Source organism: Melanerpes formicivorus, unplaced genomic scaffold (assembly GCF_026170545.1).
Source record: "Melanerpes formicivorus ecotype bairdi unplaced genomic scaffold, bMelFor1.0.p_v2 SCAF_18, whole genome shotgun sequence".
Lineage (NCBI taxonomy): Eukaryota > Metazoa > Chordata > Aves > Piciformes > Picidae > Melanerpes > Melanerpes formicivorus.
This window is the reverse complement of record NW_027142370.1, coordinates 3,857,943-3,928,606: the sequence shown is the minus strand read 5'-3', so window position 1 is coordinate 3,928,606 and position 70,664 is coordinate 3,857,943. Positions and strand designations below refer to the sequence as shown.

Sequence of the window (70,664 nt, the reverse complement as noted above, 5' to 3'; positions counted from 1 at the left end):
ACCCAGCAAAGCATGTGATGGAAAAACTACCTTAAAAAAACCCACAGTAAACCAAGCAACTCAAAGCAGGGAGGAATGGAAATGGGTTGCAAACTGGAGTCTTGCTTGTGTCTGGAAGTGTCTCTGTGTTAGTACCTCCTCTGTTTCTTCGCACACCCCATGTGCTGTCTTATGGTTGGGTTCTCCTTAATAGGACAGACATCAGCTTGCAGCCAAGGTGTTATTCTGGGACTCTGGGGTAATTAGGCTCACTTCTTTGTCCTACCATAGCCATTCATATCCTAGGTTGCATCAAGAGGATTGTAGCCAGCAGGTCAGGAGAGTTGGTTCTGCCTTTTTACTCTGGTGTCCTTAACTTCCAGGCAGTAGTTGTTTTGAGCACAAATTTACTCAGGCCACTCCAGCACCCAGTGTGAAGAGTGTCTAAGGTCACTTAGAGACCACAGAATCAACCAGGTTGGAAGAGACCCCCAAGATCAAGTCCAACTGATCACCCAACCCTAACTAATCAACCAGACCATGGCACTAAGTGCCTCATCCAGTCTTTTCTTAAACACCTCCAGGAATGTCAACCCCACCACCTCCCTGGGCAGCCCATTCCAATGGCAAATCTCTCTTTCTGTGAAGAACTTCTTTCTAGGATCAAGCCTAAACCTCCCCCTGCACAGCTTGAGACTGTGTCTGCTTGTTCTGTTGCTGGTAGCCTGGGAGAAGAGACCAACCCCTACCTGGCTACAACCTCCCTTCTCCCCTGAGCCTCTTCCTCTCCAGGCTAAACACCCCCAGCTCTCTCAGCTGCTCCTCACAGGGCTTGTGTTCCAGACCCCTCCCCAGCTTTGTTGCCCTTCTCTGGACGTATTTGAGCAACTCAACATCTTTCTCGAATTGAGGGGCCCAGAACTGGACACAGATGAGACGAGAAGAGACAGGGAATATATCTCTCTAGGTTTATTATAGCTGCTGTCATCTCATGTGGATCAAGGCTAGCAGTTATCACAGATGTGGTTTGGCCTTTGCCTTTCATTCGTTCTCTGCCACTGCAGACAGGAACCCCTCTGCCCCACGCTGCTTGGCTCTGTGGCGGGAAGAGGACAAACCCTTGCAGGAGGTGACAAAGAGCAGAGACACGTGCAGTGTGGGCTGGAGGGCTCTGCGAGATGCCTCTTGCCTCATTCCTGATGACACCAGCCCTGTGCAATTTGTAAACTGCAGGAGGGTCAAAAGTTGAAGGGCTTTTCTCTTTTGTTTGCCACCTACATCGCCCTGCTCAGAGGACGGACGGCTTGCGGGAATCCTCCCTGGAGGTGCACACCAGGACAGACAGGCTGCATTGTTCTGGCTCCCGACTCAAAACCAACACAGCTGACATGCATCTCTGCATGCTTCACCAGCTCTGAAAGGAAGGGGAGAAGCTGCTGACTTAATCCTTTCATCCCTTCCCAGAGCCGGATATTTTTGCCTCTTGTCATGGTTGTAGGCAAGCTGAGTGCATAGGATGCTTTAGAAGGTGCAGCCCCACACCTACAAAACTGATAGCCAAGGGGCATGTCTATCCTGCTGGTGCAGGCAGACCTGAACTGCCTCTTCTCTTGTGTGAGCTCTGAGTTAGGAGCATGGGGGTGTGCTGTGCCAGGCCGGGACGTGGCCTCTGTAATTTTCCTGCTGCTGTGCTTAGCAGTTCTTGATGAATCCCTGTGGCAAGCAAAACCTGGTGCAGATTTTAACCTATCCTGGGCAAGCCCACCCGGCACCAGTTGGACTTAGAGGTGTGGAGCCTAACAAGGCTGCTATTTCTGTAGTAGGAAGGAGTCCCAGGAGCTCAGATGGAATGCAGGAAGTTCCACCTGAACGTTAGGAAAACCTCTGCTGTGAGGGTGCTGAAACACTAGACAAGGCTCCCCAGGGAAGTTGGGAAGTGTCCTGCTCTGGAGATATTCCAAACCTGCCTGGACATGTTCCTGGGCAACCTGCTGTGGGTGACCCTGCTTAAGCAGTGGGGTTGGACTAGGTGATCTCCAGAGGTCCCTTCCAACCCCTATCATGCTGGGATTCTGTGAGTGAAAAGCTTGGTGCTCTGGTGTAGAAGGCAAATAGCTTAGCAGAAGGCAATCAGGTTCAAAAACTTCAGCTGCTAAGCACTGAGCTGCTCCTCATTTTTTTTTTCCCCCTGCACCTTGGAATTGTGTCCTCAGGTGGCATCTGTGGCAGGGTTTGCTGGTGTCCTGCCTTGTCCTTTCACTAGTGGAGGAGAAATGTCAGCTGCAACCTTTTGTGGAAGGGGAAACCCACAGGCACAGGCTCGTCTTAACCTGTGCTCCTGTAAACACACGCTCAGAGCTGGAGCCTCCACCTTCCTGTCCAGCTGCTGTCACCCAGGCAGACACACACAGGGCTGTGGACTCTGCCTCGAGGCAGTGATCACCCAGACTAACAAATGTTTCTTCTCCTTTTGAATCTGTTTCATCCTGTCCCAGTCCTGTCTGTAATTTCAAGCAGCTCAGCCTTTCTCTGCTAGAATGAGATGTGATTTGTAGTGGCCAGTGTTGCAGGTCTTAATGAAGATGCTGTGAATCCCCTGGAAAGACATTTTGCATCCTGTCCAAACCCCTTCCTTACCTTTTCCAGACATTCCAAATGACTCCAAAGATGTGGAGAGTTGGCACCACCAATGCATTCAGCATGTCCTGACACTGTAAATGCAGCACACATTTCTGGGACACAGAGCCAGGTGAAGGCTCTATGTTTCTTCTGTAATAATCACAGAATGGTTTTGGTTGGAAGGAACCTCTAAGACCATCAAGCCCAACCATTAACCCAGCACTGCCAGGTCACCACTAAACCGTGTCTTTCAGCACCACATCTACATGGCTTTTCAATCCCTGCAGGGATGGAGGCTCTAGTATTGCTCTGGGCAGCCTGTTCCAGGGCTTGACAACCCTTCTAGGGATCACCACCCCCAGCACCCAGAAGTGGGAGGCAGGTGTCTTAAAGGGTCTTTTTTTTTTTTTTGGCACACAACCATTTTAACTGATTCAAGAAAAGCTACACTCTGAGGGGAAGACATTTCAATAAGCACCTTCAAACCTACGTGTGGACAACCCCACATCAGGCATGGATGGCTTCCTACAGCAGAAGCTACCTCAAGCTGCACCAGGGTAGGTTGGATGTTAGGGAGAAATTCATCAGAGAAAGAGAGATTGGCCATTGGAATGGGCTGCCCAGGAAGTGGTGGAGTCACCATCACTGGAAGTGATGATGGAAGTGCCCTGGAATGGGTTGTCCAGGGAGGTGGTTGGGGCGCTGTCCCTGGAGGTGTTTAAGAGCAGGCTGGATGAGGCTCTGGCCAGCCTGAGCTAGTGTGGGGTGTCCCTGCCCATGACAGGGGGGTTGGAACTAGATGATCCTTGTGATCCCTTCCAACCCTGACTGATACTATGATACTACTATGATGCTGTTTAAAAAGAGCCTGGCTGAGGCACTTGGTGCCATGGATTAGTTGATCAGATGGTGCTGGCTGATAGGTTGGCCTCGATGACCTCAAAGGTCTTTTCCAACCTGGTTAATTCTGCATTCTGTATACCAGCTCGGTGCCTTTTGTGCTGCTTCTTACCTTCCTGTGCCTGGATTTCAGGGAAAATGTGGCCTTCTCCTCCCCACTTTGCCTTTTTCCCTTTCATCTTCTTGCTGCTCCACGGCGTCTCCCCAAGCGCTCAGCGGTTTGGTAATTGTGCTAACGGCCTTGGTGGCTTCATAACATTTACCGAGCAGCTCTGTGTTTTGCAAGCAGCTTCTTGGCTGTTTTATCTCTAGCCAGCTTCCTAATTTCACTTCTAAATGAGACACTCTGGCTTGGTAGAAGGGGATACCTTTTTTTTTCCTTTGAGAAGAAGCTTTATGTAAACTCTTCAGAGGCTGCTTTTTAATTGTATTTACTTCTGTAATTAATGGGCTCGCTCCCTCTCTGAATGATTCCTGCCCTGCTAGTGAATGTTTCACATTCCTCTCACCTGCTTCTCTGCTGATGAACAAGAAAGTGAAATGAGTTCAGGTTGGTAGAAACTTTTTCCTTGTTAAAAGAAACCCCCCCCCCAAAACTTAAGAAAAGGGGGAAAAAACCAACCCCCAAAGGTGGATATCTCTGAGCAGGTTTCTGTGAAACCACAGCCATCACTTCACATTCCTAGCATTTTTACCCCTTCCAGAGTAGGGTATTATGTCTACACAACGTCACCTACTTCATAGGTGGGTGTTAAGTGTTGTATAAAGGGCTGATTTGTTCAGCCTGTGAATACTTTTGTCATAACCTCACTTGTTTTCCTCTGTCACTCTGGCCTTGGCTGTGGGAACTGCACAGTGCTCCTGGGATGCTTCAGAGCTCCACTTCTTAATCCCAGTCTGCTGCTGGCCTTCATTCCATCCAGGGGCAAAGCATTTTGTCCACTTGCCTCTTTTGTTCTTTGTTTCCTGACTGTTGAGATGCAAAGTCCATTGGTGCTGCTGGAACAGTCTTTTCCTGAGCAATGAATGGCATCAGTCCAGTTCTGGAGCCCCTATTAGAAGAAGGATATGGATGTGCTGGAGCTCCTCTCCTGTGAGGACAGACTGAGAGAGTTAGGGCTATTCAGTCTGGAGAACAGAAGGCTCCAAGGAGACCTTCTTGTGGCCTTCCAATATCTGAAGGGGGCTACAAGAAAGCTGTTGAGGGACTTTTTTAGGGTGTTAGGAAGTGATAGGACTGGAGGGAATGGAACAAAACTAGGAATGGGGAGATTCAGATTGGATGTCAGGAAGTTCTTCCCCATGAGGGTGGTGAGAGCCTGGCACAGGTTGCCCAGGGAGGTGGTGGAGGCCTCATCCCTGGAGGTTTTTAAGGCCAGGCTGGATGTGGCTGTGAGCAACCTGCTGTAGTGTGAGGTGTCCCTGCCCATGGCAGTGGGGGGTGGAACTGGATGATCCTTGAGGTCCTTTCCAACCCTAACAATTCTATGATTCTACAATTGCCATCTCTCCAGGGCCCAGCTGCACCATCAGCTCCCAAAGTATGTTTTGTATGTTGCTGTGAAGCTTTATTTTGAGTGGAATTTCTAGATAAGGGACTGCTTGTGGAAAAAGTCACCACACTGGAAGGCAGGTCCCACTAGCCCAGTAGCAGCAGGAGGATTTGGTATCCTAGTGGTTAGAGCACATAGATTCCTTTACCCATTTCTAGGGATATGGGAAACTAGACAAGGAAATACAGAGTGCAGACTCTGACCAGTTGATCTTTCAGCAACTACTGCTTGGACCTCCTTGGTCACCCAGCAGTGAGTCTAGTAGGAGGAAGGCCATTGAGCACAACAAGTCTTTTGAGCGAGCTGAGGTTGTTTAGTCTGGAGAAAAGGAGGCTGAAAGGAGACTTTCTTGCTCTCTACAACTCTCTGGAAGGAGATTGGAGCCAGGTGGGAATTGGTCTCTTCTCCCAAGGAACAAGCAATACAGGAAGAGGAAATGGCCTCAAATTGTGCCAAGGTTTTGGGGGGGAAAGGGGTGTATGTTGGACATGAGGAACAATTTCTTCCCCCAAAAGGTTGTCAAGCCCCTGGGGGGATTTAAAAGCCATGTAGATGCAGTGGCTGTGGGACATGGTTTAGTGGTGGACCTGGCAGTATTGGGTTAATGCATGGACTTGACTTGGAGGTCTTTTCCAAGCCTAATGATCCTATGAGCTGAATTTGTACTTACCTACTCATTACCAAGTGTGTCTCAATGGTTCAGATGGGGAAATTCATCTGCTGAGATCTCCTGGGAGGAATGTGGCGTAGGCAGAGGTGAGAATGTCCCCCACACACACGTGCTGCTGGAGCCATGTCAGAGCCTGAATTTGGCATGGCAAAGTTGGCATGGTGCACATTTTTGTCCAGACTTGTTGAGAGGCAGTTTGAGCTGAACTGGAATCCCATCCCAGGCTCCTTGTGCTGGCTGCCAAAGTTTGCCATCGTAAACAACTTGCACAACCCTAAGCCACTTTCAGGAGGTGAAGCAGGACTCCTGTCCTCCTGTATGTCCCCACTGCCTTCAGCTGCTGAGACCAAGAGCAGAACTGAGCTGTGCACTAGGGATATACTTGGGATGTTTCCTGGGTTAATAATTATTCCAGCAGAAAAGCTCTGTCAAGGTGTGAAAAGGTCAAAGTTCAAGCATTGCCTCACCTGAGCAACTTCCTTCCAAATTAAGGGATGTGCAAGAGTAACCAGATTTAGGTATTTAGATATGGTTACTCATAAAAAGGTGGGGAAGGAAGGAAGGGAAGGATCACAGAATGGAACCTGCTTTTGTAAAGGTCACTGGAGCAAGCTGCCAGGCACCTGACTCATTCTCCTCATTGGGTTTAGGCTAAGGTGACGGAGGTTCCTGCAGATGCACCAGGGGCTGTGTGGGTATTGAGTGCCCTCAGGAGGGCTGCAAGGCAGCAAGGTCCCTTTGTCATCAACTTTAACCCTGCCTCTTGCTCCAGTATTTCCCATTCCATGATAGATGAGCTCCTCAGGACTGGGTCAGGCAGCAGTGGGTACCATGGCAGCTGAGCTGACCCAGGGGATGGCTCAGGTGAGGCAGGCACATGCTACAGCCTTCTGCCAGCCACTGCTTTCCACAGCCATCTGTGTTAAGGGTAAACAGCAAACTAGAGATGAATTAAATTCATATGCCAGACAGCTGGTAAGGGTTAGAAGGGACCTCTGGAGATCATCCAGTTTAAACCCCATGCTAAAGCAGGGCACCCACAGCAGCTTGCCCAGGATCACAATGGCCAGGTGGGTTTGGAATCTCTCCACAGAAAGACTCCACCACCTCTCTGGGCAGCCTGCTCCAGGGCTCCAGCAGCCTCACAGCAAAAAAGTAATCTTTTTTCTTGTGTTCAGATGGAACCTCCTGGGTTGTGGAACCAAGGGGTCTGTTCCCCCTTGTCCTGTCACTGAGCACCACTGGAAAGAATCTGGCCCCATCCTCTTGCCTCTTGCCCTTTAGCTCTTGCTGAGCATTGATCAGATCCCCTCTGGGGCTGTTCTTCTCCAGGCTCAACAGCCCCAGGGCTCTCAGCCTTTCCTCCTCAGAGTTGTTTCTTTTCCCTCATCTTTGTATCCTCCACTGGACTCTCTCCAATAGTTTTCTGTCTCTCTTGAAACAGGTCTCGTTCTGGGTTCCCCTGGTACTCCAAATGTGGCCTCAGTAGGGCAGAGCAGAGGAGGACCTCAGAGCTCCTGGCTGAGAGGGCTGCAAAATCCATATAGCAGACACTAGTTTGTGGTCAGCTTTGCTGTGTTTGCTGTGGGAAGGGTAACACCTGGCACATGGGGTAGCAGAATTGGTGGTGGTGAGCTCTGGTGTTGCCCCACTAGAAGCCAGGCCAGGTGGTGAATTGGCAACACTTGTCATTCAAACTTGCTTGGTCTGCATGTCACTTGCATATACAGACAGGTCTCATCTCTGACCTGGTGAGATGTGAGCAGAGATCCTACTGAATCCCTGTCAGCAGGAACCCCCAGGCCTGGCAGAGGGCTGTGCTAGTGTGTCCAGGTGTCTTCAGTGTGCCCAGACCTGCCTGCATGCACAGGAACAACCCCAAGTGTGTGTTTTACCCAAAGTCTTCAAAACTGATTCCTCTAACCCATGGCACAGCAACGTGCTGCTGTGGCATCTCAGCAACCTCCACCTTAAGTGCCTGTAGTGCACACAGAAGGTCTGTGGTTACTCAACTGGCTGACAGCAGAGTTCTCAGAGGTTTTGAAGGTGAGAAGCCTTGCAGAATCCCCTCAGAGTGGAGCTCTGGTGACTATGTAAACATGCTGAGCCAAATTTTCACCTTATTGTGGTCCTTTCCTCTCCCACTGCAGGAGAGACCTCAGGAAGAGGTGTATTTAGGTCACTAATGAGCAGCTTTTGATAGCAGCAAAGACAAGTAATTGACACTGTAGCTGTAGAAGAATTAGTAGAGAGAAGGGGTTGGATTCTGGGAGGCTGCTGGAGGCTTGGAGGGAGTTGCAGAGCCACCTTCTGCCTTCCCAAAAGGCTCTGTGAACCACAGCTCGCTGCTTCATGCTACCTCCAGAGCTAGAAGAGGGAGCCCTGCATATATAAACTGCCTTGTGCAAAGTGATCTTTCCCCCTTTCCCACCTCTTGCTGACAGTGAAATATTTGTGATGAATTCCAGCAGCATAAATCTCAGCTCAGGAACTCCAAAATTTCTCGCTGCAGTTGCTTGCCAGTTGCCCAGGCTCCAGCCCTGGAACAGGTCTCAGCTGTGAATTTCCTGCCTTCAGCTGCAGGATTCTCAGAGAATTCTTCATGGCACAGGGACAAACACACCATGACCTGATTTATGGGTTGAGGGGCTGTTCCTCCCCTCCGTGATTGGGCAGCAAATGAATAGGAGTTGGTTTTCACGTGTCCAGAATGTCTCTGTGGTGATGGCCAAAATTCCTGAGCATCCAAAGTGAGATCAAATTACCCTTCAATAAGCCCCCACTGGTGCAAAAAATAAGCTGTGTACAGGAACACCATCATCTGAGGACACAATTCTTGGCTGGGGTCCAGCTGGATTTTCTCTTCCCCCTTCCCTCCAGCGTGAAGCCATACAGGCAAAAGCAATAAAACTTTAGCAAGTGCTGCTAAACTGAAGGACAACATCTCTGGTTTAGGAAGTTCCTGAGCAGCAGATAACAAGTCTGAAGAAATGTGGTTTAGGATGGGATCTTAGAATGTCTGTGGTTATCTTACTCTTTTATGCTTTTCTTGTTGCTGGAAACTAAGAGAGAAGTGAATGTGAGGTTATCCCACGGCCTCCCCTGAAGTCTTTCATTTAGAAGTCAGGAGACTAGACTCCCTGTGCCTGATCAAGAAGGGAAGCTCAAAGGACAAATTTACTGTAAAGTAAGTCCAGGCAGACCTGGCACCTCCTTGGGAGCTTAGAGTTGTGTGGGAATATCTGTTCAGCTGCCCTTTTGCCTGCATATATGGAAGGAAAGGTCTCTCTTCATCATCCTCTTGCTAGATGTTGACACCAAACATAAGCCAATGGTCTTTAAGGAGCCTACAGGAATGTCATGAGCTGATTTAGAGCCTCAAAAATCATCTCAGCTGGCCTCTTTGCTGCCAGTGGATTCTTATTTCTTGGGCTGCCTACCTCCCTGGGCTCTCTAGGGTTGCCAGGCTGGGCTCCTTCCTCCCCATTTGTATGCACTAGGTTTTTCTTCTTGGTCCCAAGATTTCCAGCATGGGTCTTGAGCAACCCAGGTCAAACACTTCTTTACTCCAATTTTTTTCCCCTCTTACTTTCTCCAGGTCACACAGTGTTTGATTGGGGTTTTTTGGGTGGTTTTTTTTTTACCTTCATGAACTGGGTCTATGGACATTGGATCCAGTCTTCCCCTGTGAGCATCGAGCCAGTAGCCTCATTCCAGATGGTCCTACTAGAGCTGTGCAAATCACTGATTTCTTTGGGTTGGCCCACGAAGCAGAGTGCTGACAATGTTCAGTGTGAAATGGAAGCATCTCTGTTTGAGCTTAGTCTGCCTGCAGTCAAGCAATCTGGCCTCAAAGTGCAGTTTCAAGCAGAGGCATTTCTGGAGGGGAAAGAGAGAGAGAGAGGGGGGAAAAAAAAAGAAGAAGTAAAAAAAGGAAAACCTAAACAAAACACTGATTCCTTGAAATCTTTTCAAGCTTTTGGTGGAAACTATTCACTGAGTTTGCAAATAGTTTTGGTAGACCCAAACCCCCTTCCCCCCTCCCCCCTTATTTTTCTTTTTTCACTTTGGGTTTGTTTTTTCTCAGTGAAGAAATTCTTCATCCAAACCCAATCTTCTGTGCTGCGTCAGTCCTCGCAGACCCCACTGCCTGCTGTTGCCCTGTGGGTCAAACCCAGCTGAGGGCTGCCTGCCTGCCTCCCTCCTCCACTGGGGCAGGCAGAGCCTGTCCCAGGAAAGCTGTGCAAAAAGGCTTGGTTTAACCATTCACCTTGGGCACATCTGACACCTGTTCCTTGCCAGCCTGAATAGCTCAGCCGCTAATATTTGCTCAATGAATAGTTGAAACGTCCAGAGCGGACAACCTTCAAATGCAGAGCCCTCTTTTGTGGTTTTCTCCTGTGGCAGCATGAATTTCCTTTACTTCTGCTTGAGTTGTCTCTAGAAACCCCATAATAATCATGTTATTATCTTTTACTAACTGCTAAGGAATGTTGATGTAGGAAAGACCTGTGCTTTCGAGGCAGGTTAGACAGATTATAAACCTTTTATTTCCTTTTTCTGATCATTTGGCCTGGTCTTAATTCATCTGCTCCTTGTTTGGCCTCCAGATGACTTCTGGGGCTGTTGCACATGTCTGGGCCATGCTTTTAAATGTTTCTTTTCTTCTCTTTCTTCTTTTTTTTCCTCCCTTTTCTGGATGAAGTCACACCTCTATTGCCATGCTAAGCTTTTCTAGTTAGGAAGCGTTCTTAGAGCTCAGGGCATGATGTGTGTGTGGGCTCTGATCTTGAAATCTCATTTTTTTTCCCCCTGGGTTGTGTATTTTTCATCACTTGGGTGTCTTCAGGTCTTAACCAACATCACCTTCCATGTAGCAGCATTTATCTGTTTACCTTGGGAAAGTGCTCGGTGGTGGCTTTGTGGTGGTGGCTTTGTTGTGGTGGTTTAGACTGGAGCAGGAAGCCCTCTAGGTGGTTCACAGCCCCTCTGTGCTTGGTGCTGGACCCTCCTTTGTCAAAGTGCCTTCTCCAAACAAGCCAAGCCATGTTTCTTTCAAGGACTTACCCACCCCCATCCCAGAGTAAACTCCCTGCACCCTGTGATCAACCCATGCCTTCGAGCAGTGCCTCCCTTGGGTCACTTCTACAATGCAGTGCAGTTGGGGTCTGTGACCCTGAGCGAGGTTGTGGGTTTGGGTGACAGAAATGCATTTGCTTCTGCTGGATTTGGTGTTGCAGAACTCAACTCTACTGAGCTGCAGCTGAAAGTGGTGTGGGAGGGGTAGCTGGTCCTTAGATGACACCCCCTGGCTGCCCATCTCCTTCCTGTGCCCAGCTTGCACTTGATTGTTAAAACCTTGTGAGTACATGGTGGCATTTTGGTGTCAAATCCAACCTCAAGCATGTTTGGGAGTGGACTCACCGTGCATCTTCTCTTGTCCAGAGGATCTGGAGTTATCCTGGCAGGGCTTCAGGGCTGAAAGGAAGGAAATATTTCAATATTTGGCTGCCCAGGGAGGTGGTGGAGTCACCGTCCCTGGAGGTGTTCAAAAAGGGATTGGACGTGGCACTTGGAGCCTTGGTTTAGTTGTCAGGAGGTGTTGGGTGAGAGGTTGGGCTTGATGATCCTTGAGGTCTTTGCCAACCTTATTGATTCTATGATTCTAAGTGGGGCAGTGGAGGGAGGCAGGAACTGGAGCTGTCTTCCCTCTTCCTCTGCATTGAAGTGTCTCCTGATTTGAGGCCAGGCAAGCATGGAGCTGCTTTTCTTTGCATGTGGGGTCCACTAGAAAGGGAACTCCAAGGTAGAGGAGAAGAAATTCAGTTTGTTTGTTTTGAGGTCAAACAAGCAGTCTGAATCCTGTTAGGGATGTATTTACCCCACCTTCACCTGTTGCTGTGAGCACCTTTGGCGAAGAAGGATTGAGGAGACTTTGTCAGCCCGGCCAGCACACGCTGAACCCAGCCAGAGTCACGCTCTGCTGCGAGTGTAGATACAGGAGGTATGTGACTTCAAGAGCGGAGCTGCCTTGTGTCTGGCCAGCTTGGAAGGGGGCCAGTGCATCTCCATTTACATCCATTCATTCAAACTTGGCCATGGCTCATCACTCCCGAGCTTGCTTGAGGTGAAACTCATTTGGTGAAGCATCAGAGTAATTTTTCTGCAGGCTTCAGGAGGAATTGGCCCTTTGTTAAAAGGAGATTTGTGGAGAGCTTTGACAAATCATCTTTTCAGTTTGGAAGATTGCCTTTTTCACCTTTTGGGGGTGGGTTAATTCTTGTCTTTTCCTCTCTCTGGATTGTTTTTTTCTACTTTCTTTTTTTTTTCCTATTCTTTCTAAAGGCAAAATGGGCTGAGGAAGGGGTGACCAAACTGTCCTGGTTTCCAGTTTTGATCTCACAGAAAGAAAATTAAAAGCAGGAAATAAAAATACATTTTTGTAGGGGTGTAGAGCATCTTTCTGAGACACCTGGAGCTGTTTAGCCTGGAGAAGAGCATCCTGAGAGGTGATCATCTGAGTGCTGATCAATAGCTAAAGGGCAAGGGTCAAGAGGATAGGAGCAGGCACTTTGCAGTGATGCCCAGTGACAGGACAAGGTGCAGCAGGCACACAGAAAGTTCCATCTGACCGTGAAGAAAATGGTTTTTTGCTGTGAGGGTGCTGGATACTTGGTGCAGGCTGCCCAGAGAGGTGATGGAGCCTCCTCTGGAGAGATTCCAAACCCACCCAGATGCTGTGATCCCAGTCAGTTCTGCTGATGGTGACCCTGCTTTAGCCAGAGGTTGGACTTAGATGATCCCTAGGGGTCCCTTCCAAACCCCCACCATGCTGGAGTGATGGTTGCCTGAGGACTCACTGCTCTCACTAGAGAACAGATCTGCTTTATTTTCAGCAGCAGCCCTGCCTGATGCAGGGACACTCTTGGGTTTGAAATCCTCTTTCTTGATTTGTCTTTTTCTTATTGTTAATTTGGGCACTTGCTTCCCTTTATCAGCTCCCTGCCTCTCACTGTCAAAGTATCTTTGCTGATGTTGTCTGTACCTTCTCCAGACCCTAGGGGGTTTGACTTACAAATTAGTCTGAAATGTGGCAGTGATCCCCTAATGAACATAAGCAGGTCCAAATTCTTTATATAGATATATCTTAAGCACTAAACATTCCTAAAAACTCCCCAAATGGTATAAAATTTGTGACCTTCCCTCTGAAACTTGCATTTGGGGGGGCATGGGGGGGTTCTCCTGCCTCCAATATTACCATCAACAACACCAAAAAGAAATCCCAACCATCCTCCCTATCCATAAATCAGAGAGGATTGAGTTGGAGAGTAAACCTCTGCTTTGGGTGGGAATTTAATTTTCTGTGGAAAACTCTCCTGGTAGCCAAAGAAAATCCTTCTATAAAATATGGCACTGGTTTTCTTCAGGCTCCTATTTTCTCCTTGGGGTTGAGGCTCTCAGCCAGGTCATCTTCCATAATGCTTCGCTTAGCGAGGGGTAGAGGCAGCGCATGAATTCCTGGTTGTTGAGCACTGACAGATGTAACCTGGTATGAACTTCCCCTTTGCTATGTGAGGTAGACAGGAGTCTAGTTTCTGAGGGTTTGGGGTGGGGGGGTGAAATTGCAAGAGTACTTTCTTTTTTTTGGACTGCTGTATGGTTTTACATGTAGAAAGGAGGACAATGACCTGCCAGAGGGAGTCTAAGTGAGGCTACAATGCTACTGAGGGGCCTGGAGCATCTCTGTAAGGAGAGAAGGCTGAGAGCCTTGGGGCTGTTGAGCCTGGAGAAGAGCAGCCCCAGAGGCAGTCTCAGCAAGAGGACGGGGCCAGACTCTTTTTAGTGGCACACAGCAACAGGACAAAAGGCAATGAGCACAATATGGAACGCAGGAGGTTCAGTCCCCATCCCTGGAGGTACTCTAAAAGGGATTGGATGTGACACTTGGAGCCATGGTTTAGTTAGCCATGAGGTGTTGGGTGACAGGTTGGATTTGATGATCTCTGAGGTCTTTTTCAACCTTATTGATTCTATGATTCAATGATTCTATGATCTGAATGTGACAAAAAGCTCTTTGAGGGTGTTGGAGCAATGGAGCAGGCTCCCAAGAGAGATTTTGGAGTTCCACCTGGACACTGTGATCCTGGGCAACCTGCTCTGAGTGACCCTGCTTTAGCAGGGGAGTCGGACTCGATGATCTCCAGAGATCCCTTCCAACCCCCCACCATTCTGGGATCCTATTAAAGGGAAGGGAATCTGATCATTCCTAGCCAGGTGAATGATGTTCTCCTCACAAGGTAGAACAGAGGAGAATCTTTCTCTTCCCTTGAAACCCAAGCTGCTTCTTTGGGTGCTTACGTAGCAACTCAAACATCTCTTCTTTGTGTGACTGGATCTGGAAATGGTGGGTGAGCTTGCTAGATGGAAGTGAAATGAAAGAAAGTAGGTTGTGTCCCTGCTCTCAACCCCTCCTGGCAACCTCCATGCATTTGAAACCCACAGGCTGCAAACCACGTTTGTAACTTATCCTTTTCTGAGCTATTTTAGTAGCTAACGTTATTAGTGTTAGTATAATTAGAGGCATTCCAGCTCAGTAATGGATTCCATTCTGGGAGACATGAGTTTGCTTAGCCCTGGGCTTCAGTCAGCTAGAGTTTCCCCAATTGAAGGCAAGCTGAAGATCCAAACTTCCTTGGGGTGAAGAATTCTATTTGTGTTCCAAAGCCTTGTCTTTCCCAATTTCCCTTCAGGACTTCCACTGCTCCTGACAATGGTATGGCCTCTGAGTTTGTATCCCCACCACCTATGGAATCACAGAACTGCTCCCTTGGAAGAGACTTTTTAGGATCACCAAGTCCAACTGTTAGCACAGTACTGCCAGGTCACCCCAAAACCATGTCCCTCAGCACCACATCTACACAGCTCCTCAGCCCCTCCAAGGATGGATTTTCCACCACTTCCCTGTGCAGCCTGTTTCTAGGGCATGACAACCCTCCCTGAGAAGGGATTTATCCAACCTAAACCTGCCCTGCAGCCCTACTTGGTAAGAGAGTGAGCCTTGGAGGTGACAGATCCCCTGATGGTGGTCAATAGGGTGATCTCCATTAGATAGCCTGTAGTTCCTTGCTGCAGGAATGGGAGCAGCAGTGAGGTCCTGGGACAAAAACAAGCCTGATGTGCACAAAGCAGAGCTGTGGTCTGCTCCCTTCTGCCTTGGTGGTGGGAATGACTCAGTCTGATCCTAGCGAGGCTTCGTCTTCATGGTGGGTTATAAACAGAGAGGCTCTGATGGTTTTATTTAGCATTGTTTTGCCCAGGCAAAGCTTCCCTCCAGCTCATGCTGACAGGGGCTCTGGGGGTGCTGACTTAGCCCTCTACTTGTGAGGCCAGCGCTGAAGGAGTTGAATTGGGATCAGTCTCCTGGTGCTGGGGGCTTTGTGTGCAGCCCCCGGGAAGGGAGCAGGGCTGCTAGCAGCGCAGGCTCCCAGCTGGAGACAGCTTCACCAGCTTGGAGGGAGAGCTTGCTTGCTTTTTTTTCCCCTTCCCAGCTCGTAGCTTTGCCAAGCAGAAGGTAAAGTCATGAGAAGGATTGGAGGGGGTAAGCAGGGTGGGAGGGAGCTGTGTCTCTAACCAATTCCACCTGTTCCTGTGCACACAGACTTGCTCTAATTTCGGGCCATCTGTATTTTTACTTTACGCTCTGCCTCAGAGTCTCCTCCAAAAGGTTTTTTAAATTACTTTCCCAGCCTCCTCCTTGCAGGGAGAGCAGCTGATTAGTGGCTCCCCCCCCCCCCCCCTTTAATTTTCCTATCTAGACTAATTATTTCTCTTGATGGTCTATTTATCAGGCTGGTTTCCCTTCTGGGCTGTTTTGCTCTGTGATGCTTTTCCAAAGAGGGGAGGAAGGGCAAATAAAAAACAGACAAGCAAAGTAGATGCAACTCCATCTGCATTCTTTCTTATTAGAAGGGATGCTAAATTCTTGGGCCACCCTTCTCCAGGAAGGAGCCCATCTTCCCTTGAATTCCAGTGGTTTCTTATCCCTTCATTGGCTATTCACTGTGTTTCTACATAGCCTGGCACTCAGTGCAGCATTATCTACCATCCCAGAGGACTGCAAGGTCTTGGCTCTGCTGAAATGTCTGCTCTCACTGATTTATGTCTTGGTTCTGTGGTGTTCACCAAGCCTCAAGTCCACCAGACATCTGAGCTCTTGTAATGAAGCAAGGTCCCTACTATGGATTTCCTATCCAGAGAGCAGGTTGTTGTATCAAGATTGACAGGGTGCTTTGGACTCTCCCTTCTCAAGTTGTATCCAGGGTCTGAACTACCCAAACAACCTCTTCTTTCATCAAAATTGCACAGCTTTACCAATGCACATCCCAAAGTGGAAGGCTTTGCACCCAGTAGTGGATTTTACCCTCATGCCTTGTGACATGGCAGTTGAGTTCAACACACTGATCTTGCCTGGGAAGAATGGGGCCTAAAAGTGGGTCTCTTTCTTCCTAGGTGAGTCTGATGCCTCAACAGAGCCAATAGAGGGGATTTTTTTGTGTGGTGAAGAGTTACACTTATGGAGATGGGTATTAGAGTCCTTTAGGTGGCAGGTTCCTCTGGCTTGTAACATGGATCCCAAAGCCTCTCTTAGCAAAGCAAAGGCCTTTTCCCCCTGCTCATAACATCTTCCAACCTCACAGCTTCTTGGAGTCAGTTAGCAAGTGCCAGCAATTTTCCATGCATCACCTGTACCGTCAAGGTGAGGACTCTAAAGCTGACAACAGTCCTGGCTGCTGGGGAGCCACTGAACCATCCCTGGTGTGGTCAGGCAGGAAGCTGCCCAGCAGTTGTACCTGGGGAGAAGAGGAGGATGTTCAGACTGGGGAGATCTATAGAGCAGAAGAAGCTGCCTGTGCTGTCCTTGAGTGAGAATATCACAAGCAGCACAAGCAGGGTGGACAGGAATTTCCAGGACCAGTGTGTGATACTTCCAGAAACTGTTTTTCCTCTAGGTGTTCTTCTGAGCCCTCCATAGGCAGCTTAGAGCAAGGGTTGGGACAGGAAGACTCTGATTCCTCAGAAAACTTCCAGCTATATGAACAAGGACTTGTAAGGGGACCAAGGGCAGCTTTGGGCATTGGACTAAATGGCCTTTAAAGGTCCTTTCCAACCCATAGAATTTTATGATTCCTTAGCCAAAGTGCTTGGTCACACATTAGATGTACTCCACTTGCTCAGGATCCCACCAGTGGGCAAATGTCTTCCAGTCCCTTCTGCAGGGGATGAGGCTGGGCTAGTGATGAAGCTTTGCTTTCCCCTAGATCAGTTCATGCTGGGTACTGGATAAAGCTGAAGGTTTCTAGGGGTGAAGTCAGAATGCACAATTTTGTGAAGTATCACTTCCTGACCTCCTCTGAACTTCAGGAGGTGCCCCTGTGGGACAAGTTGTTTTAGTTCTGATGGCCTCAAAATGTGGCCTCCCCAATCCTAGCAGTTATCACTGACCTCATTTTCCAAGGAGGAGTGGAACTGGCATCTCCCAAAGGAGCAGCCTTGGACTTGATCTTCAAAGTCTCTTCCAACCAAGCCAGTTCTATGATTCTGTGCGCCAGTTGGCTTGGATTTTGGTTTTCATTTACTGCAGGAAACAGTAACAAGCAAAAGGAGGTAGGTCCTTGTGCCACCAGTAGTTAGCCTGGGGAATGCCTTCTGATGGGACAGTGTAGAGGCTTAAAGTTCATCTGGGCTCCTAAAGCAACTGGACAAACTCATGACAGACATTCATAGGGGATGCCTCCATCCTTGAAGGTGTTCAAGACTCAAATGCACAAGCCCTGAACAACCTCATTTAACCAAACCTGCTCTGAGCAGCGGATGGACCAGGGGACCTAAAGGCAACCTCTTGTAGGATGCTGGGAAAGCATTCTGGAGAGGATTGCTCCAAGACTGACCTTGTTTTTAAAGCTTCTCATCCCTAACTCCTTGGGTTTTGACTAGTGTCAGGGGCAGGGTACAGGATGAAAAAGTCACTTGGTGGTACTCAGTTTGGTCTTTGTGTTGTTCTGGAGTTGTACTTGGCAGACACTGCTGGTTGTCAAGAAGGTTGTTCCATTGAATTGATGAGCAGGATAATTCATTTAAAGCAGACCTCTTTGGTGTGATTAAGGATGTATAAAGATACGCACTGCAGGGTGGTTCTTTGGAGAGTTCTTGTATCATCTTTTTATTCCTGTTCTGAGGGCAATATGTGGAAATCCTTGTGCTTTTCCAGAGCTGTTTAAACCAGCCAAACCCAGTTCTCCAGTGAACTAAAGAAATAGGTAATTATGATGTCTAATGTTCGCCTTTGCTTTCCCAACTGTACCTCACTTTCCAGTTCCTCCCTTTGGAAAGGTGCTGAATGGCTTTGTTGTTTTACCTGGAGTGAGAAGAATCACCCTCAGATAATTAAGTGCAGCTCTAAATGTACTAAATGAGTAGCCATGGCAGTGCCTTCCTGAGTTCCATCTTCCAAGGTTGTCCGTGATGAACATCTACAACCCTTGTTCCAGGGGCAGATATTTAGACTGAAAGATTGGGCTGTGTTACAGATGAGTCAAGTGACATTATATGAGGAAACTCAGCATGACATCTCTTTCCTTTCTCTGTTTCCTAGGCAGACTGGAATATGGTCCTCCTTGAAAGGAGGTTGCTCAATGTGCACAGGCCACAAGTTAACTTCTCTTTTCAGCCTGGAAAGGAATGCCAAACTGGCACTTGGCCTGGTCATTAAAGACATTAGAAATTAAGATTCATAGACTCATAGAACAATTCAGGTTGGAAAGCACATCTGGAGGTCATCTAGCCCAAACACTGCCCAAACCAGGCCTTAATAGATCAGGTTGCTCAGGCTCTTTTCCAGTTGAGTCTGGAATGTCTTCAAAGATGAAGCTGGTTCCACTTCCATGCAAATATTCCAGCAGTTGACCACTGTCATGGTAAAAATGAAGTCCTTAAATCTAATCAGAGATTCTCATGTTTTAACATGCATCTATTTCCCCTTGTCCTATCACTGTGAACTTCTGAGAAGAGCCTGACCCCACATTTTGTGTGCCTTCAGATAAGGTAACTGTTGGCAGCAGGAAGGTCTTGCCTGCCCCTTCCCTCCCTAAAGCTGTCAATGGAATGGGGTGGGAAGGGGCAGTTAAAGATCATCTAGTTTCTCTCCTGTGGGCAGAGACATTCCACTAGATCAGGCTGCTTGGTCTATGAAGATTTTGATTCTGTAGAGCAGGAGCCCTGCTTTAACATGGGGAATCCAAAAGTGAACATAACCAAAGGCATGAGCAGAGTGGTTTCCACTGGGATGTGTTTGAGGCTTTACCTCAAATATTGCTTTCAGTTTAGGGCCTTTCATAGAATCAAGGTTGGAACAACCTTCCAACAAGGCTGGAAAAGACCTCAGAGAACATCAAGTAAAATCTATTACCTAATACCTCCTGACAACTAAACCATGGCTCCAAGTGCCACATCCAGTCCTTTTTTCAACACCTCCAGGGACGGTGACTCCACCACCTCCCTGGGCAGCACATTCCAATGGCCAATTACTCTTTCTGGGAATAACTTTCTCCTCACCTCCAGCCTAAACTTCCCCTTGAGACAGCTTGAGACTGTCTCCTCTTGTTCTCTTGCTGGTTGCCTTTCACTACAAGAAAGACATTGAGGTGCTGGAGTATGTCCAGAGGAGAGCAACAAAGCTGATGCAGGGTGTGGACCAGGCTTCCCAGGGCAGTGAGGGAGTTCCCACTCCTGGGGGGGTGGAATTAAAAGCTGTGTAGAAGTGGTGCTGAGGGCCATGGTGTTGACCTGGCAGTGCTGGGTTAAGGGTTGGACCTGGTGAACTTAAAGGTCTCCTCCAATCAAACCGATCCTATAATTCCAGGGCCGCTGCAGGCAGTAGACACAGCCGGAGCTGGTCAGTTGTGGGGCAGATGAAGATGTGGCTGCTTACCAGGCTGCATGAGTCTGAAAGCATGGATTCACAGGCACAAAATGTGAATCAGCCTGAACCTTCCTGGAAAAAATAGTCGACGTTTTTTTTGTTTAGCCATTAAAAGAAACAACCATCCCAACAACCTCTTTTGTTCCGGAAACCTCTGGGCATATTAAGCGAAACCAGATCCTTGAGGGTGGGGGTGTTGGGGGAACGAGGCATACAGGAAAGCAATCAAAATCTACTGGAGGAATTTCTCCTTTCTGGAAGAACATAAACCAGTAACAGAATGTAAACAACCCGCCATATGTAACTTGTAAATCAGGAGTAAAAAAGAACGAGCTCCCAGCAGGCCATTGTGAACGGTTGGCTGTTGAGGCTCTTTATTTTTGTTCTTCTTGTTTGATTTAATTTTGAATTTGTCATTCTTTTCCCTCCTCTTCCTGCTCCCCCAAGATGAACCACAAGCTGAACTCTCAGAGCTTGGCCTCCTAAGTGGTGTCTGAAATAGTCGCAGCGTGTTAAATCCGGAGCGGCTGAAGTGCAGGGCTTAACGAGCCCTGAGGATGGCTCCTCCTCGAGTCCTGCCAACAGCATCAGTTGCTTGGGACGAGGCTGAATTCTGTTCCTGAAATCATCAGTCACCTGTGCTTGCTGGTGTATGAGCTGGACAACTTATTTCACAGGATGCTAGGGGTTGGACAACCTCTGGAGATCATCCAGTCCAACTCTCCTGCCAAAGCAGAGTCAGCCAGACCAGGTTGCCCAGGATCACAATGTCCAGGTGGATTTGGAATCTTTCCAGATTCCACAACCTCTCTGGGCAGCCTGCTCCAGGCCTCCAGCACCCTCACAGCAAAGTTTCTCCTCATGTTCAGATGGAACCTCCTGGGTTTAATTTTATGCCATTATTCCTTGTCTTTGTCACTGGGCACCACCGAGAAGAGTCTGGCCCCATCCTCCTGACACTCACCCTCTAGCTCTTGCTGAGGTCATTGATCAGATCCCCTCTGGGGATGCTCTTCTTCAGGCTTAACAGCCCCAGGGCTCTCAGCCTTTCCTTCTCAAATAGATTCTCCAGGCCCCTCAGCATCTTGCTAGCCTCTGCTGGACTCTCCCCAGTAGCTGCCTATCTCTTTGTAACTAGAAGCCTAGAACTGTACCCAGTACTCTAGATGTGGCCTACCTAGGGCAGAGCAGAATAGGAGAACATTCCTAAACCTGCTGGTCACACCCTTCTTAATGCACTCCACTCTTGACCTTCTTGGCCACTAGAGCATGTAGTCAGTTCACAGTGAACTTGTTGTCCATCAGCACTCCTCAGAGCTGCTTTCCAGCAGCTTAACCTGTACTGGTGGCTGTTCCTTTCCAGGTGCAGGATTCTGTGCTTGCCCTTGCTGAACTTCATTTGCTGCTTCTCAGCCCAACTCTCCAGCCTGTCCAGGGCATTTCTTGTTTATTTATACTGCAAGGAGTGGCAAAGCTGGAAAGGAAAGAGATCTCTCCTTTTAAAGACTCTTGGGAACAGATGTTTTGAAGCTCAAACCCATCTCTAGTCTGTAACAAAGTCACTCCACTTAGAGTTCTGCAAACCTGCTTTCCCCTCAAATCCCTTTTCTCTCTGAGGAGAAAAAAAGAAATAAGCACAGGATTTTTAAAAGCAAGCAGAAGCCTGATAGAAGAATCCATGGAGCTATTGCTCTGGTAGGTGCAAAGTGTACTCCAGAGGACTGAAGAGGCCAAGTCTGATGCCCTTTACCAAACTATCCACCTGCTCCTTCTTGAGTTATGGTCACATCACCTGCATAGGATCACAGAATTGTTTAGCTTGGCAAACACTTTTGGGGAACCAATTTTTTTCTCATGTCCAACCTAAACCTCCTCTTGAGCAACTTGAGGCTATTTGCTCTCAGCCTATTGCTTCTTCCTGGGGAGAATGGAGCCTGGATCTGAGCTTTGGAGCTGAGCCCTGGCCAGGAGGATGGCTTTGGCTGTGAAAGGTGTTTTGTTTTGCTCACCAGTGCAAAGAGCCTGGATGAGGCACTTGGTGCCATGGTTTAGTTGGTTAGATGGTGTTGGGTGATAGGTTGGACTTGATGATCTCTGAGGTCTTTTCCAACCTGGTTAATTCTGTTCTGTTCTATGTCTAAGGTTGGAGAGCAGGAAATTTCCAGAAAAGCTTGAAAAAGCCAGTAACAACCAACAACAATAACAGCAAAACCCTCAACAACAAACAGCCAAAAAAGAAAGAAAGAAAGAAAAATAAGAGCTATTGTGGAGCTGATGAGATCAGAGGTACCTGTTTTATCTAGCAGCCATACCTTCATATGGGAGTGGAGCTGCCTGGTCTGGTCTTTGAGCATAACACAGATTAATAGGAGTGAAACAAGAGCAATGTTCTGACTTTTGAATGCCTACAAAGAGCAAACTGAATTTGTAAACACAGACAAAAGCTGAAAGAGATAATTCCTTTTTTGTTCCTCTTCTGCCTTCAAAAGAACAAAGTGCTCCTGTTGTTTGTGAAACTGGGGGAACCAAGAGGCAAACTCAGCTTCTGGGACATTTAGGGACTTCACCTCATATCCATTTCAAAGGCACCTCCCTGTAGCTGAGTTTTTAAGTAGGGTTTAGCCGGGGACCGTGGCTTGTTTGCATGGCTTCGCCTCTTCCCCCTAAGATAGGGGCATTGGGCATAATTTCTTCAAGTAGGATTAGCAGTGATCCCTTCCACTGTCAGCTGCTGCACTTTTGGGGAGATGGTCACAGCCCCCCCCCTTCCCACATCCACCACCTCCTCGTGTTGAGGATCACAACCAGCTCAAGGCAATTCTTAAACCTCAAGCAGATTCAGGAAGACTTCCTCAGAGCTTTCTCTGCCTTTACGATGACACCTCCAATATGTCACGTTCCTGACAAGTCTGTGCATGAGATTAAAGGTGGGGTGGGAAGCAGGGTGCTGAGGAGCTCATAGACTCATGTCATTTAAAGTTAGAAAGTCCATTTACCTTTCGGTCTCCTGGAGACTGTTGTCACAGCAACCTGTGACAGGCTGCAGGTGAAATCCAAGAATGATACCTCTTAAGCCAGCACTGCTGGGTCTCCACTAAACCATGTCCCTCAGCACCACATCTACATGGCTGTTAAATTCCTCCAGGGATGAGGACTCCACCACTTCCCTAGGCAGCCTGGTCCAGGCCTTGACAACCCTTTCCATGAAGAAATTGTTCCTACCATTGACCTTAAACCTCCCCTGGTGCAACTTGAGGCTGTTTCCTCTTGTCCTGTAATTGTTCCTTGGGAGAAGAGGTTGACTCCCACCTTGCTCTGACCTCTTTTCAGGGAACTAGAATGAGAAGGTCTCCCTTGAGTCTCCTTTTCTCCAGGCTAAATACTTCTCATTCACCTAGGTGTTCCTCATAAGACCTGTGCCCTAGAGCCTTCAGCAGCTTCCTTGCTCTTCTCTGGATGTGACTTGGATGATTGCCAGAGGTTACTTCCAACTTCCACCATTCTGTCACTCTGTGAAACTGAATGGAGGACGAACATAACCATGGCAACTTTCCAAAACTATTGAACTTGAGCTAGTTCAGCAAAGTTATATCAGCTCTGTTTGGCTTTTTCCCAGCCAAAAAGTTGAGCTGAAATGGCCTGACCCTACCAAGAAGCATTATGAAAGTTCAGATCTAATTCAAAATACTTAACCAATGTTGTAATAGAGGAGGCTGCAGAAGAGGCTCTGAGGAACTGTAAGTGTCCTCCTTGGGTGGTGCTCATGTGGCTGCTGCATAAGGACAGAGGAAGTCATTCTGCCCCTGTACTCAGCACTGGTCAGGCCACACCTTGAGTCCTGTGTCCAGTTCTGGGCCCCACAGTTTAGGAAAGATGTCGAGATGCTGGAAGGTATCCAGAGAAGGGCAACAAAGCTGGGGAGGGGTCTGGAGCACAGCCCTGTGAGGAGAGGCTGAGGGAGCTGGGGTTGATTAGCCTGGAGAAGAGGAGGCTCAGGGGAGACCTTCTTGCTCTCTGCAACTCCCTGAAGGGAGGTTGGAGCCAGGTGGGGTTTGGTCTCTTCTCCCTGGCAAGCAGCACCAGAACAAGAGGACACAGTCTCAAGCTGCACTGGCGTGAGGTTCAGGCTGGATATGAGGACAAAGTTCTTCCCAGCAAGAGAGATTGGCCATTGGAATGTGCTGCCCAGGAAGGTGATAGAGTCACCATCACTGGAAGTGTTTAGGAAGAGAGTGGATGAGGCACTTGGTGCCATGGTTTAGTTGATCAGATGGTGTTGGGTGACAGGTTGGACTTGATGATCTCAAAGGTCTTTTCCAACCTGGTTAATTCTCTGTTCTGTATAACCCATTACTCGGACAAGCACTTTTCAGGCCACTGGGGTCTCTCTGTGATCCAGCACAGACCTCTAACAACTATCTGGAGGGAAATATAAAGTTCCTGGTAAAGCTGTTCAGATGGTGCAATGCTGGCAGAGAGGTCAAGTATGGACAGGACAGTTATATGAGGCGACTGTGATGGCTTGGTAGAAAACCTTCTCTTGGTTGTCTTGATGCAGCCAAGGGCAAGTTTAAACTTCTAAAGAGGTTACAGTATCACAGTATAACTTAGGTTGGAAAGGACCTCGAGGATCATTGAGTCCAACCTATCAACACAGACCCCATGACTAGACCATGGCACCAAGTGCCACGTCCAATCTCCTCTTGAAAGGTTACTAAAGGAGACAGTGCCTTGGAAAGCCACAGCTCTGGGAGGGCTTGGGATTAACAGCAGATAACAAACTGCTTGTAGGCAAATGAAATGACTGTAAACAACAGGAAATCCACCAGCTGTCCTCTCTATGCCTGTGGTGGCCAGACAACTGGTGAGGCCACAGCTGAGGACACCCATGTCTGGCTTTGGAACTGGAAAGACAGTTAAGTCCCGGGATAGATTGTGGGTGGATTGGGTAGGGCGAGGAATCTCCATCCTAAAGCCACTGTAATATCTTGCAGGATCAATTCATCCTGCAAGCAGTCAGCTGAGCGTTCCTGGATCCTCTGGGCTCGGAGCTGGCTGGCTTTGCTTTCTGAGAAGGATGAACTTCTGGGGTTTGGAAGCCTCTTCTCGTCTCTGTAGTGATGAGAGGTGTATGTGGGTGTCCTTGTCTGAAAACCAGTGTAGGCAGCTGCCATGCTCTGGTAGCATTTTTTCATGGCTGTTGGGAATACCACAGGATTAATGTTTTCAGTGGAAATGGAGAGATTTATACAAGTTTATGATTTTAATGGAGGTTTTTTTTTTCCTTGGGATGTTCAAAATATCTGAGCTTAGGGGGTTTGGGTTTGGTTTTTCTTTTCTTGGTGGTTTTGGTTTTATTTCTCCCCCCCACCCCCCACTGCATTCTTTAAAATGCTCAAAAACATATCTTGTTTTCTAACACTTCCCTTGCTGAAGGGAAGAAACTTTTTTAACTACATCTATACCAGTAAATATAAAGATCTAGAGGAAATGAAGAAACTTTGTTTATGATGAGAGTGGTGAAACACAAGCACAGAATGCCCAGAGCTGTGGTAGGTGCCCCCATGGCTGGAAACATTCCAGCTGAAGCTGGACAAGACTCTGAGCAACCTGATCTAGTTGCAGATGTCCCTGCCTACTGTTGGGGGATTTGTTTGCAGGTCCTTTCCAAAGCATTTTGTGATTAGGAGTGCCTGGGACCTGAAGCCAGCAGGCACAGGGCAGCCTGTGTCCACGCTGTTGGATGCTCTTGTCCTCCAAAACAAAGTGGCTGCATTCTAAATGGCTGTTGGGGACAGTCCCCGGGCTCAGGCTAGCTCCTGTTCAGCCATACACAGAAACACAGAAAAATATCTCTCCTATGAGGGTGCTGGAGCCCTGGAGCAGGCTGCCCAGAGAAGCTGGGGAGTCTCCTTCTCTGGAGAGATTCCAAACCTGCTTGGACATTGTGATCCTGGGCAAGCTGCTGTGGGTGACCCTGCTTTAGCAGGGGGCTTGGACTAGATCTCCAGAGGTCCCTTCCAACCCCATTACCCTGTGAAGCTCAGCCAAATGATGCAGCACGAGTGCCTTGTTCTGCCATGGTGAGTGTTGGGACTTGGCTTTTGTTTCCTGACAGCTTCATTCAGGCACTGGAGTTCCGAGAGGGGGCAAAAAGCCACCACTGTCTATTCTCAGTATTGACACAGATGTATTTCTTAGTCATGAACTGGCAGAGGCAATCCTAGCATGCACCTCTTCTTGAGGCAAAATTACCATTTTTGTGGGATTTTTTGTTTGTTGGGTCAGGCCCTTGGCTGGTCTGAATCAGGAAAGCGTTTCCCATGCCAGGAAATTATGCTAGCTTCTACCACTTGGGATTCTGGCCAAGGATGTGCAGTAGCTCCTTGTTGGCTTGTGTTTTGGAGTGGTGGTAAAGAGCAGCTTTGAGGGTGTATTTCAACTGCTATAGGTGTTAGAAAACAAAAGGCAAAATATTGGCTTACAGCATCTTCTCCCTGGAGCCTCCAGATTCTGAGCTCATATAGAGACAGCAGAAAAAGAATGGTCCTGCAGCTTAGGCAAGACATACAGGGAGTGGTCATGTTCAAAGGAGTCCCAGAACTCACCTGGGACTTCCAGCTTCTTCCCACCATCTCTAGTGGCCCTCAGGCCTGGCAGCCCTTACCTAGGCACAACCTGACCTCTGACCACAGCCTTGCCCCATTTCCTAGCAAGGACATGTCCAGTGCTGTGCCATGGGCTGCTACCAGCTGTGACATCTGCTTGTCCTCTCTGTCTCAACAGAGCAGCCAAGGATGTGGGGTACTGTGTCTCCTCTAAGGCAGTCACAGACATCTGCTGTGGGAGTCTCTGAAGGGAAACAGGGGTTTTGTGGCTCCATATTTGCAGCTTATGAGGGGTTTTGTTATTCTGCAAAGAAGGATCCTGGGGCCCTCACTGTTAGTGGGGAAGCACCTGGATCTCCAGGGTGTTTAGGAACTCAGCTTGTGTTGAAAGCCATGTGACCTACAGACATCTCTTTAGGGTGCTGGTATCTGATTCTGTACAACCAAAACCAGTGAGAAATGCAGGCAGAGGCTCAGACCCTGGAAGCAGAGGAATGCTACAGAAATGAGTCAGAGAGAAAGCCCTGAAATAGATGAGCAGGTGATTTCTGATGAAGATCTGAGACCCTAAAGACTCTTCATCTAAGAACTCATTACATGCCAGACCTGTTTGCTATCACTACTGCTCTTACTATTTGTAGATATGGTTGGACTTGGTGATCCTGAGGGTCTTATCCAACCTGAATGTTTCTGTGATTCTATGTAGAAGTGCTCAGAGAAACAAAGATCTTTCTTTGGTGGTGTTGAAGCTAGAGGTAGAGGTGCATGTTGCTGTCAAGGCGCTTAGGGTGATCAAAGTCTCACTTGTATCAGGACCCAATGAGTTTGTCCTGAGAGGCTTTGGGGGGATCCCTTCTAACCAGATGCTGGTCAGAGATGAACATTTGATCCCAGTGCACAAATAGGAGCACAGCAGGACTTTTGTTTTCAGCATTCCTCCAGTTCAGCCCTGTCATTCTGAGGTGCAGTTGTAGGCCATGAAACCTCTGATCTATTTTCAATGAGATTTCACATATTTTCATGAAAAGAAAAAGGTACACAGCTCCTAATTGCTTTTGCAGAGGAGACCTGAGGATCAAATACATTTGTCAGATATTTTCCTTTGTCTCAGATAGTTAAGAGGAAGGAGAGAGAGCAGTGGTGTTTGGAATTGTAACAATTAAGCTCTGACTTTCCTATTCTGTGTGCAATTTTCATCCCATTACGAAGACTCAGATTTCAGATGTGCAGAACCATGGCAGGAACAACACTCACAATTATGATTTCCTGAAGCAGGGCAGAGATATTAAGTTGCTCTGGTGTCTGTAGGGTCTTGCTTGCCTTGACACAGTGGTTTCAAAAAACCCCAAACCCAACAAAAACAGCAAAAAAAGACTTTCCTCTGAAGGTCTTTTGCCATCACTGTCACGTTGGTGTAACTGGGCTTGACTTAAAGGCGCTACCCTAGTTGAATCCAAACTGACCTAGGAGTTAGATGGAGTTGCTTTGGTTTCATGCCAAGGCAGGAGAACACAAGGCCCTTGGCAGGGTTTCATGGTCTAGGCAAATTTACTGCTTGTTAAATGGCTAATGGGGGTGAAAGTTGGGACCCTGTTCCAATTACATCCAGGATGGAGGTAAAGTGCTGCTCGCCAGTGGCAGGAGATCCTTTCCAGACCTACAATCCAAAACCAGGAGAATTTCCCTCGTCTCTGTGGAGCTATGCCAGGGTGGAAAGAGTGAGTTCATTTGCTTTGGAGGTTGGACTAGATGACCTTTAAAGGTTCCTTCCAACCCAAACCATTCTGTGATTCTATGGATTCATGCTCTAGGGCCTGTACTTTGGGACCATGACACTCTTTCCTCAAGAGCTTGCTTATCTAGGGTGTACAGCGAGCTTGGGAGAAAGAACATCCAGTGATGGAGAAAAGCTATATCCATAGTTTTTTGTACCACTCCCCTCCACTGATCATCTGCTCTGCTCAGAGATGGGTTGATGGTGAATGTGTGCTTTGATGGATCTCTGAATGTCCAAGGAAGGAACTGAACGTTACTGGTGATATTTTGCCTTGGAGCTCAGCATGGCCATGTTTGGCCTCTATGTAAATCCAGGCCCTTTCATTTGGGGAAATGAAAGGACTTGCTCAAGGTGATAAAGCAGAGCTTGAGAACAGACCTCAGCCTCTGGGCTGCCACCTCAAGGTGTTGGCTATCAGACCTAGCCTCAGACGGTGGCTTATGAGATGACTCCCCATTTCTCCTTCATGAAGCTGGGCTGACTCATCTGCACTGAGCAGACACAACTTCCTTGGTCCTGTTCCCACAGCAACAACTCTTGCCTTTGGCTTTGCTTCAAAAAGGCTTCTAGGTGCTAAGAAGTCCCACAGCAATCAGCAGGAATTTAAGGCCAAAAATGTGTTTTTTTGGAGCTGGGTCTCTGCCTCTGAGAAGCTGTCTCGTTTCTGCTGAAGCCAGCGTGGTTGGTAGGAGGCTCTGAATGTTCAGAGATGCTGGGGTGGGTTGTTTTATGGGGTTTTGTTTTTTTTTGGTTAAAAGATAAGAGTATCTATCTGTTGTGTCTACCAACTGGTTCACCAGGCAGCCAAACAGACTCAATCAAATAGCTGTGGCTTTTCCTGCTCAGTGCAACTCTGGGTCATCGAAGCCAGCTTCATTTGCTTTTTCTTTCCCATGTAATTTCCCTGCTGCAGAGCTCATTTTACTAGTCATAGGGAGGGAGCTGGCTGTGAAAACTGTCTGTGCTTAATCAACAGATCTTCCCTTCTTTGTTTGGGGTCACTGTCTTCATAAGAGTGAGCACTTAGTCTGGCAGAGTGATGGATGAACCAAGTGAGGTTCCTGAGGCTTCACACGTTGGCCCTGACCCAGAGATACCTGATACCAAGATGCAGCCATGTCACAGAGGATGTGAGGTCTTTGTGACCCATGTGGCCTTTCCCAAGACTCCATTTCATGCTAGCAGGAACAAGCAGTGGGTTTTGGCAGGTGGCTTATCAACAGGTACATCCTCACCCACTGATGACATCCTGACACCAAGACAGGGTTGTGATGTGCCTTTGCAGAAAAGGGGGGGGCAGGGTTGTGGAGTTTTACTTTTAAATCAGTCTTGTATAGAAAACTGGGAAAACACTGATTATTCATTCTCCTCCCACTCTGGGGGAAATAATAATGATGATAATAAAGGCTTTTTTCCTTTCCTTCAGCAGCAAAGAAGGGCACGAAGGTGTCCTTCCTGTGCTGGGAGAGTGATGGTTCAGAGGAGGAGCAATGAAAAGGAAAAGGTGAAGTGACTCCAACAGTGGGAAGCAGCAGGAGCTGCTGTGCCACAAACAGAGGGGTTGGAAACCTGCCCATCTCTGACTAATATATACATACTTATTTATTCCTTCCCAGAACCAGGACCTCCCTGAGGAGCTGCTACAGATAAGATTTGCAGGAATGCTTCTTGGTAGCTTTGCCCTGCCACCAAGCAGCCCTAGCCAGGGCTGCAAAGTCCACCCCGTGTAGCACTTGGCTCAGGTTTCTTCTGGGCCCCTCATCCCTCCCTGGTCTAATTAATTTCCTTTTCTTTTTTTTTTGGTCTGCTTTAAACTCAGAATGCTTGAAAGATGTGAGGACCACGTTGCAGTCCACTGGAGAACTGATTTTTTTGGTAGCAGATTGTGTGTTGTGAGGGTGTAAGGAGGTGTTTGTAAGGGTTGGATAGCTGCGGAGGATGGAGAGGGCCAAACCTGAGAGAAATTCATCGGTACAGTGCCCAGGGAGGAAAACCTGGAGCAAAACAGCCTGACATCTGTGCCTGGACTTCACCTCCAAAGATACCAGTTCATGCCACAGAGGCAGGACCAAGCTAGCACATGTGGTAGTGACGACCAGAGGACCATGACCTAGGGGAAAAGAGGTTTGCTGAGCCATTGACATTTGTAGTGGGTATCTAGAGCTGATTATCTAGAGCTGGCAGGGACCTCAAGGGGTAGTCTTGAGCCTGTGGCCTGAGCTAGCTCTCAGGTGGTGGAGTGGGACATCCCTGCCAGCCCAGCTGCAGCAACCTGCGTGGGTTGCAGGCGCACCTGAGAAGCAGAGCATATCATCCGCTGCCAAGGCCTTCCTTCCTCCTTCTCTGGGTGGCTCCTCTGAACCTACCTTGGGTGTCATGGTATGGGGCAGATACCCCCCGAGGGACTTCTGGGAAGAAGAGCTATTTCTGAAAGAACCTGAGGGATGTAGGAGGCTGATAACCCTCAGTTTCTGCTGTCTGTCAGCACTGCCTGTGCTGGAGCAGGGTGAGGAGCAGGCAGGGCTGTTCCCTCGTTTTGGTAATTGTTTTTCTTCTCTCTGGGCATGGCCCTCGCCTCTTGCATCTCTTATCTCATGTGTGTTTTATTTCCTCACATGGAGTACAGCTGGGGCAGGAGGTTTATAAGCAGGAAGGCATTTCCCCTCCTAGAGCATGGCTCAGTAAGGGAGGGGAGGAGGGAGGGAGAGAGAGGGGAGGTGATTTTGTGGCTAGCAGACCAAGGGGATCCAACGTGCCAAGCTACATCTGTGGTTCCTGAGAAATCAATTAGCGAGGGAAGGGAGGGGTGGCTGGCAAACCACATGGGTGAAAGGAAAATATCACTAAAGTGAGAGGAAGAGATGCTTAGAAGCAGCAGCACTGCTGGAGGATGTGAGTGGCTTTGTTTGGTAGGGGGTGCGTGTGAGAGAGAGATGCTCACCAAAAGGTTAATCAGGAATGGTAGGAACGCCTGGCCTGGGATCTGGGAAGCAGACTGCTAATAAAAGAGGCTGGGAGACCACACTGAGCCTGTGCTGAACAATCTAACCCAGTATCTCTCTGATGAGGAGAGGCTGAGAGACCTGGGGCTGTTTAGCCTGGAGAAGAGCAGCCTGAGAGGGGATCTGATCAGTAGCTAAAGGGCAAGAGTCAGGAAGAGAGGACCAGACTCTCTTCAGTGGTGCCCAGTGTTAGGAGAAGGGGAAACAGGCACAAACTGGAAGTCAGGAGGTTCCATTTGAGCAAGAGAAAAACCTTTATTGTCCTGTGAGGGTGCTGGACCCCTGAAGTAGGCTGCTCAGAGAGGTGGTGGAGTCTCTGTCTCTGGAGAATTTCCAAACCCTTCTGATCAGCCTGCTCTGGGTGACCTTACTTTAGCAGGATTATCTCCAAGGTCCCTTCCAGCCCTCACTGCTCTGGGATTCTATCACAGGTGGTAAGCAGTGGCAGAGACTGGGGATAATGTAATAAGTTTCTAACTTATTTCTCTTTCTCCAGAAGCAAGATGTGTGCTTCTCACTGCTTCAGGAGAGGGACTGATGCTGACAGTGATTGTCCTCATTGAATTTCTCATCCCTCAGCCTTGCTTGGCGCAGCCACAGGTGCGGTTACATGGAGACCTGGAGCAGGGAACTGAAAACCTCTCCTTGTCCTGCCAGTGCAGCTCACCAGTCTTGCTGACCATGCAGCTTGCGAAGTCTTCTGCTGGCAATAAAGTGAAGCAAAAATACGTGTTGGAGATGTGATGACCTCTAAAAGCAGCAGCATGCCTCAAGACTAATGTGAAGGGATAGCAGAGCTGAGCCTGCTGCCAGATAAGTAGACAGCACTGCTGGGGGGTGGCATCTATGACCTTCAGTCCTCCTTCTCAAGCAAAAGGGAACTGAATCCCCATGTCCTGCACCCATGACAGTTGCTCAAACCACAGCTTTGTTTTTTCATTCCCTTTATCTCTTTGATACCACTAAACTGTGCCATGGGACTAAGAATGTGCACTGCTCTTGGGAGGAAGCTCTGAGGCATAGGAAACCCATTTGTAGTGGTGGTGGTGCATAGAGCACCTGCACCTCTGCTGAGGAGAGAGATTGAGATGAGGCCTCAGGCTTCTGGGCTGGGGAATGTGTCCTGGCAAACACTTTGATTGCCTTGTGTTCAGGACTGAAAAGTGAGAAAAGAGGTGCTCAGGATGGGGTGGCTGTCACAAATAAGCTTGCCTCTCATCTGTGGTAGACATGTGTACTGAAGTGTCCCCACACTGCCCACCCTGCTTGGATCCCAAACCCACCTGGACACAGTGATTCTGGGCAACCTGCTGTGGGTGACCCTGCTTTAGCAAGGGGTTTGGACTGGATGATCTCCAGAGGTCCCTTCTAGCCCTCACCATGCTGGGATTCTGTGGTGACATTCTCAAACAAAGCATCCCTCCTTCCAAGCTCCTTCCTGGTGCAGCTACCCATCCTGTAGGGTTTGTCTGGGCTGCTTCTTTTCAGGATGATTTCACTCCTCATCAAAGACCTCCAGAACCTTCTCTAGGGTCTTTCAAGCCACTGCTTGTATGGTTCCCACTGAGGAGGGAGAACCAAGCTGCCACAGAGTGGGGCAGAAGAAGAGGGAAAGTGTGTGCACGTGTCTGAGAGAGGGAGAGGACTTGGGAAGAAGAGCTGTCGATGCTGTGATAGTGTCCCTGTGTGAGACGAAGTTTGTCTGTGGGTGTGAGAAAGGAATATTTGGAAGTGAGTGCGTGTGGGCGTGAGGTGTGTGTGAGAGTGTGCTTGCTTTTCCATCCCCACACTCTGAGAAGGTTTTGGAGTGCTGCAGTGTTCAAACAGGCTCCAGTTCCTAAAATAATCAGCCCATCTTGAAAAGCTACCCTGTCTGTGGACATCTGGAGCAGACAGGTTCCCTAGCTATGCCTCGTGAACCTATTTTAAGCAGCTCATGAGGGCTGAGCAGCTGCACTGGCTGCATGGAGGTGTGCTGGAGATAAGGGCAGGTGCAGAGGGACCTCTGTGGGAGCACACCACCTACTCCTCGCTTCGATAGCTACCTCTTGCCAGGCCTTTCACAGCTTTTGAGAGATGGAGAAATGCTAAATCTCCTCCACCACTGCCCATTGCACTCCCTGAAGGTCATGGGAGAGGTAAGAATAGAGATCTGTGTGGTCAGGGTTGGGCTGCAGATGACTTCACAAAATTGCATCAAAAAATGAAGTTTTGTGTTGCTGTGATAGGCACCATCACCTCTCTGTGATGGAGGAAGATGGGGCCCTGGAGCAGGCTGCCCAGAGAAATTGTGGAGTCTCCTCTGGAGAGACTCTAGACCTACCTGGACCACCATTGTGATCATGGGCTGAATCACCCTGCTTTAGCAGGGAGGTTGGACTAGATCATCTCTAGAGGTCCCTTCCACCTTTTCCCCCCTTCCCTCCATTCTGTGTGGTTCTGTGACAAGCTTTATTTTTCCCCTCTTCCCGAGCCAACAGTGTGCTCCTACAGCCAGTGCAAGTACTCCACGCTCTTCAGAGCGGTGTCCTTGCACTAGAAGGCATGGGCAGCACGTACAGCATGCAAACCCTTCTAACCCAAAGCCATATGTGTGTGCTGGCATCACTGCAAGGGGATCAGGCTTCTCCTCCTGCATCAGCAGTTCTTCACCTCGCTAGCCCCAACACGTGTGGGAGGTGTGGGCTCAGGTCGCTTTCCCATCGGGAAAGGTCCAAACCGCATCTCTCGCCTCGCTCTGCTACCACACTGCTGGGGTGACCTGAAGAGGTGGCAGGTGCCCCTTTGCTCTCCCTTCCCTCCCCCCCACCGCTTGGGGGAAGCTGTTGCACCTCTCAGCGGGGAAGCACCAGGCCCGGTGGGTCAGCAAGAAGGAACAAGCCGGGCTGGCTGCGGGAGCGCTTGGGGAAATCCACCTGGCAGCGGGGCGGCCGGAGAGCCAGCGCCTGCTTCAAGGACTGTTTATGGCTTTGAAAATTAAACAACCCAAGGTGCTGCTAACTGGAATTCAGGTCTCCCCACTCCCAGGGGAGTGCCCCGATCCCAGGGCTGTGGAGTCATGCTCACTCTTGCCCTCTGGAGCTTCAGGTTTTGATTTTATTTATGATTTTTTTGTTCCACCCCCTTCCTGCTGAGCAGTCCCTTCAGAAAGAGATGTGTGAGACCCTCTCCAGCTCTGCTGTTGGGGCAGGGACACTGAGAGAATTTCTACCTCTAGTAGCAGAGGGAGCTGGACTGAGGTTTTCCAGACCCTAAAGAATGCTCACTAGCCTTCCAGTTGCTCACTGGGAGGGGAGTGCATGATTTTTGCTTCCTGCTCCTGCACATTATGGGCAGCTGATGGTGCCACATGACATGTGAAGTGGTAGGCATGTGATGGAAACACCTCTGAGCCAGGTTTTGGTGCTGACACAAGGGAGGGACGATGTGTTGTCCAGGCACGGCCTGCACAGACTGAGATGTTTCTGAATCTGTTCTGATGCTGTGCTTTCAGGCTGGGAGCCTCCATGGTAAAAGTGGAAGCTTTTCATGGACTGCAGGGTGACATTGCAGGTGAGCGAGAATGTGAGAATGAAATCTTGAATGTCAGTGGCTAAAACATGACAGATTTGGCTGTGGGAGGCTGTTGATGTATCCTGGGCAAAGCTCTTGCTGTCTCCAACAGCAGCAAAGCCTTCAGTGAGGCCCCTTGGAAAGCAGCAAGGTCTGAAGCCTGGCAGCAAAAATCACGGTGGAGCCATAAACAGGAAAGCTTTGATATTGCTGGAGTTAGGGATGAAGAGCAAGGAGAAAGGCTCACACATAGTTGTCACTGAGCTTGGTGCTCCCATGTTCTCCATCCTCCCCTCTGGCTTCTTAATGGTCTTTGCAGCAGACCCCCTAAACCCCACAGGAGCTGTCTCCTGCCCCTGCAAGGCTCTGAGCTCCCCTCTGGAAACGCGGAGGGTCCCCAGCCTCGGTTACGACGTCGCTCTCCCGAGTTCTAGTTCAGTCTCAAGCATGGAGTCTGTGCCTGTGGGCAAATCACTTCCACCTCTCTAAGATCTGGCTGTAAAACAAGGCTAATAACACCAAATTACCTACCTGTGAGAATTAATGAGATCATACTTGCTCAGCCCTTTGAAGGCATGAGGCATTACAGAAGCACTGGGGCATTATTACAGAGTGTGTTTTTAATACACGTCTAGTTTCACTTACAAATTGGAGTTTTGCTCCCTTTTTTTTTGACTGAGCAGCACTAATTAGACGTGTAGGGTAGGAAATAAATGTTTCCAGTGTTGCTCAGGCTGGAAACCAGTTAATTTCAGGCTTCTTTTGGTTTAATTGCAGCTGAAAAGACATTGAGAAAAGGTGTAATGAGCTGAGAGCGCTTTAACTTCGGGCTTTTTAATTGTCCCCTAAACTGCTTTGCTTCTGCTAGGTCACAAGATGCCAGTTAAATAGTGGAGACCTGGGTGTGGGAGCCCTTTTAGTTTGATTTTTTTGATTTTGGGTTTTTTTTTTTTCTCTTTTTAAGCATATCAAGGTAAAACGATTCCTGCTCGTTGGGTTTCATGTAAGTGCTCCTCTGCCATAAATCTCCCAGCACTTCACAAAAGTGGGTGCAGAGTTACCCTCGTTTTTACCAAGTGGGAAGCACAAAAGCAGAAGGATTTGCCTGAGGTCAAGTAAATTAGGCCTTGTCTACATGAGGAACAAGAGGCAATTTAGTCCAGCAGGTGGAAAGCACACCGTGGACACTTACCTCATTTCATTCTTGCTTTCACTTCAGTTAACTCCCATCCATTTCATCCTGGTTTAGCTTAGTGGGTTGAAAGAGAAGACTTCCTGCAGCTCACTGGGCTGGCTTGGCTCAAGTCTACAAGGAAAAGCTGAGAGACCTGGAGCTGTTTAGACTAGAGGAGAGCAACCTCAGAGGGCATCTGATCAATGCTGATTGATAGCTAAAGGGTAGGGTGCAGAAGGATGGTGCCAGATTCTTTTCAGTGGTGCACAGTGGTTGAACAAGGGACAAACTGGAACACAGGAGGTTCCATCTGAATCCAATGAGGGTGCTGGAGCCCTGGAGCAAGCTGCCCAGAGAGGCTGTGGGGGCTCCTTCTCTGGAGAGATTCCAAACCCACCTGGACTTTGAGATCCTGGGGAAACTGCTGTGGGTGACCCTGCTTTAGCAGTGGGATTAGGCTAATTTCCAGACAGCAGGAGTCAGTTCTTCACCCTCCAGTGATGGAACACAGGGCAAGGGCTTTATAGAAAATACCTGCAAGTGTCTCCAGTTTGGTGAACTGTGGTAGGGAGGTGTTTGGGGGGTGCTTTTTGGTGTGTTTCTGTTTGCCTGGGTTTTTTTTGTTTGTTTGGGGTTTTGTTGTCACTGTTTGTTTGGTTTTTGTTTGTTTGGTTGATTTTTTTAAACTTGTTTGGATTGCTTTTGGCAAGCACAAATCAGAGAAGGGTTTGGGCTCAATTATTGTATTTGGAGAGCCAGGAAATCTGGAGTATATGTCTGGCTCTCCATAGAGAGAGATGCTCACACATACTGTGTGACCAGAGCATCTTTCTCAGCAGTAGAGCGAGGTCATAGAGTGTTTCGGGTTGGAAGGGACCTTAATGATCGAGTTCCAACTCCTCTGCCACAGCTTTGGAAAGCAAAGGCAGGGAGTTGGTGCCTGACAGGCAGCCCCGGGGCGAGCCGGGTAGCCCCCGCGGCACGGCGGTACCATGGACAGCGGTGGGACACCACCAGCGTCCACCCGGAGAGACCTGCGGGCTCCCAGCTGCCGGGAGCCATCCTCATCGTCTCCTCCGAGCATGATGGGGTGCCTTTCCTCCCCCGCCACCCATGCTTCATATCCTCAGCCTCTGAGAACTTCTCTTGCTCCAGCAGGTTGTCTTCAGCTAGGCTGGCTACTGCAAAGCCTTTCAAACGGTTTGAGATGGTTCCAGAGAGCTGGCACATGGAATTCTTTGGAAGAAATTATTTACTATGAGACTGGTCAGACATCAGCACACATTGCCCAGAACTGTGGGTGGTGCATCCCTGGGAGTGTTCAAGGCCAGGTTGGATGGGGCTTTGAGCAACCTGGTCTAGTGGAAGGTGTCCCTGCCCATGGCAGTGGAGGCTTTGGACTAGATAGTCTTTAAGTCTTTAGTCTTTAAGTTCCTATCCAAGGATACATATAGGGTACATAGATCTCCCCTGCATGGGGGATAATCAGTGGTGTGACAGGTGGATGGGGGGACTCACCAAGGTTGCTGATCCTGACAGAGTGAGGAGCAATGGTTTCAAACTGGAAAAGGGTAGGTTTAGATTGGACATTAGAGGTTCTTCACTGTGAGGGTGGTGAGGCATTGGACAAGGTTGTCCTGAGAAGCTGTGGATACTCTCCCCCTGGAAACATTCAAGGCCAGAAGAATCTGTAATATCAGCTATTTCTGAGAAAGGGAATTTGATTGCCTTCTGGGGCTGTGGATCTCCACCACTTCTAACTCCTAAAGATACCTCCATAAGGCCAAGGGCAGGCAATGAACCTTGTTGTGGTAGAAGGAAGTTACTTGTTCTGGCACCCCTCTGCTCAGCAGGAGGAAAGAGTGCTGAGAGGTGATTAGAAAAACATCTCTCAGGTTGCATGTTAAAAACCTATAATTTAATTTATAGCAACAAAAAAGAACCACCTTTGAGCCTGGGGAGGAGCAATGTAGAGCAAAGTGGCTGTAGATGCTAATCAGGCTTTGTGGAGAGCACAAAAGAGCTTAAACTGCAAAAGAAAGCTAATTGCAAAACCTCAGGTGAGAAACCCACCTCCAAGCATTATTCTGCCACACCTCTGATCAGGACATTGGTGCTGAGCACAGGGAACTGAGGACATCAAAGCAGCAGTTCTGCATAAGCAAGGAGCACCAGGAATTGCTGAGAAAAGAGCTCAGTGATGTCATAAGCATAAGAAGTAGAAAGGGGATGTCAGGCCTTCATGTGATGCGTGTAGTTAATGAGGGTGTGGAGATCACTCAGATTTCTTCTGTACTTGGTGAATATTACACTGTGGGTTTCTGGCTTGCTGGACATGGCTGGGCTCACAGTAGGTGGACACTGGCCCATCAGTTCAGCAGTGGTTCTGGGGCCAAGGAAGGCTGCCCATGGTGGATGGACAAGATGATCTGAGGGTGGTTGCTTGGGGATGTTATCAGCACAGCTGTTCAAGCACTGAAAGGACACCATGAAACGTTTGACCTGTGTTTCAGAAGTGTCCAGGGGCTCCTCTTGAGGGTCACAGCTGCATTGTGCTTGGCACTGTACAAATACTCCTTGGCCTGAGGTGGTTGTCATCCATAGAGGGTCAGAACAGACAAAGGCTGGATTATGGACTCCCTTTCTTAAGTTGGGAATGTGTCAGGCTTTGCAACACCCAGTTGTTTGAGGCTGAGGAATGGAGGAGTTTGCATGTGGTTGTGGACAATGGGTTGGATATCATAGAGTCATAGCATGGTAGGGGTTGGAAGGGACTTTAATGGTCTTCTTGTCCTACCTCCCTGCAGCCAGCAGGGACATCTGCAACTAGATTAGATTGCTCAGCCCTCAGATCACTCCTAAGGCTTCCTCTGGCCCTGCTCTGACAGGTCCATGGCTCTCCTGTCCAGAGCTGGCCCCAGCACCGCAGGTGGGCATCTCAGCAGAGCAGAGGGGCAGAATCTCCTCCCTCCACCTGGTGCCTGTGCTGCTGCCCAGGACATGGCTGGATCTGGTCTGTGAGTGCACATTGCCAGCTCATGTCCAAGTTTTCACCCACCAGCACCCCCAAGTCCTTCTCCACAGGGCTGTCACAACATGCTGTATTCCAGAGGCAGATCCCTCTGCATTAGGATAATTGGGATGGTCCTGGCAGAGGCTTCCTTCTTACATTTAGTACAAGCGTGTATGTCTGAGGGAGGATACTGTGATGCTGGGAGGATTGATTTCTGGGGTGGTTCTATCCTTCTGAAGTTGAGAGAACTGTGAGGAGTTTGCTTTGAAAGACTGGCTCTGCTGGGCAGTCCCACCTGTACGAAAAAGAGGAGTGGAAAGCCCTAAAGTGGTAAGACCTTGGGTCTCCCATGGTTGCAGCTTTATAGCATCTAGGAATGACCCATCTCCTTGCCAGCCAGCCTGCTGATTTATACCATCCATTGGCTGATCTCTCTTATCAGACTTTCCTTTGGGTACCACCAGTTGGTTCTCTCTGGGTGCAGTTCTGTATTAGGCAACATTCTGTCTACCACCAAAGCTTTCATGGGACCTTGGGGACAGGCTTTTGACATGCCCAGACAAGCACTGCAAAAACTGTTTCTCAGTGCAAGTTTCCCACAGCCAAAGAAATTCCTTACAGGGGCCACACCTGCCTCTGAACTTGTTTAACACCAGCCTACTGAATGGGTGAAGCTGATAGGGACTAGAACCCTCTGGAAAACACACAGCCCAGCCCAATCTGAACATCTTTACCTGGGGCAAAACTTTCCTCCGTGGAGAAGGTGACAGATGTCAACCCCACTTCTCTGTTTCTCTTGATGTTTCTGCCATGACACCCACAGCAGGGGCTGAATGGAGAAAGTGCTGGCAGTGAGAAATGTACCTCTGCAAGAAGCTTGCATCAAAATTATTCCTCATCATAGACTTCAGCTGGGCCTGCAGAGGAATCTGGAGTCTGAAGCCCCACCATGAAGTTCTTGGGTGGGTTGTGACCTTTGCCTTTTCCTGGCAACACTCGCTTTGTTTTTCACTTGGAACAAGTTTTTCCAGGTCTGGAAGTGTCCCAAGTGAGAAGCAAAAACCTGATGTCTCAGCTGCTTTAAAGGCTCATGAGAACACCTCTGAGAGGGTTTCAAAGTCATCCATCCTCAGCCTGGAAACAAAATCAGGTCTGCACCTTGCTTTTGAAGCAAGATGAGGAAATTTAAGGCAATGGGAACCAAGAGAACTGATTTCAGTGGGTTTGGTCTTCTGTCCAACACCAAGCAGGTGTAAAATCTCTGCAGTCAGTAGAGACAGAACAGCTGGATGGAGAGATCCTCTTGAGCTGTTAGACACTGGTCCCTTGGAGAACTCTCCCTCAGGAATCCTTAAGCTGTTGATTGCCAGGAACTGGGCAAAGAAACCGAGGGAATGCTTGCTCCCTCCTTGTCCTCACTCTGTTATTCTTGGGTATACTCTTTCCTGGGCCATATTCCAACACAACAATGGAGGTAGGGAATGAGGGTAGATGGACTAGCAGTGGAACATGGTGATCCACTGGTCTAAAAGTGCAGTGGTTAGCTTCATTCTTAAGTGTGGGAAGTTAACTTTGTCTCCATGAGACCCACCACATCCAGGTGCTGAATTAGTTGCCTTTGCATCTAGCTGGGCTCTAATCTACAATGGTTTGGCAAGAAGGACATCTGCATCATCTTTCTTCATCTCAAAGAAGCTTATATTCTAGTATTAAGCATTGGAAAGAGGACCTGGAGCTTTCATGACTGCTGGGGAGTGTGCAGACATGGCAGGGAACGAGACAGTGCTCCACTCCTAGGCTGCACTCAACCATCACAGCTGTGTTTGTGGGACACTCCTGACACTTGAGCCTGGGGCCATTATCTTGGTGGGTAAGTTGGAACTACAGGATTCTTGGCTCACTTCACCTGTCAAGAGCTTCCCTGCATGGTTCCTGAGCTAGAGATAGGACTTTCCATTTCATTTTCCCTTCATGAAGTGGAGGACAACTTTGGTGGTGGTACATCTTAGGAACAGTCCCTTTATCTTCATTAGGTTCTCTTTTTGCCTGCTTATTGATGTGCAACTGAAACCCATGCTGAGTCTGGCCGAGGGCCATGTGAAACCATGTGGTTGCAGCTAGTGGAAAACTTTGGAGCAGAATCCCATGGGAACAAAAAAGGAGCACCCTCTGTGGGGTCCAGAGCTGCCACTGTGTAGGACAAAGCAGGCAGATGTGGAATGAGACTCTGTGACTTCTGATGGAGGCTTTTGCATAAGAGCAGTGTGATTGTTTTGCAGGATGCTGAGTTTTTGGCTGAAGGCAAGGCACACAGATGAAGGCTTATGAGTGTCAGCTGTGTAGCCCATGGACCTGCGTGTGTCTGCAGGTTTGCATGTCACGTTTGAGGCTTGCTCAGATCCATCTGCTGTGCTGAATCACAGGAGCAGGTGAGTTATCTGAGTGAGATGGGAATCTTCCCTTTCCCCTCCTCGCAGCTGGCTCAGGAGTGTGTCACTGGCAAAACTCCCTGCAGGTCCATGACTTAGAAAGCCCTCTGATAAATTACTAATACTAAGCACTCCTTGGAGACAGAGGCTGGAACTGGCAAAGGGTGTTCGGGCTGCAGCTGTGTCTCAAGCCAGACCTCTGGAAGCCTTCAGTTAATGCTAAGAGGACTTGATAATTGAGGGAGCTTTAATTTCCAATCCACATGGAGTAAATGTGGTTGCAAAGCACAGAGGCTCTCTGTGAAATTTGAGTCAGGTTCACCAGGCTCTTCTCTGGTGTGGCTCTTTCACAGTACAGTCCATGGCAGCTCAAGTATCCACCCATAAGGAATCTTAGAGCCTGCACCTAGGGAGGAATAACCCCCTGCACCAGTAGAGAGTAGGGGCTGACCTGCAGGAAAGCATCTCTGGGGAGAAGGACCTGAGAGTCCTGGTGGACAAGTTCACCATGAGCCAGCAAACTGCCCTCATGGCCAAAGAAGGCCAATAGTCTCCTGGGGTACATTAAGTGGAGTGTGGCCAGCAGGTCAAGTGAGGTTCTTCTGCCTCTCTGTTTTGTCCTAGGGAGGCCACATCCAGTTCTGGTCTCTCCAGATCAAGAGGAACAGGGAACTACTGGAGAAAGTCCAATGGAGGCTACACAGATGCTGAGGGGGACTGGAACATCTCTGTGAGAAGGAAAGGCTGAGAGCCCTGGGGCTGTTGAGGCTGGAGGAGAGGAGCCTAACAGGGGATCTGATAAATCCTGATCAATAGGTAAAGGGGATGGGGGGGCAAGAGGATGGGACCAATCTTGTCTTAGTGGTGCTTAATGATAGGGCAAGGGGCAATGGGCACAAACTAAACCCCAGGAGGTTCTATCTTCGTTGTTTTCCCATGAGCCTTTTGAATTTACATTAGCTGTGGGTCTGACTCATCTGTGCCTCAGACATTTGTGTATGAGACTGGGCTGGGCTGTAAGAGAGGTCAGGTAGTTTCCCTTCTCTCTTCCACGCTTGCATGGGGAAGAAATCCAATCAGGGATCAAAAATCAGCAATTTGGTCCCAGAACTGGGACCCAGGAACTATTATGGGGTTAAAAAGGAAACAGAAATCCCTGCTGGTGCTGGGGACAGGAGGAGATGGAGCAGGGAAGGGTGTGAAAAGCTGGAGAAAGGAATGACTAACATTTCTCAGAGCAGTATCTTCAGTAGTACTTCCATATGCCCAACACTTAGCTTCCATGGTCCTGTCCCCTTCCCCTGTCAGTCTGTCTGATTAGCTTCTGAGAGGCAGGAGGGAGAGACAGACTTTTGCTGTCAGAGCAGGACTTGAAGAATGTGCTTGATGTATGGCCTCGGGTGAAAGAAAGTGCTGATCAGCTGCTGCTGTGGTGAGCACCAGCCATCAAGGGGAGGAAATGAAGCAGAGGTTGGGGGGGAATCCACACTCCCCTACCTCAGGGGATGCTCTGCAAAGCACAGCTCTCAAAGTGGGGTCTTTGCAGCTAAACTGGGGCTACAAATGCTTTGGCAGTGCCTAGGACTGAAGAGAAGCCACTCAGTAGCTGAGAACAGGCTCAGGAAAAAGCCAGGCTCGCTCTGCACTGAGATCAGCATGGCCCCAGGACTTGTGTCCTGCACCTGTGTCTGCTGGCTCATCTTGCACAAGGCTACTGGAGGGAAGCTCAACTCACTCCAGATGTGAAAACTGCAGCATCTTTATGAGGAGGAAAAAGCTGAGAGACCTGTGCTGCTCAACCTGAAGAAGAGCAGCCTAAGAGGGGATCTGATCAATGCTGATCAATAGTTGAAGGGTAGGAGTCAAGAATGTAAGGCCAGACTCTTCTTAGTGGTGTCCAGTGCCAGGACAAGGGACAAGGGGCACAAACTGGAACCCAGAAAGTTCCACCTAAAACATAAGGAAAAGCCTCTTTGGTGTGGAGGTGCTGGAGCCCTGGGGCAGGCTGCCCAGAGAGCTTGTGGAGTCTCCTTCTCTGGAGAGATTCCAAAGCTGCCTGGACATTGTGATCCTGAGCAACCTGCTGTGGGTGACCCTGCTTCAGCAAGGGTTTGGAGTAGATGATCTCCAGAGGTCCTTTCCAACTCTTACCATTCTGTGAATCTGTGGTTGTGTTCTGCCTGGAGGTCAGCTACCCCCTGCAGGTGACTTTGCCTTTCAAGGTCCTCTTGCTTGTCAGACCCAACTCTGCTGCTGGAGGATGCAGCATTAGGAGCAGTGGGACTCCTACATCATCTTCCTGCGTGGCCAGGTGGGAAGGCAGCTTGTGAGAGTCTTGTAAAGGCTGGGATGCTAGACACCCCCAGTGATTAAAGGCCCCAGGGCAGCTGAGAAGGGTCAGAGGAGCCAGGTGGAGGTGGCAGTGGTAGCTTAATTTGGATTCTGCTGAACCTCTGGGAGCTGGGTGTGTGAAGCCCTTGGTGTGTGTGTGATCTTTGAGCATCACCTGGGCATCGTGTACCAACGTGCCTTCGACCTTGGGCCTGCAGACCTCATTGCCTCCAGGAAATGCTGAGTCCGTGAACTCGTCAGGTTTCAGGCCAGTGGAGTGAGGATGAGACCCACCCTCAGATGCATTAGATAGAAGGAATTAGGAGATGGAAGATAAAAATCTGATGCAGCAGCTGACCTCAGAGCAAAGAAAGTGAGGGGAGAGGCTCGAGGTGATGACTTTCCCTGGCATTTTTTCTCTCTCTCCTTATTAGTTCTTATTTCAGCTATAGAATGTTTTGAGTTGGAAAGGCCCTTCAAAGGTCATCTAGTCCAACACCTCTCCAGTCAGATGGGACATCTGCAACTAGAGCAGGTTGCTCAGAGCCCCAAACAACCTGACCTGGGATGTTTCCAAGGGTTGGGACATCTACCACTTCGCTGGGCAACCTGGGTCACAGTTTTGCCAACCTCAGCATAAATATTTTCTTCCTCCTTTCTAGTCTAAGTCTCTCTCTTTTAGTTTCAAACCATCCCCCCTGGTTCTGTCACACAGGCCCTGCTAAAAAGTCTGTCCCCTTGCTACATCACACATCATTATGAGCCACAGTCTAAATGATGATGGTGCTGAGCCTTCCAAATGTTGTCCCTGTAGTCCACGGAGGAAGCCTCCTGTGCTGAGTTAAGCAACAGAGGTGTGTGTTTGGTGTGTGTCACACAGTGTGTGTCTTGCTCCAGTTTGTGTGGCTTAGAGGAGTCCATCCAACAGGATGCAGCTATGGAAGTGATATTCCAGGGCAGCTCCCTGCAGGATAAACTTTTGCCATGGGGAATCCTTTCTGAGCTGCAGTGATGTCATGGACTACAGGCAGTCAGAGCATCCCCATGTAGGCAAAGCAGGGCAGCTGGCCCAAAACCCATGAACAGTCCAAGTTGCAGAGTCAGCCTGATCCTTCTGTCCTGATATTGCTACTTGTGCTCAGGCCTCCCAGTTCCAGGCTTTGCTGAGTAGAAGGGAAGCAAAGAGATTCCTATGCCTGTGTGCACGTTGAAGCCTCCACCCTCATCACCTTGAAGACCTTTAGAAGATCTTTCAAGATTGCCCCAGAAGAGAGGCTTTGGGGCTGGGTATGAGGATACTTCTCTTACTTAAGCTCATATAGCTGATTGACTTCAGAGGTGGCTTCTCTCTTTGTGTTGGGGCAGTGAATAATAAGAAAACCACCCAACCCAGACCTCCTTCCATCTGTGGCACGGCAGAGAGCAGTTCAGTATGCCAAGAAGGTTCTCCTCACTGCTGTGATCCTTTTCTTCTTGCATTGGTGTTGAAACCTGCAGCAGACAGGTAGGTTTTATGGGTGTCTTTCAGCAAAGGAAAAGAATCAAGACATCCAGGTGGCTACTCCCTGCCATAAATCTTTTATGCATTGGTAGAGAAAGACCAAACAACATCAGATTTGCAAGTCACAGTAAGTGTTGTAGGTGTAACCAGGCTCCTGTAAGCAAGTGCAAGCAAATGTTGAGGTTTGCTGAGGGTCAGATAGGAGACAATGGGCTAAAGTTCTTTGCTTGTGCCAAATACTACTGTCTGGACCTCTGTAGTTTCATGTCTGGGAAGAATATGCCTCCCTGTCATAAAGCTTTTCCTATTCCTGAAAGGTTAGGGGTGGAAAGCAGTTCTGTGGAGAAGGCCCTGGAAGTCCTGGTGGACAGCAAGCTCACCATGAGCCAACAATTTGCTCTTATCACTAAGAAGGCAAATGCTCTCCTGGAGTGCATTAAAAGGAGCATGGCCAACATATCTAGGCAAGTTCTGCTCTGCCCTACTGAGGCCATGTTTGCAGTTCTGAGCCCACTTTTGGGTTCCTCAATTCAAGAGGAACTACTGGAGAGAGTCTGGTGGAGGCTATGCAGATGCTGAGGGCCCTGGATTACCTCTCTGAGCAGGAAAGGCTGAGAGCCCTGGGGCTGTTGAGCCTGGAGAAGAGCAGCCCCCGAGGGGATCAGAGCAATGCTCAGCAAGAGCTGAAGGGCAAGTGTCAGGGGGGATGGGGCCAGACTCTCCTCAGTGCCTCCTAGTGATGGGACAAGGGGCAATGGGCATCTGAACATGAGTTAAAACTTTGGTGTGAGGGTGCTGGAGGCCTGGAGCAGGCTGCCCAGAGAGGTTGTGGATTCTCCTCTGGAGAGATTCCAAACCCCTGGGGAGATTCCAAACCGCCTGGACACTGCTGTGCTGGGCAGCCTGCTGTGGTTGGCCTTGCTTTGGCAGGGGAGTTGGACTGGATGGTCTCCAGAGGTCCCTTCAGATCCCTACCACGTAGGGGTTCTGTGGAAAGCTTCTCTCAAACATTTGTTTTTCTTTTCAGTGGTGCACAGCTGGGGTTGTGTAGCCTACACCTCCGTGCCCTGCCACCGCAGTGGCACCCATGCAGGGAGCAAATGAGTAAGACAGAGATGTGCTTGGTGCTCCAACAGTGCAAAGAAACTAAAGAGGACACACAGGCCAGATCCTCAGCCAGAGTAAACTAGAGCAGCACTGATTTATGGCAGCAGAGAAAATGGACCAAAGGGATCCCAGTTCCATTTGTTGCTGCAGGAGAAGGGTGGAGGGGGTCAGCTCAGGCTCTCTGCAGACTGGTGCTTATGATACCAGGGGCATGACCTCCTGGAGCTGACGGTGCCAGCAAGTCTGCCCACAGATAGCACAGCCATGCCCCAGCCCTTGCTGCAGTATTCTGCTCTGCCTTGATCTGCTGCACTGGTCACAGGAGTTATTGCTCTGCAGTCTGACCTTCTGCTCCACAGCAGGAACCCAAATGCTCTTTGGGGCTGGAAGCAGCTGCAATGGTGAAGGTGAGTGAGGAACAGGAGTGCAGGGACTGAAGGGGTGTACAGTGGCAGAGGACTCATTGCTGAGGCAGGAGTGAGATGGGGAAGTCAGGGGAAGGGAGCTACAGCCCCCTTAGCCCACCTCCCTGGGAGATTTGCCCCTGCCACCTGCATTGAGGTAGAGAGCAAAAGCGAATTCAAGCTGTCAGTCCCTGAATGTGCTTTTCTGTTTGCTGCTGATGTCACTGCACTGGGGTTGGGGCAATCCCCAGTACCAACATAGGGTGGGAGATGATGGGATGGAGAGCAGCCCTGCAGAGAAGGACTTGGGGGTACTGATGGGTGAAAAGCTGGACATGAGCCAGCATAGGGCTCTCACAGACCCAACCATGTCCTTGTCTGACCCCCTGCAGCATGGGCAGCAGGTGGAGGGAGGGGATTCTGCCCTTCTGCTCTGCTGGGACCCCACCTGCAGTGCTGGGGTCAGCTCTGGAGTCCCCTGCACAGCACAGACAGGGACCTGATGGAATGGGCCAGAGGAAGCCTCGAAAGTGATCTGAGGGCTGGAAGCCCTCTGCTGTGAGGCCAGGCTGAGGGAGTTGGGGTTGTTCAATATGAAGATGAGAAGCCTCTGGGGAGACTTTCTTGTGGCCTTCAACTATTTAAAGGGGGCAGTCGGAAAGCTGGGGACAGCCTTTCAGCAGGATCTGTTGTGACAGGGCAAGGGGTGATGGCTTCAATGCAGAAAAGGGAGGTTTAGACTAGAGAAAATGAAGGGGGGGTTTTTGAGAGTGGTGAGACCCTAGCCCAGGCTGCCCAGAGAGTTGATAGGTGCCCTGGAACCATCCCAGGTCAGGTTGCTGGGGCTCTGAGCAACCTGCTCTAGTTGCAGCTGTCCCTGCTGACTGGAGAGGTGTTGGGCTAGATGACCTTTAAGGGTTCCTTCCAACCCAAACCATTGTATGATTTGAGCAAGGTAGGCCTGGTTTCATCCCAAAGAAGCAGCAGCAGCAGCATGGTGGGCAGGTAAAGAACCACCTGCAGGTGGCATTTGAGATAAACAAAGCAATTAAACTTTTACTTTTTCCTTCCATAAAGGGGAAGAGCAGTGGAGAAGAGGCAGGAATGTGGCTCCCTATTCCTGTTCCTTAATGAGCTCGGGGGTGGAGGTTTGACAGACTGGCTGGCAGTCATGGCAGGGCAATGACAGTGCTTTGCACTTAGCACCTTTTACCTGGGGGATCTCAAAGCCCTGTATAAACATCCACTCAGCTCCTGGCACTGCAGAGCTGCATTGTTCTTTTGATCTAGCAGAAGGGAGGGCAGGGCGATTGGGAGCAGGAAGATTAGAAAAGAGAGATAAAGAGAAATAAAAATCCCTCTGTGCCTTTGGTTGGGCTACAAACTGCTGCTCAGAAGAGAGCAAGCCTGTAGCTCTCAGTGCCAGACCTGGCTCAAGCCTGTGGCCTTCCAGCAGTGATCATCCTTGGTCTTGACCCTTGAAAGCAGCCTGGGACAGTAGTGTGGCTCTGGTGATGTTTTGGGGCTGGGCTGTTATCTTTCTCAGGGCCCTTTGCAGCTGTCCCTAAGGCACCCTGTGACATCCATGTGGCAGGAAGGCTTCCTGAAACAAGACCATGAATATTGGCTCTTGCTTACCACCCTGCTCCTTGCCCTCTTGCTTCAGCATCGAGACCTCCTTGCTTCTGAGTCCCGGAGTTTTGTTTGTCCTCCTAGTGGGCTGCTGCACCTCCTGCAGTGCTTAAGGGAGAAATCAACTGAGGAGCATCAAGGTGCCAACCTTTTGGCCCCTCATATACACCCAGGGTGTGAAGGCAGCAGAGCAGGTTTGGCCAGGGCAGAAGCAGGAGCAGGCGAGCATGCAAATGGCAGTGGCAGGATGGAGTCCTGCTGGCGCCTGCTGCATGATTCTCTATCACTCAAGTGATGCTTGGCTGCCTGGCATGGTGTGGCCATGGTGAAGCCTGGTCACTGACAGACGTCTTGTGCAACTTGGATGGGGTGAACCCAAGGTTTCAGTACGCACTTCAGCTTTGGTTTTGGTTCCTCTAAGGGCCACCAAGACAGATTTCCTACTGGTTATGCCTGCACATACCTGTATCATGACCCCAGGAGATTCAAACTGGAAGTGTGCAAGGCTGACCTGGCCCCACAGACCTTCCAGACTGAACAACTCTCCTCAGAAATGGCTGGTGGAAGGATCTGATGACCTTTAAAGATCCCTTCCAGACTGGAGAACTCCTCAGAAATGGCTGGTGGAAAGATCTGACGACCTTTAAAGATCTCTTCCAGACTGGAGAACTCCTCAGAAATGCCTGGTGGAAGGATCTGATGACCTTTAAAGATCTCTTCCAACCCAAAGCATTCTATGATTCCATGAAATTTACCTCTTCTGTAATACCACTGCTGCCCAGGCAGGCAGAAATACCAGCAGCTGGCAACAGCTGGCAGTCCAGACATCTTTGTGGGGAGCCAATACTTCCACTACATTCTTGGCCAGGGTGCTGCTGGTAGCTCAGTCTATGAGAGCAGCCAGGAGTGCTGGATGCTACCCTGCAGCATCAGAATAGAATAAACCTTTATTATTAGAATAAACCAAACCAGGTTGGAAGAGACCTTCAAGATCATCGTGTCCAACCCATCAACCAAGCCAACCCACCCAAACAGCTAACCCATGGCACCAAGCACCCCAGCAAGTCTCCTTCTGAACACCTCCAATGACGGCGACTCCACCACCTCCCTGGGCAGCCCATTCCAATGGGCAATCACTCTCTCTGTATAGAACTTCTTCCTAACATCCAACCTGAACCTCCCCTGGCACAGCCTGAGACTGTGTCCTCTTGCTCTGGTGCTGATTGCCTGGGAGAAGAGACCATCATCCGCCTGTCTACAACCTCCCTTCAGGTAGTTGTAGAGAGTGATAAGGTCACCCCTGGGTGGGAACAGAGAATTTTGCCCCCAGGACTCGGCGACAGCCACTCTCACATTGTATCCACAAGCTGCTCAAAGGCTTCATTGAGCAGCTTGATGGATGCTGCTCCACTTCTTGCTTTCAAGTTGCTAAAGCAGCCACAGTGGAAATGCTAACTGCTGGTTCTCATCTTTTTGCAGTCAGCTACCAAGAGCCTGGGTGAAGCCCTTCAAAACCCTCTCAGCAACCCAACTTCCTCACAGACCAAACCGGCTCTGCCTCGTTCTGGAGAAGCAGAAGCAGCAGCAGCAAAAGGGAAAACCCACCTCCTTTTTGTCAGGTTTCAACACATTTCTTATCACCCTTGGGAAGCTCATTAACCACTTCTTCTGGTTGTTTTTTTTTTTCTTGTTTTAATGAAAGATTATATTGGCTGAATCTCTGACTAATTTTTTTGGGTTGCCTTAGCTGAGTAATAAATAGTCTGTGTGCTTATCTCAGTGACAGATGGCTTCTGTGTTGTAATAGATGGTATCTCTGGTTTATGCTAGAGCTCTCCTGTCCCTGGAGGCATTCTTCAGAAAAAGAAAAAGAAAATAAAAGAAGAGGGGAAAAAAAAAAAAACCCAAGGGAAGGTGTTTATCTCAATGAGTTTGTAATCCCTGCCCTGAAAAAAAAAGAAGCAAGCAAAGAAAAAAGCCAAAGCTAACCCAAATCTCAGTAGTAATTTATGACTCCAGGTTCATCCTGCTTTGTGACAGAGCCAAGGTTGTGAGGGGAGGAATGAGGGTATTGGTGCTGCTCCATTCACAAAAGCATCTGCTGCTTTTTGCCTCTGGCTTCACTGCCTGCTGCGGCCTTGTCACTGCGTTTGCCTCTTCAGCACTGGAAGGTTGGTGCTGGTTTGTGTTTCTGAGGGGAGATGTGTGGGTTTGGAGCACAAGCCCTGTGAGGAGAGGCTGAGGGAGCTGGGGTTGTGCAGCCTGGAGAAGAGGAGGCTCAGGGGTGACCTTCTTGCTCTCTACAACTACCTGAAGGGAGGTTGTAGCCAGGAGGAGGTTGATGTTTTCTCCCAGGCAACCAGCACCAGAACAAGAGGACACAGTCTCAAGCTGTGCCAGGGGAGGTTCAGGCTGGATGTTAGGAAGAAATTCTTCCCAGAAAGAGAGCTTGGCCATTGGAATGTGCTGCCCTGGGAGGTGGTGGAGTCACCACCACTGGAGGTGTTTAAGAAAAGCCTGGATGAGGCACTCAGTGCCATGGATTAGTTGATCAGATAGTGTTGGGTGATAGATTGGACTCGATGATCTCAAAAGTCTTTTCCAACCTGGTTAATTCTATTCTATTCCTATGTTTGTTGCTTCAGCACTGGAAGTTTGGTGCTGGTTTGTATTTCTGAGAGGAGATGTACTGATGGAGTTGATCCCGTCTGCAGGGCAGGGGCTTGTGTCCTGTGTGAACTTGACCTGTGGCTGACTAGGATATATGGCCAAAGGATGAGGGGCAATGGTGTTAAACTACAGCAGGGTGGATTTAGATTGGACATCAGGAAGAAGCTGTTTGCTGTGAGGGCAGTGAGACACTGAAACAGGTTGCTCAGAGAAGTTGGAGATGGCTCATCTCTGGAAGTGTTTAAAACTAGGCTGGATGAGGCTCTGAGCAACATGGCCTGGTAGAAGTGTCCCAGCCCATAGGGAGCTAGATGATATTTAAAGCCTTTTCCAACTCAAGCCATTCCATGATTTACTTGGGCTTTGGTGCCACCAGGTCATGTGCACTTGCAAACCCCTCACTGTTATGTGCAACTAAATGGTTCTGTCTTGCACCTGCCATAGACTAACAGTGGAGCCCAGCTCAGGTTCACAACTTAGGGAAGCCCAGAACTGGACCCAGTGCTCCAGATATGAACTCAGTGTCGAGGGAGAGGAGGACCTGCTGGTTGCTGTTGTCTTAATGCAACCATTTCATGTTGTCCCAGGTCTCCACTGAGACACGAGAAGAAGCAGGTGCTAGCTCATCTCTAGTGTCATCTCTAGCAGGGGCAAAGAACTTACAAAGAAACTTCTTTTGGAGAAATCCACTTTGGTTTTCTTCTCACTCCTTCCTCTCCCATGCATGGAGGGTGGGGATCCAAAATCTGCAAACAAGGAATGATCTGGAAAGAGTCAAGGAAAGTACTGCAGCAGATAGTTGCAAGGAGACCTGCCAAGAGCAGCCCAGCTGCAGAATAAATCTTATGAGGAGCCACTGAGGGAGCTGGGGATGGTTCATTTGGAAAAGGTGAGGCTGAGGGGAAACCTCATTGCTTTCTACAACTACCTGAAAGGAGGTTGTGGAGAGGCTGGTGCTGGTCTCTTCCCACAGGTAATCAGTGACAGAACAAGAGGGAATGGCCTCAAGCTGCCACTGGGTAGGTTTAGACTGGACATTAGGAAAAGAATTTCCCCAGCAAGAGTGGTCAGGGCTTGGAATGTGCTGCCCAGGGAGGTGGTGGAGTCCCCAAGCCTGGATGTGTTTAAAGGTGGTTTGGATGTGGTGTTTGGGGCTATGGTTTAGGGGTGACCCTTGGGGAGTAGGGTTCTGGGTTGGACTTGGTGATCCTGAGAGTCTTTTCCAACCTGAATGTTTCTGTGATCCTGTGATGTTCTTGCCCCTAGAGTGATGCCCTCTAACAGTGTGTTTGGAGTCTGATCCCAAACTCTAATGACATCATACTGAAGAGTGAGACCAGCAGCAGAGGAAAGCTGTCTCACCCTATTAGGTCCCATGGCATAGACACATGGACAATGTTCCAGACCAAGTTTAGTTTGCATGCATGGCCTGGAAAGTGCAGGAAACATCCAGATTATGAAGGAAGTAGTCCATCAGGTCCCAGTCCACATCATTACAGACTGCCCTGAAGCATGAGGGTTTCTGACTCTAATTCAGGAAAGCACTGAGCCCTGTGCTTATTTTTAAACATTTCTTTAATACCTCTTCACACATCTGGAAGAACAAATTTTGACACATTGAATAATTAACTGAGGACTCACTGCACAAAGTTGGCAAGAAACCTCTGGGCTAAAAATAAGCCACTGAGAATTGGGAATAAATGGGTGAAAATCAGAGTGTGTTCTCTGACAGTTCATAACGAGAGGAGGAGAGAAGAGAATCTGACAAAGAGTTCACACTGAATAATTCATCCCACATTGTTTGCTCTGTGCACAAGGGACTGGACTTGCAAGGGTCTGAAATCTTTAGCTTGCTACTGAACTGGGAAAGGCCAAACTTAAATGATAGATAATGCAAGGAAATGTATGCCCAGGCTTTGGTAGCTAGGTGGTTTAGGTGATTGAAGCTGTCTCTCTAGCTCTAAATCACACATTTATTCCAGTTAAACACTGGAACAGGCTGTCCAGGGCAGTGATGAAGTCACCATCCTTGGAGGTGTTTAAAAGCCATGGTGCTGAGGGCCATGGCTTACTGGTGACCTGACAGCGCTGGGTTAATGGTTGGGCTTGATGATCTTGAAGGTCTCTTCCAACCACAATGATTCTATCATTTATATCATGAATTAAATACCTTTAAACTCGAGGCAAGATGGAAGCTGTCCCTTTTGCCAGTGTGAAGTAGCTCTGGTGAAGTTTGGGGAAGCATAAATGACCTAGGACTGATGTTGTGATGAACAGCAAATGGTTCAGCTCTGTTGGAAGCCAGTGGATCCACCACAGACAGGAGCTGCTGTGGTTGTGTGGCCAGGTGACATCAAAGTTCTGAAGCCAGGGCACTTTGCTGTGTTGGTTTACTTTATCAATGGAGATTCTGCCTTTCTTTTTAGTATAGGCTGGGGTCAGAGTGGCTGGAGAGCAGCCAGGCAGAAAGGGACCTGGGGGTGTTGGTAGACAGTAGGCTGTACATGAGTCAGTAGTGTGCCCAGGTGGCCAGGAGAGCCAATGGCATCCTGGCCTGGATCAGGAATAGTGTGGCCAGCAGGACAAAGGAGGTTATTCTTCTCCTGTACTCAGCACTGGTTAGGTCACACCTTGAATCCTGTGTCCAGTTCTGGGCCCCTCAGTTCAAGAGAGATGTTGAGGTACTGGAAGGTGTCCAGAGAAGGGTGATGAAGCTGGTGAGGAGCCTGGAGCACAGCCCTGTGAGGAGAGGCTGAGGGAACTGGGGTTGCTTAGCCTGGAGAAGAGGAGGCTCAGGGGAGACCTTATTGCTCTCTACAACTACCTGAAGGGAGGTTGTAGCCAGGTGGGGATCAGTCTCTTCTCCCAGGCAAGAAGCACCAGAACAAGAGGACACAGTCTCAAGCTGTGCCAGGGGAGGTCTAGGCTGGATGTTAGGAAGAAATTCTTCCCAGCAAGAGAGATTTGCCATTGGGATGTGCTGCCCAGGGAGGTGGTGGAGTCACCATCACTGGAGGTATTTAGGAAGAGCCTGGATGAGGCACCTGGTGCCATGGTCTGGTTGGTTGGATAGGGCTGGGTGATAGGTTGGACTGGATGATCTTGGAGGTCTTTTCCAACCTGGCTGATTCTCTGATTCTTTCATTATTTTTTCAGGTAGCTCTGGAAATGCACCTTCCTGATAATGAGGAAACAATTTCCAGTGTCTTTTCAGAGCCATGGCTGTCTGGGGAGCTATTAGCTGCGGGATGGAAGAAAGCAGCTGTTGAACTCTGCACATCAACACTACACAACAGGTTAGGGCAGGAAGTGAAGAAGAATCCAATTGAAACCTTGGGGGGAATCTAGGGAGACAGAACATAATTAACTCAAATTAGATTTTGGCCAGGATACCAGGGCTCTGCTGTTGTGAAATGCACATCTGGGATCTTGGACATTCATGAGGCAGCTCATCAGCTGGTGTAAACGAGCCTGGCTCTATTATCCTCCGTGGGTGAAAATTGGTCTCCTTGGAAGGAGTACAATGGAGGGAGTCTGGCTCGCTCCACACTACAAAAGTTGGCCCAGGAGGTCAGGAAAGCAGCTTCCCACTGCTTATCTGTCTGGTTCCTCTCCGGCGCCGGTCCTGCTAAAATAGTAATACAAATCTGTATTTATAGGCAAATAATGGAGCTGGGGGGGAAGAGGATCCCTGTAAACAGCAGGGAATGAAAACAAATCCCTAACAGTCCAGGTTTCCTCAGGGTCTTTCCTGAACAGGGACAGTTTCTTCCTCCAAGTCTGTGCTGTGCCTGCTGCCCTGTCGATGTGAAATGGGCCAGAGGTAGTAAGGGAGGAGGTGGGCGCAGGGGACGTCTTGCTGGGGGTTGTTTGGTTTTGATGGTCTTGGTGTCCTGTTGTGCTGTGATCCATTACACCAGGGAGAACTTCTTTCCTGTGGGAATGCTGAGAAGTCCACGTGTGAACACCACCCCCAGAAACAAAAGCCTTGTGGACTCGTGGGTCTGCTGCCTGTCCACACCTCGCTGTTGCTCTGTCCTGGTGGGCTGTCCTTTCCCTGCCCATATGGTCCAGCATGGGCCAGGGTCTTGCTGAGATGAAGTGCTTGAACAGCACCCAAAAATCAGCAAACTATAGAAACCAGGAGTGGGAGGGAAGTGCAGAGGTCATGCAGTCCACCTCCTTGGCCCAAGGCAGGACGGGCTCTACCTACGTCATTCCAGACAGATAATGTCTAAATTGTTCCTGCAAACCTCCCGTGATGGCTGTTTTATCCCCTTCCTGGCAATCTACCCCAGTACTTCTTTTGCCTTATCTGTGTCTTCCCTCATCTCACATCAATGCCTCTTGCTGAAATTTAAATCCAGGGCTCCTTGTCCTAGCCACCAAGGGCACAGTGATTAGATTATCCCCTTCCTCACAGGAGCAGATTCTCATCTCTCCCCCACTGCCTTTCCTAGATGAGCCCTCCCTCTTCCCTTCACTTTTCCCATGGTGCCCACATCTGCTGGCTTAATGTTCTTCCTCTCCACCAGATTCTGCATTTTCTTAGGTTGGTCCTCACCCTCCAGGAAATCTCCCAGAACATTTTAAAGTTCTATCAAGGTGGACTTCAGGGTTCAGGTTGCTTCACCTGCAGGCTGCACTCCCACATGCATCTTCCTGTGGCATATTGACACATCACAGCCATGTGTGGGGGCAGATATCACTGTCTCCTGCTCAGGTCACAGAATACCAGGATGGTAAGGGTTGGAAGGGACTTCTAGAGATCACCTAGTCCAAGCCCCCTGCTAAAGCAGGGTTGCTCAGGGTCATAATGGCCAGCTGGATTTGGATTCTCTGCAGAGAAGGAGACTCAGCAGCCTCTCTGGGCAGCCTGACACAGGGCTCCAGCACCCTCAAAGAAAGAAGTTTTTTCTCACGTTCAGACAGAACCTCTTGGGTTTTAGTTTGTGCCCACTGCCCCTCACCTTATCACTGAGCACCACTGAGAGGAGATTGGCCCCATCCTCTTGCCCCCTACCCTTTATCTATTGACCAGCATTGCTCAGATCCCCTCTGGGGCTGCTCTTCTCCAGGCTCAACAGCCCCAGGGCTCTCAGCCTTCCTCCTCAGAGGGATACTCCAGTTCCTTCATCATCTTAGCCTTCATTGGACTCTCTCCTGTAGTTCCTTGCCTGTCTTGAACTGGGGAGCCCAGCCCTCTGGCTATTCAGCATCTGCCTCCTCATTTCTTCACATCCTCCTCTCTCACCGTCCATCCATCCTGCCCAAGGGTAGCGTCCTAGGATGCATCTTACTCCCTGTTTCCTTCAGACCCGCTGTTCCAGTTTGTCATTGAGCTGCTTTTTGGGATGAGCCACAAGGGTAATTTTCTGAGGCTAAAGGAGCCCCATAAGGCTGAGATAAATATCAGTGTAACTCATCCAGGGCGTGGGTGGGAGGAGGTCCAGGGTTCCTGCCTTAATCTCTTCAAGTTGGCCCTTGTGAGTCATATATTACCTCTGCTTTGAGGTCAAATTAGGCCTGGATTTAAATCTTGGCTGGACTGGGGACTTGCAGGGGTATCAAAAGCCAGGTGAGCAGCAGCTTTAGGTGCTGGACATCTGTCAGAAATATCAAATGGATTTGTGGATCAGCTCCTTCATTGCTTTCTCCCATCTATCTTGGTCAAGAGGAGGCAAATAGCGACCACCATGGACTGGACTGCAAACCCCATTGCAGAAACATCACCATCCCAGTCCTGCTGTTGCTCATAGAAAGGATTGGAGGTGGCAGTTTTGTCCCCTGGACCAAAGTCCCTCTTTACCTCATGCAGATTTGCCATGGGATGTGTGGCCAACAAAATCCCATAAAGGAGTCTCTTCATCTCAGCTGCTGAGTTTAATTGCATTGGCTTCAGGCTACGTCCTGCAGGACAGCATCACAGCCTTTCTCTGCCCATACCCACTGGATGAAAGCTGGGCTGGATGGCTGATTCCAAAGAGTTGTGGTGAATGGAGTTAAATCCAGCTGTTGGCTGGTAACAACTGGTATTCCCCAGGGCTAAATATTAGGGCCTGCTGTCTGCAGTATTTTCATCATTGACCTGGCCAGGGGATCAAGGACACCCTCAGGAAGCTTGCAGGTGGCACAGTCCCATGCTTAGGGACATGCTTTAGCATGCATTGGACTGGGTAGTGTTAGGTTAATGGTCAGATGATCTTAAAGGTCTTTTCCAGCCTAAATGGTTCTCTGATTCTCAGTGGGTGTGTCAGTCTGCTGGAGGGTAGGGAGGCTCTGCAGATCTGGATCTGGACTGGCTGGGTCGATGGGCTGAGGCCGATGGGACAAGGTTCAACCAGGTCAAGTTCTGCGCCCTGCAATTGGGTCACAACCACCCCACGAATGCTCCAGGCTTAGGGAAGAGTGGTTGGAAAGCAGCCCAGTAGAAAATGACCTGGGGGTGTTGGTTGACAGCAGCTGAATATGAGCCAGTAGTGTGCCCAGGTGGCCAAGGTGACCAACAACATCCTGGCTTGCATCAGAAAGAGTGTGGCCAGCAGGAACAGGGCAGTGATTGCCTTTCTGTGGGCATTGGTGAGGCTGCACCTCAAATATCGGTGTCAGCTTTGGGTCCTTCACACCAAGACAGACATTGAGGTGTTAGAATGTGTCTAAAGACCAATGAAGCTGGTGAAAGGTCTAGAGCAGAAGTCTTGTGAGGAGCAGATAGGGGAACTGGGTGTATTTGTCCTGGAGGCTGAGGGGAGACCTTCTCACTCTCTGCAACTCCATGAAAGGAGGCTGGAGCCAGGTGGGGGGGGATCAGTCTCCTCCCAAAGAACAATCAGTAGAGCAAGCAGCCTGAAATTGTAGAAGGAAAAGTTTAGGTTGGACATGAGGAGGTATTTCTTCCCCCAATGCATTGTCAAGCCCTGGAAGAGGCTGCCCAGGGCAGTGGTGGATTCTCCATCCCTGGAGGGATTTAAAAGCCATGGAGATGTGGTGCTGGGGGGATATGGTTTAACGGTGAGCTGGCAGTGCTGGGTTAAAGGTTGACCTTGATCTCAGATGTCTTTGCCAACCCAAATGATTCTGTGATTTTGGCCCTGGATTTCTTCTCCTGGAGCAGCGACAGTGGCACTCCTAGGGTGATTCTGAAGCAAGCACTGTCCCTGGATGAGATGGAGTACCCAAGCATTTGGCCACTTCTGTAATCACTCCAAGCCCCCAGTGGTGATGTTGCAAGAGCCAGTGCATTATCCCTGGCTTGATTCCACCTTTGCTAATCCTCTTGAAGCCCAGAAAATAGGAAAGAAGAGGGGAAAAAAAAAGAAACCCAACCCAACAACAAACCCACAACCAAAACCCCAACTCCAAACACCAAACCACACCTGCCCCAAATTCAGCTGGACGTCTGAGGGTCTTCCAAAGACGTTGCACAGGGGTGATTTATTCTTTATTGTTGCTTCAGGAGTAGATAAGGTTAATTATCCCAAATATTGGGGCAAATATCACAGCCTTAGCCCATGTTTTTGTGGGCTCTCTGCTGCTCTGTGTGTGTGTGTGTGATAGGAGGATTGATAGCCTGCTGCTATGCTGAGCGACCGGTTCTGCACGTGCGTGCGCTCTTGCCTGTGTACACAATGGTTTGTAATGTGCTTCGTGATCAAAGGCGCTGCAGAGATGTCAGTTATTAACAGTCATAATTATTGGATGTTGAAAATTGGTGCTGGGTATTTTGCCATGAAAAAAAAAAAAATGAAACAAGAAGAAGAAGAAGAAGAAGAAGAAGAAGAAATATATATGTAAAAAGAGAGAGAGAAAAGGAGAGGGTTGAAGCCCTTTCAACTTCTGCCCAGGAATATTATGTTCATTTATAAAACAATATTAATGAGTTGCCTAAAGGAGCCTGTAATTTGGGTTGTTGCTGTGGATATTATCTTGCCATTAAACAGTTCAAAAACTCAAAGGGGAGCATTTTCAGGAGCAGAAGGGTAATAACAGTTTATAATACCTGACGTTCGCGTTGCACTTTTTGTTCCAATAGATCGTAAATCATTTTGCTAGGCCATAAATAGAGGGGGTGGGGGGGTGGGGGGTGGGGTAGGGTGGGGTGTTGGGGGGTGGGGGTGGGGGTGGAGGTTGCTGCTCACCTCCCGTTGAAACACGGTCATCTCTGGGGTGGAATGCAGCAGCTCCTCTGTGCCAGTGGTGTTAAGCAACAGCTTGTTTAGGAGGTGAAGTCATCCCATCACAGGCGTTAGGGCTGGGAAAAAACTCATTAAGTAATTTACTCCATCCCTCTACCCCTACGTGCTTGTTCCTCTGTCCTGTACTTTGTCCAGACTAGTTTGAAACATCCCAGGGGAGGTAAGGAACATCTCCAAACGAAACTGCAAAAGCAAGCAGGAGTAGACAGAGGAGCTGAAGCCCAGCCAGGGCAGCACAGTAATGTTCCTCTTGCAAAAAAAAAACCCCACACCACAGCATCTCCAGCGCCTGTTGTGTGGGGTTTTGAAAGGGCAGCGCAGGGCTGGGCCACCAGTGTGAGCAGACTTTGGAAGGAGCAGTCCTGTCTGTTGTGTGCTGTGTCCAGCTGTGAAGTCCTCCGTACAGGAGAGACGTCAACCTGCTGGAGCAGGGCCAGAGGAGACCACAAAAATGTTCTGAGGGCTGGAGCACCTCTGCTGTGAGGACAGGCTGAGAGGGTTGGGGTTGTTCAGGCTGGAGAAGAAAAGGCTCCAGGGACACCTTCTTGTGGTACTGCAAGGGGCCTGTAATAAAGATAGTGTCAAACTTTAGCAGAGTCTGTAGTGACAGGACAAAGGGTGATGGTTGTAAACGGAAAGAGTGAGATTCATACTGGATAGAAGGAAGAATTAATCATTTTTTTTATGGTGAGGGTGATGAAACACTGTCCCAGGTTGCCCAGAAAGGTGCTAGATGCCTTATCCCAGGCAACATTCCAGGTTAGGTTGGATAGGGCTCTGGGCAATCTGCTCTAGTTGCAGATGTCCCTGCTGACTGCAAGAGCTTTGGGCTGGATGGCCTTTAAAGATCCCTTCCAACCCAAACCATTCAATGATTCCATGACTCTATGCTGCTTGTTTCTTTTGCTACAAGTCTCCTCTTGGTAGTGGAGCAGATTTTTGCTGCCCTCATGTTCTCCTTAAGCCTCCCCTAATAGAATTAAACAGTCACAGAATGGTAGAGGCTTGGAAGGGGACCTCTGGACATTATCTAGTCCAAGCCTTCTGCTAAGGCAGGGTGACCCATAGCAGGTTGCCTGGGATCATGATGTCCAGATACCAGCCAGACACTGCCTCCACCCCATCATTTACAGCTGGAGATGCAGTGCTGGCAAAGCAGTGTGTGACTCCAAATCCTGCTGGCTGCAGAGGTTTGGGGATGTGTGTGCAGCTCAGCAGTTACATCCCAGCAGGGCAGGAAAGGAGTATGGGATTAGCACTGTCCGGGAGAGGTCACTCCAGGTCACGGGCAAAGGGCTGGCGTTTGGGATCTGCGGTGAGAGCAGAAAGGCTCACCACACAGGAAGCTGTGGATGCACTGGTGCTTGAATCATTTAAACCAGGGCTGGAAAAGTAGATTCAAGAATAGAAAACCGTCCGGCGTTGCTGCGTGTGGCTGAGCCATGCTGAGCCGCTTCCAGCACCGCGCACCCCTTAAACCCGGGCTGCAGCCTGCGAGGACACTGCCTCTGGAAAGCACTGGCTGGGGCTGGGGGCTGGGGAAGGGCTTTGTTACCAAGCCTCTGCTTTTGTGTGTGTTCCTCACCCTTTCAGGCCTCTGGGATAGCATGCAGGGCCGAATGCACTGTGTTAGACGTTGCTGCTCGCCCCCTGTCCTTAACTCCAAATTCACCCAAGCAAAAACCCACCCAAGCCTTTTGCTGCCCTCATCTTCTCCTTAAGCCTTCTCTAATAGAATCACAAAGCCACAGGATGCTAGAGGCTGGAAGGGGACCTCTGGATGTTATCTAGTCCAAACCTTCTGCTAAGGCAGGGTCACCCATAGCAGGTTGCCTGGGATCATGATGTCCAGGCAGGTTTGGAACCTCTCCAAAGAGGGAGATCTCACAACCTCTCAGGGCAGCCTGCTGCAGGGCTCCAGCACCCTCACAGCAAATTAGTTTTTCTTTCTATCCAGAGGGAACCTCCTCTGTTGTAGTTTGCTCCTGTTGTCCCTTGTCTTTCATCACTGTGCACCACTGAAAAGAGCCTGGCCCCCATCCTCTAGACCTTCACCCTTTAGCTATTGATCAGCATTGAGAAGCTCCTCTCCCAGCCTGCTCTTCTCCAAGCTGAAGACCCCCAGGTAGTTCAGACTTTTTTTACTGACAGAGATGCTCCACTCTGCTCAGCATCTTTACACTCTTCCCTGGACTCTCTGGACAGTTCCCTGCCTCTCTAAACTCTTCCCTGGCTTCAGCAGCCATTTACTCATTTCTTACTCATGGAAGCCTCAATTGATGATTATTATTGTTTTTAACCCAGGTAAGGCTGGACAGAGGCTGAATAAGCTCCTGAGGCTCTGTCTTTGTGAACTGAGCCCCAGGGTGACCCTTGGCCAATATGGGAATAAACCCCAGTGTCCAAGAGGGGCAGGAAGGAGTCATCTGGCGAGTACCAGTTGTTTGGCAACGTTGCCTTGCCTGGCTGCTAGACACACCTTCTTGTTCCAGGATCGACCTTCCTGCCTGGGGATATTTAACACACAATGGCTGGCACAGCTGAACTTTAATTTTCCAGACAATTATGGTGAAGCGGCATCCACCACATTCCTTTCATGCTCCTTTGATGTTGGGTGATTTCACAGCACATAATGATAGGACACAGACCAGGCTAACATCCTCACCCTTTGGAACCAGCACCCACTACCACAGCCTCATTTACTTCTCCCTATATAATATATATATATATATTTATATATGTGCCTTCCCCCCCAACACAGCAGATGGAGTTGTTTTGAGCTGGGCTTTTAATTAAAGCACCCTTGTTAACTATATTAGGGGACACTCCTTAAGCAATTATAAGTTGGAGAGCAAGGACTCTTCCCTCCTCTGACTGCTGCTCCCATAAAACCAAGTCCTGGGAGATGTCAAGCAGGATGGTTTGGGATTTTCTGCTGTCTCTCTTGAAGTCGTGTGCCCCCACTGTCCTCTGTCTGTCCTCTGTGGAGGGCAATTTCATAGTGACAGATCAAAGCTAGTCCCGTGTCTTCTTTTCCTGCAAGCAGCCAGACAGAAGGCATCCATTGACTTTTAGCCTGTCCATGGCTCCAAGGTCGTGAGGTAAAGCTCTGGAGCTCAGGATGATGTGTTGTGCTCCTTGTGTGTCTTTTGGAAGCAAAGAGAGCTTCCTGGTGGTGAGGACCAACAGATCACTCCACTTCTGGGAAACAGTCTGCTGCAGACAGAGGCAACCAGCTGGAGCCAAGGCAAGTTGCATTATGAGGTGTCTGGGAGCTCATAAAACTGCCTTAGATCGGCTATCTAAACAACACAGTGATTGCCATCTTCTACCTTTGCCTTACTCCTCTGAGGCAGGGAAGTGCAAGTCCCACTTCAGAGGAACTTGAGTCATAGAGAAGCAAAGTGACTTACCCCAGGTCATGGGCTCAGAATGGCTCCCAGACTGACAAAGACAGGATGGTGACATCCTGAGCCCCAGTGCTGCTGCAACCTCTCCTTGTTCACTCCCTTCTGTTTGACCCTTCTCTGACCCACAGGCTCATGTAGTCACCTCTGCTGAACACCTCTATTTGCCTCGCTTGTGCATGCACATAGCCACCCCCTGCAGCCAGTGCTGCACCCAACTCCCACCCAGAGCCTTCTGAGGGCCCAAAAGCAAACTGAAAGGAGCCTTCTGTGAGGAACACAGGCCACAGGTGAACTGCCTGGTGCTCTCTGTAGGATGCATCCTTCAAAGAACATGGCAATGGCCTTGCTATATCCCAGGGCTTACACAGTAGCTGGAGCTATCATTCAGGCAGGAGAAACTTGGGCTTATATCTCACTTAGGTTTAAAGCCACTGCCTCATCTCCTAGAAGCACACTGTTATCAGCCATACTGATTTAGATCATCCTCCTCCTGCCTCTGCAACTGACACATGCCACAGAACAGTAGAAGGAAAATCCAGGAGGTGAAAGAGAAGAAATTTACAGCAGGACTGTGTGATCTCCCTGCAAGGTGGAGCAAGCATGAACCCAGGTCTCCTGCTTTCTGGGTAAGTGAAACAGCCCCTAGCACACAACTGGAAGGTATGGTGCTTCCTCTTCTCTTCCAGAAGGTGCTTCTGAGTGTTGGAACTCAGGAAAAAGTCCAGGGTTTGGGTTGCAAGGTGCCTTTAGTCTCATATATGACGTCCTGAGGAGGTAGGTCACAGAACAACAGCATGGTGGGTGTTGGAAGGGACCTCTGAAAATCATCCAGTTCAACCCCTCTGCAAAAGCAGTGTCAGCCTCAGCAGCTGGCCCAGAATCACAATGCCCAGGTGGGTTTGGGATCTCCCCAGACAAAGAGAGATTCCCCTTCTCATCTGTAGAGGAAGGAGAGGGGATTGGATGTGGCACTTGGTGCCATGGTTTACTCATGAGGTCTGTGGTGACAGGTTGGACTCGATGATCTTTCAGGTCTCTCCCAACCTTGGTGATTCTGTGGAAGCCTTTGGTGTGATGTGGTGACTCTAAACCAATATTAGGTTGAATAAAGGAATTAAGGAAATAAATAGGCAAATATTGTGTACAGCATATAGTTATAGATATACCCAGGGGGAAAAGATAACCTGGAGACAGAAGAAGATGCTATTTAGTTTAGAGAAGAGAAATGATACTGCTTTTAAGGATGTAAAGGCTGGCTGCAAGGAGGAAGCATCTAAGTTGGTTTCTGCATCTGTAGTGGGTGGAAGAAGAAGACAGAGTGAGGAAGATTTAGATTAGGAAAAGAAAAAAAGGGGAGAACTGCAGTGGTGAGGACAGTGAAGGGCAAGGATCAGCTGCCTGAGAAGGGGGTGTTAGGGCTGGTCTTTGAGGGGTTAGAGTACAGGTTTAATGAACATCTGGTAGCATAGGTTTTGTTCTTCCTGCTTTGGGGCAGGTAGAGAGCCTGGTAGATAATCTCAACAGACTGGGTGATAGCTGACTAGGTGCTCTAAGGAGAGCGTGTTCCTGGGAGGCATGGGAGGCTGGTTCATGGTTTCTCAGATCACTGAGGTCACTTACAGGACTTGGAGTATTCAGCTGAGATGCTCCAAAGCCTCTATGTGCTTGTCTCCTCTCCTTGTACCTGCTGGCAGGCAGATGGAGACTAAGAATTTTAATCTTTGGTAACCCTAGGAGATGCTTGGATCTTCTTGAAGAGGAGGCTTCTAAATAAGGGAAGATCTTACTCCCTTGGGGAGCTGCACTATTACTTGCTGGTTTTACTGGTGAAATGGTGCACTCTGTAGAGATGTCTAGACAAGAGAATTAAAGCTCTCAAGACCCTCATGAACTGATGAGGGTTGCAGCACAGCACACAGGTCTTTAGCAGAGAGCACCTGTCAAAGCACAACAGAGAATCAGAGACTCAAGGAATGGTTTGGGTTGGAAGGGACCTCCAAAGGTCATCTAATCCAACCCCCCTGCAGTCAGCAGGGACATCCTCCAAGTTGCTCAGAACTTGTCCAGCCTGAACTTGAAGATCTCCAAGGATGGGGCCTCAACCTTGTCCCTGGAGGTGTTCAAGAGGGGATTGGATGTGGCACTTGAAGCCATGGTTTAGTAGCCATGAGGTCTTGGGTGACAGGTTGGACTTGATGATCTTTGAGGTCTTTTCCAACCTTATTGATTCTATGATTCTAACTACCTCCCTGGTCAACCTGGTCCAACCTGGTCAACCTGTTCTAACCTGGTCAACCTGTTCCCTCACGGTAAAAAACTTGTTCCTAATATCCAATCTAAATCTATTCTCCCAGTTCAGCTGTTCTGATGGGGCTTCTGAAATCCAACCTGAGAGCTGAAGTTACATTCCAGTTAAACCTTACATTTTCACCTAGAAGTGAGCAGGTAGCCAGCAAGGCAGAGCTGAGACCAACCTGCCCTTCTTGGGTGATGCTGGTGCTGTGTGCTGGTCAGTGGGTGCTCGCTTTTGTGCCTAACCTCAGAGCCTCACTTCTTATCTCTGATCTTGACTCCCCAGCACAGCTCCTGCCTGAGCACAGAACCTGGAGTGTGGTGACTGAGCAGGGGGCATCTGAGGACTTGCAGCTGCAGAGGTAGGAAGGCAGGGACTTGGCTGGAGAGGTGTCTCCATCTCATCTCCTGCTGGGGAGACGAGCACGGCGCAGGGCGCATCACCAAGGCTAATGTGAAACGAAAACCAATTGCCAGGTGGTTGGAAAATTCCCTCTTTGGGCTTCCAAAGAAAATCACAGGTTGGGTGGACATGTTATTTTCTTAAACCCTGACATGCACTCCTCTCCCCACCCCCATTACCCCAGGCACCTGCCTTCCTATCAGAGGTGTGTCTTCTCCCAGAGGAATAGCAAGCTGTGGAAGAAAGGCTGTCTGCAGCGCAGGCACACCACAGCTGCTCTCTGACTCAAAGCTGTGAAGTGCTCCAAGTGTCAACTGAGGTGCTCAAACCAAGGCAGTGTGCTCAGGCCAACTTCCCAGGACTGCCTGTGGTCAAAGATCCCCTTGCATTTTTGGTTTTCTCCTTGTCTTGCATGTTAAGTGAATGGCCTGGAGAAGTTCCAGGCTGGGTAATTACCTTCTGCCTACTTGAAATTCCCTCCTGCACTTTCTCCAAGGGGAATTACTCCTGATTTCTGCTGCTGGCAGCAACCATGGGCTGCTTCAGAAAGGACAGAGAAAGGAGAGATTGCAACAGGGTGAGCATAGGGCTTGGCAGTGGTCACCCAGCCTGTATGCTACCACCTGGAGTGGCATTTCACAATCTGTGAAGCTCCTTCACAAAGATTATCACAGGATGTTAGGGCTTGAAAGGGACCCCCAGAGACCATTGAGTCCAACCCCCTGCCAGAGAAAGACCATAGAGTCTAGCACAGGTCACACAGGAACACATCCAGATGGGTCTGGAAAGTCTCCAGGGAAGGAGACTCTACAACCTCTCTGGGATCAGGATTTCAGAGCTCAGCTCCAGTGAACTCAGGAGACAATGCTCCCTCTTGGTGGGTGCAGCTGGCTGGCAATGCTGGTGTTCAGCTAGACTCAGCTATGTACAAAGGCACAGGTGGTTTGGTGAAGCTGTCAGAGATGCAGATGATCTATAGAACCAAGGGGTCTCTTTGTGCTCGTGCAAATCTTGTGCCCAGTTGGATTTCTTCTCCCTGGGTTCCTTATCTAACATTTCTCCATTTCTGTAACCTCTGGTGAGCCTATGTCTGTGTGTTACCTCATTTCCTCCTGAACAGGGGGGCAGGCTGTCTAGTCATGAATGTGGCTTATTAATGATGAAGATTCATCTCTTCAGCCTCCACTGGAACCTTTTGCCTGTCATCTATCTTGTCCCCTCATTGCAAGTTTGGAGCTACTGGATGGGCTCCAGCAGTTCTGATTGAGAGTTCACCCAAGAGCTTCTGAGAGATGGAAACAGTTAAGGACACCCCCAGTCTGCAAACCTCACTGCAAATGCCAAACTGAATGCACCGAAGCCCTGCCTCAGCTCCTCTCTACCCTTCCATCTTTGTACCTTTCACCAACATTAAGACCAAGACTCACCTTGTCTGCTGTGAGATATCTGCTGTGTTGAGGAGAGCCCTCAGTGTAGATGTCTGCATAGAAGTGCTGCTTTGTGCACCATGGACCCAAATCCCCATTGCAGTTGGTGGTGTCTGGTCACTATGGTCAGTGGAGAGTGTGAGTCAGTTCACCATGCAGATGTGGGCAGTGCAGCTTGACCTGCTGCTCTCCAGCTGTCACTGCAGGAGAACAATTTGTCTTTTGTTTGCCAGTCCCCCACGGATGGCTCAGAAAGCCCAGAGTGTCTGGAAAGTCACTAAGAGCACATGTGGACACACTGAACTGAGCAGTCAGTGACACCACGAGTCCATAGCTGTCGTTCATGACTTCACTGGGGCTGACTTTAGGCTGAGAAAGCTCCAAGTTACGAGAGCCAGGGCACGGCTGGGTTGGTTTTCACCCTGGCATTCTCACAGCCCATGATGGATCTGCCCTCTGGTAGTTCATCTGATCTCTTTCTGAACCCATTTGTTCTTTTAGGACAATGAGTTAGAGTCATGCACTGCAATAAAAGTAGTTCCTTTTGTTTCAGAGCTGCTGACAGAAAGGCTGGGGAATGTGCTGGGTGAACAGCTGAACTCAATGATCTCAAAGGTCCCTTCCAACCAAAGTGATTCTCTGATGACTATTCATTCATCTTCATTTACCTTCTCCAAGACAATTTTAAGTTTGGTCAGCTGTCTGTTCCATTCCCCTTCTACCCATTGGGGATTTGCTTTCTTACTTCTCACTCCAAAGCTATCCACTCTTCAGGTCACCCCCTCCCCACAGACGTGGTGATGCTTTCCCTTTCTTCTCTGTGCTTTCTGACTCAGAAGACTAGAAGTGCACACTGTAACCAAGCCAGAGGTTCCCTGGGGAACTGCACATTATCTTTTGGGGCTTTTTTTGGTGTGTGTGTGTGTTCTAATACAGCAGATTAAGTTCCTCATACTCCTTCCCAAGAGTGTTGCTGTAGCCTTCACCGTGAAGGTAGGTGAAGCCAGGTCTGCAGAGAGAAGTGATGCAGGGGTTATTAGGTCAGCTCCTGTAGATGTGCGTGCACACAGACACATCCTCACACCCTCCTTATAAACCTTGCCTTGCTAAAACTCCCCAACACTTGATTTGCTTCTTCTGACCACCACTCCCTCAAGGCCTGTCTGCACCCATACCTGGCAGCCCTCATAGGGCAGGGCGGACAGTACCTGCCCCCACAGGCTCAGCCTGTCTGGATGCCTGAGCAGCCCTTCCCTATCCCCCAAGATTTCAGAGCTCCTGCTACCATCTCTCTGCTCTCTTATCCAGGATGTGATGCCCTTGCCCTTAAAAGAAGCCTTCAGACCCTGCTCAGAGCCGTGAGGACCCAAGGAGAGACTCCAAGAGAGGAGGATGGAGCAGTCCATATTTTCTTGGGAGTAGAGACGTGGTGAATATTCAGCTCATTTGGCTTTGCAGTGTATAACCAACCTTTGGGGCCCGGTTCTGAGTCTCTTGAGAAGTCACACATGGTTTTATTGCCCTTCTTTGGGGTGCAAGGCTCCACAACTCATCCCAGAAACCAGACTTTGACCTTCTGAGCCCTTGCAGTTGCACACTTCTATCCTCCCTCCCCCGTGGTGACAGGCCATGTCATCCAGTTGTGTTTAAGGGGATGTCTTGTTCAACTCTTTCTGGGGCAACACAGCAGGAAGGTCAGAATTTCTTCAACACCTTCTTGCCCTTAATAGCTTTCAGGGATCAATTCAAAATATCTCCCCCTCTTTGCCCAGCCTTACTCCTTTGCATTTGAGCCACTGCTAGTGCTTTAGACAAAACTTCTCTTGGCTTCTGTGTTCACTCTTTTAGCATGGAGGAGCATGCCTTGAAGGAACCTGCTCCAACATCTGCTTCTGTAGAGGCTGCAGTTGCATCAAGGCAGGCTGAAGCTGTTTAGGAAGCTCATTGCTTCCAGCTGCTGAGCCACTGATGGAGGCAGTCCCTCCTAAGAATATTTTAAAGATAAGCTGAGGCAGGACGGTCATTTTTGATGGGCCATAATAACCCTCGTTTGGGCAAGATGGAGCTTTCTCAGCCCCTTTACAAAAACCTGAGGCTCAGCATTTCATGCAGACACATCTCTGGTCACCACAGGGGCACTGTGCACCTCAGTACCTGAGCTGTTGATCTGGGAGCCAAACAGAAAAAGAGGAAAGCTTTTAACAAAACATAAGACAAAAGTTTGTTTCTCAGTCATATAAATGATGAAGGTCTCTTCAAACCTGGTCTGGTCTATTCTTCCATTCCATTCCATTCCATTCCATTCCATTCCATTCCATTCCATTCCATTCCATTCCATTCCATTCCATTCCATTCCATTCCATTTCTCTTCCAGGATGAATGGATTGCATCTTCTGACCAACACAAATCACAGAATCCCACAACAGTAGGGGTTGGAAGGGACCTCTGGAGACCATCTAGACCAACTCCCCTGTTAAAGCAGGGCACCCACAGCAGCTTGCCCAGGAGCACAATGGCCAGGGGGGGTTGGAATCTCTCCACAGAAGGAGACTCCACAGCCTCCCTGGGCAGCCTGCTCCAGGCCTCCAGCACCCTCACAGCAAAGAATTTTTTCCTCATGTTCAGATGGAACCTCCTGGTTTCCAGTTTGTGCCCACTGCCCCTTGTCCTGTCTCTGGGCACCACTGAGAAGAGTCTGGCCCCATCCTCTTGCCCCCTGCCCTTTAGCTCTTGTTGAGCACTGATCAGATCCCCTCTGGGGCTGCTCTTCTCCAGGCTCAACAGCCCCAGGGCTCTCAGCCTTTGCTCCTCACAGCTCCAGGCCCCTCAGCAGCTTTGTAGCTTCCACTGGACTCTCTCCAGCAGTTCTCTGTCTCTCCTGAACTGTTCTCAGTACCTCAGATGTGGCCACACTAGGGCAGAGCAGAAGGGGAGAGGAACCTCCCTCGACCTGCTGGTCACATCCATCCAGTAGCTTTTATCCACAAACTTATTGCCAGAATTAAATTCCAGGAGGAGAGCAAAATGTCAGGTGGGCAAGTGACACCACTTTGTCTTTGTTTTATCCCTCTGACTGTCAAGGAAAAAAAAAGAAAGGAATTATTTCCCAACAGCAGCTCCAAGAATCAACTGGAATTTCATAGAGACACCAATATTTACCTCACTGTGGGACAAGCAAACCATTCCTGAGAGAAACATCAGGGCCCCTCAGCAGAAAAATGCTCTTTCTGTGGCCTCTTTGCCTTGCAGCTCCCTGTTCCCTGGTTTGGAGTCTCAGCCCCACTTTCCATGGTGCATTCCACAGCTGGTTGCTCGCAGGGAGGCGTGGGAAATAGGTGTGATGTGGCTGCTCTGCTGCTGGCTGTTCCTCTCCCTTCCCTTGGAGCGCTCTGCAAGGGACAGATGCTGCCCTTGACCCTGTTACAATTTGTCCTGCCCTTTCTTATCCACAGATTGCCAAACTCTCTGGGGCTTCTGGAATGGCTTGGCCTGCCACACCCTGTGCCTCCACACCCCTTTCAACACAATCCCACACCTCCTCCACCTCCCTAGGCTCCTGCCCCGGTTGGTGCCTTGAACTTGCTTTGATTTCCTCCCCTTTCTCCCTGTTATTTGCTATCTGCACGTCCTGTCACCACTTTGGGACACTTCTTACTTCACCTTCCCTGCCTTGTCGTGTGTCTTGGTTACTATCAGCTCTGAAATCCCTTCCTGCTTCTGCAGACACCCCTTTCAAACAGGAGGCTTGTCTCTTTAGCTGGCGTGGCCCGTTTGGTAGTCTTCAGCTGTTGGTTCCTAGCACAAAGCCAACTGGGGATTGCTCTGTGATGGAGGAATAGAGACTCAAGACACAGCTTCTGCCCCAAAGATTTTCCTGCTTAATCAAAACAAACTTTTTCCTGAGTCACACACCAAATCAGCATAACCCAGATCCCAGCCTAGTGGCAATCCTTCCGTTCCCATCTGGTGGTACCTGCCATAGCATTCTAGCAGAGCACTCCAATGAAGCTGTGGCCTCCCAGCTCCCCTTTCTGGAGC

The 70,664-nt window shown here is 49.3% G+C and overlaps 1 long non-coding RNA gene across 1 annotated transcript; it reads left to right on the top strand.

Annotated features, from left to right (window-relative positions):
- Positions 1–34,407: 34,407 nt before the first annotated feature.
- On the top strand, positions 34,408–50,012 carry LOC137446742 (uncharacterized). The gene is made up of 4 exons (XR_010988706.1): positions 34,408–34,638; positions 41,105–41,254; positions 41,879–42,070; positions 49,709–50,012. It is a non-coding gene; the product is annotated as an uncharacterized lncRNA (long non-coding RNA).
- The last annotated feature ends 20,652 nt before the right edge of the window (positions 50,013–70,664 follow it).